The sequence below is a fragment of the Solea solea genome, chromosome 8, assembly GCF_958295425.1.
Source record: "Solea solea chromosome 8, fSolSol10.1, whole genome shotgun sequence".
Lineage (NCBI taxonomy): Eukaryota > Metazoa > Chordata > Actinopteri > Pleuronectiformes > Soleidae > Solea > Solea solea.
The window spans coordinates 29,756,557-29,828,645 of NC_081141.1; the positions used below are offsets into that span (position 1 = coordinate 29,756,557).

Here is a 72,089-nt window from a genome sequence, read left to right on the forward strand (position 1 = left end):
AGTTTGAAAACATCTCCTCCTGGTGGTGGCAGAAAATAAACAAAAAAAAGTTGCTTTACAATTTCTGGAATAACTTTTACAGAGATTATCGTATCAAACTCAAAATTAGTGAAAACACTCAAAACACATGGTAGATGATGCGCGCTGAATATGATGGCACATTGTTTAACGCTGTTGCCATGGCAACAATGCAAAGTCGTATTTTTGCGTCAAAAAAACAAACTTTCACAACTTCGCGAATCCTGGTCCGATCTGAACCAAACCTGCTAGGATTGATAATAGTCCGGCCCTGAAGACGTCTATATGAAAATATTCACTTTCCACAGCAGTGCCCCCTGGTGATGGCACACAATATGACATTTGGTATTTCACCACATTTCTCCTAGAGCTTTTGGGCGATCACCTTCAAACTTGGTGAGGTCACTGAGAACAAGTTGACGAGCTTAAGTTTCTGAAAGTTTCTTAAAATGTCGCATGGCGTACGAGATAGGGGGCGCCAAAGTTGGCAATAATTGTGTGACAACAAAACTCTTATAACCTCGCGATGGAAGGTCTGATCCCAACCAAACTTCCTATGATTGATGATGGTTAGTTGCTGAAGACGACTATGTTGCTGAAAATGGTACATTTTTACAGCACCACCTCCTGGTGGTGGCAGAAAGTACTAAAAACAGTTACAACTTTGCCAATCCTGTTCCGATCTGAACCAAACCTGCGAGGATTGATGATAGTCCGACCCTGAAGACGTCTATATGAAAATATTAAATTTTAAAAACAGCGCCCCGTGGTGACAGCAGACAGAATTTCACTTACAGTTTTTTACGCAGCTCTAACAGGGTCCACCACATTGTTGTGTCCACCTGAAACTTGATATGTGAGACCTCAGACCCGTCCTGAACATGTCTGTGAAAGATTACCTCCCCACAGGAAGTAGAACGCCCGAAACAGGAAGTAAAGTCTAACATTGACCGATCTTCACGAAACTTGATATGTGAGTCAAGGGACCGGACCTTCCCTGAACACGTTTATGGACGCTCCTTTGACCCAAAAGGAAGTCGGCCATTTTAAACAGGAGGTGCCCTCTAACTTTATGCAGGGTCGCCACTGAAAATAACTAGGACTGAAAATAACTAGTACTGAAAATAACTAGTACTGAAAATAACTAGTACTGAAAATAAGTAGGACTGAAAATAATTAGGACTGAAAATAACTAGTACTGAAAATAAGTAGGACTGAAAATAAGTAGGACTGAAAATAAGTAGGACTGAAAATAACTAGTACCACAAGCGGTGAATGAACGGGATATGATGTGCACGCGACGACGTGGGCGCTAGGACACTCGCGAGCCCTCAAACCCGTTCAGAACCGCTTGCAGTACTAGTGTGTTCATTATGTTTGTGTAAATGTTTTCATTTATTATTAAATACTAATACTTTGCTGCATGGGTTTGTATTTATCTTTAAACAGAAACATTAACACAAACATCACATTCATCACTTCATGCTGTTTTAAGCTTTAACTAAAAATAATTCATGTTTTCATAAGTGGTGATTCAGCACTTGTTCATTAGCTTTATAAACACTTGAATATTCTATGAATTCAAACCTTAATTAATCTGAGTAAAGGTTTACGATGTTCATTAATGTAACAAAAGTTAATCCTCGTCATTTATTTCACTTTTATTTTATTAGTTTACACAAACTGAGGTTAAATGATTTATTAATAATTCATCATTCAGACTTTCATGTAAATATGAATTGTAGATTAAAGACGTGTGTGTGTGTGTGTCACACGGACAGAAAAAAGACTTGTGTTGCAGATTTTAATCTCATCTTGTTTCATATATGTTTTGCAGCATTAGCATTAAAACACAGTGAAATAGGATCAGCAGAGTGTGTGTGTGTGTGTGTCAGCAGTTAATCTCCATAATAAATCAACAGATTTTCATTTGGCTTTAAAAGAACAGCCGTGCTGTGACAGTGATGTTGATCCTCAGTGTGAGTTTGTGAAGTTTGGTCACGCTACAGCAGATTATAGTGTGTGTGTGTGTGTGTGTTTACATGTGATTATATATGTAACACACACACACACACACACGTGAACCAAGACAAAGAACATCAGTGAAAATATGATGATTTTAACCAAAAGACGTGTAATATCATCTGTGTCACATGATCACGTCTTTATCTCACTGTGAGACTGACTTTATAAACCACACACATACACACGCACACACACACACACACTCCCACGTGATGAAATAATGATGTTTGGTGAAAACGCTGCAAGGGTGAAGGTGGAGTTCACCTGTGTGGCCTGAAGGTGTCGCTGTTCATGATAAAACACTGACACAATCATCTGCTCTGACTGACGCGCTCTGATTCGCTGCTCCTCTGGGCCCGCCCTCGTGGGGTGGGGCTGTGGCACTAGGGGGTGGAGTTACCTTGCTGGCAGCACTTTTAGTGCGTGTGTGTGTTTGATTGGACGTGTTTTTGTGGAAGCAGAATCTGATTAGTAACAGCTCACTATTTGGCAGTGAGTTTGTTTGTGGATGTATAGAACAGCTCAGTATTTGGCAGTTGGTTTAAATGTATTTAAATCACTTATTGAACTCATAAATGATATAGAATAAAGTGACTCATAACCCTAACCCTAACCCAACATAACGTTACATGTCATTTAGCAGACTTACAATAACTTAACATAACATAACGTTACATGTCATTTAGCAGACTTACAATAACTTAACATAACATAACGTTACATGTCATTTAGCAGACTTACAATAACTTAACATGACATAACGTTACATGTCATTTAGCAGACTTACAATAACTTAACATGACATAACGTTACATGTCGTTTAGCAGACTTACAATAACTTAACATAACATAACGTTACATGTCGTTTAGCAGACTTACAATAACTTAACATAACATAACGTTACATGTCATTTAGCAGACTTACAATAACTTAACATAACATAACGTTACATGTCATTTAGCAGACTTACAATAACTTAACATAACATAACGTTACATGTCGTTTAGCAGACTTACAATAACTTAACATAACATTACGTTACATGTCGTTTAGCAGACTTACAATAACTTAACATAACATTACGTTACATGTCGTTTAGCAGACTTACAATAACTTAACATAACATAACGTTACATGTCGTTTAGCAGACTTACAATAACTTAACATAACATAACGTTACATGTCGTTTAGCAGACTTACAATAACTTAACATAACATAACGTTACATGTCGTTTAGCAGACTTACAATAACTTAACATAACATAACGTTACATGTCATTTAGCAGACTTACAATAACTTAACATAACATAACGTTACATGTCGTTTAGCAGACTTACAATAACTTAACATAACATAACGTTACATGTCATTTAGCAGACTTACAATAACTTAACATAACATAACGTTACATGTCATTTAGCAGACTTACAATAACTTAACATAACATAACGTTACATGTCGTTTAGCAGACTTACAATAACTTAACATAACATTACGTTACATGTCGTTTAGCAGACTTACAATAACTTAACATAACATAACGTTACATGTCATTTAGCAGACTTACAATAACTTAACATAACATAACGTTACATGTCGTTTAGCAGACTTACAATAACTTAACATAACATTACGTTACATGTCGTTTAGCAGACTTACAATAACTTAACATAACATAACGTTACATGTCGTTTAGCAGACTTACAATAACTTAACATAACATTACGTTACATGTCATTTAGCAGACTTACAATAACTTAACATAACATTACGTTACATGTCATTTAGCAGACTTACAATAACTTAACATAACATTACGTTACATGTCATTTAGCAGACTTACAATAACTTACATAACAGTACGAGACCTGAAAAAAGAGCTGGGCGACTGCAATGAGTGCGTCTCACAGGCGGAACATCGTATATCTGGCACTCAGGACGAGGTACTTTTGTGCATTTTGCAAAAGGAAAACAAGGATATGGAGAAGAAACTTTTGGACCTGGAGACCATGTCTCGTCTGAACAACTTAAGACTCGTGAATATGCCAGAAGGAGCCGAGGGAGCCAGTGTATGCGCGTTCTTAGAGTGTTGGATACGAGAGGCGCTGGGAGGGGATGAGACACCGCTGTCGCCATTCATATTGGAAAGAGCGCACAGGATTGGACCGAAGAGGGACATTACATCGCTGATAATGCGTTTTCTCAATTACAAAGACAAGCAGACGGTCCTCCAGGCTGCGAGGGACAGAAAGGACATTCCATACAACAATCAACAAGTTTGTTTCTATTCAGAATGGCCACAGGGCTGCTCCAGCAGAGGAAGGGGTTTGACCTTATCTGTGAGGAGCTGAGAAAGATGAACATCAGACATGGAGTGGCTTCTCCTGCTAAGCTTCTGGTGACTTATACACATATAGTGTCTTACACACATGTATTCAAAGCATCTGCAGAAGTGAATGTGTTCCTTAAGAAGCCATGAAGAGCAGGGACATGGAGGGACATAAGAGTCCAACATGAGACACGTGGACACAAATGACTGGCACTTTATGTAGCACGTTTCTTAGCCTGGTGATGTTAATGCTACGTTACTTGATGTTTATGTAACAAAACCAAAAGTGGCCATTTAATTGATTGGTGAGCAGGAGTTAAAACAACAGCAGCAGTATGATGTATGTATGTATGTATATATTTAGTAGTATGACAGTATTTATAATGTGATGATGTCATACAGTAAACCTAAAGCGTGGAATGACATGCGCCTCACATTGATCCAGTTCAAATGGTTAATGTGGATTCACGTGACGCCAGTAGACCTCAATAGATCTATATATGTGATATTCCTGATGTGTCCCAACATGTATTGAATGTAGAGGAAAAGTGGTTGATTGCATGTGCAACTGTAGGGAAATGATATTGTTCTGGAGAGGAAGACGTTTTTACTGTTCCTGTTTGGCCTTTACAACACACACCACTCTTCATATATCATCATTCATCAAAGAACTTCAGATCAATAAATGATTATCTATGCAAACCTGCACTCACACACACACACACACACACACACACACACACACGTTTTTTATCTACATGTAACCGATGATTCGTCAAGTGTTTCTAACATAAAGAACTCATTATTAACCCTTTATTGAACCTGTGTGTGTGTGTGTGATGCCTCTGGTCACTGTCCTCACAGTAGGAGACGCTGCACACTGTCCACTCTCACAGACGCACACACACACACACACACACGCACTCTCACAGACACACACACACGCCAAATAATCATGTTCCCTGTCGAGGCTGATATAAATCTGTACGGACCCAATTAAAGATGGCCTTCAGCGTGTCCACACACACGCACGCACGCACGCACGCACACACACACACACACACACACACACACACTGTTGTTGCCGCTCATGTAAAATAAAAACAGTGGAAAAAAAAGTCTTGAAAACATTTTTATAATTAGATTTTTAGAAACACACACACACGCGCGTGCGTGTGATCATGTGACCTGAAGTTAAAGGTGCAGAGTGAATTTCTATACATTCAACAGTGAAGATCATCATGTGATCAGCGAGCATGAAAACATGAATTTATTTAAAGTAGAAAAGAAAAGAAACAAAATGACAGAAAAGAAAGTTTTTGAATTTTAAATCTTTTTAAAAACAAAATCTAATGATTTTATTACAATAATCATAATTATTATTATCATGAGTCATGTGACAAAGATGGCGTCTCGTGTTGTTTAACGTCTTCAAACAGGCTGACGAGTCGATTGCAGACACACACACACACACACACACACAGGAAACAAAGGAACAATAATAACAATGATCCCTAAGCCCCGCCCCCTCCTCCTCTCAAACTTGATGGTTGTTGAACTTATTTTTAGTGTCACATGACGACGTGTCCCCGCCCACACACAGACACGCCACTGACCCCGCCACCGGTCATTGTCTATACGACTGCACGTCAACGCCGCCGCCGCCGCGCTTTGGCAGGTTTCCACTCCAATCTGTAATCTGTGGGTGAAGTACACAATCTGAAGTGACTGGATTATTCCAGCACACACACACACACACACACACACACTGTGTGTGTCGGTAACGTTGTGACCTCGCGCTCGACAAAGAAAACGATAAATGAGTGATTTGGGATTAAATGAGTTGTGTGTGTGTTGTCGCGCAGTTGTTGTGTGTGTTGTCGTGCAGTTGTGTGTGTCACAGGCGGCCGCTTCTGTTCACTTTAATTATTTTAATTAAACTTTGATTTCTGTGAGTCGTGAGACGCGGTGGAGACGGCGGCAATGGCGGCCTGTGTGTGTGTGTGTGTGTGTGTGTGTGTGTGTGTGTGTGTGTGTGCGTGCTACGCCCTGCTGAACAGACTGAACTCAAACACCATGTCAAGGTCTTAAAGGCATCAATCCCTCAAACTGAGCCACAGACGCCGCCGCGGTGGTGATGGCGGCGATGATGGCGAGGAGGAGGGGGAGGAGACTGTCCCGCGGTTCAAACACGCTCTAATAATTTTGTCTTCCTGAAAGAAAGAGAGACAGAACAGGAAGAGGTGTCTTCACAGAAGTCCAGGGAGAGGCGTGGACGTGCTGAGGACCTGGGGGCGTGTCCACAGTTGGTCATGCGTGCGTTAAAGCGACAGTCGCGGTCTCGGCGCCGCCGCAGGACGACGAGTGAAGTTGGACAGGATTCACGAGGAGACGTCGCCGAGAGGAGCTTTGACTTGTGACTCACTGACGCGCCAAAGGCCAACAGCCCCGCCCACCGCCGCCATCTTGTTTTCGTCTTCTTTTAGAAATTCTTTTTTTCCACGACGACCGAGACGCCATGTTTGTTTGTTTTCAGCTCGTTTACAATGAAAGTCGTTTTTAGATTTAACGTAAAAGTGTAAAATAATTTAAGGCTGAAGCAGAGTGAAGAAAATAAAAAAGAAAGATTCAAATAAAAAACCAGCTCCTGTTGTTGTTTTTCTTCTTCTTCTTCTTCTTCTACTGACGCTGAACACGCTCGAAGTTCATGCATCGACCCTGAAAAACACACAGAATTGTTATTATTATTATGTGTATTATTGTTATTATTATTGTTATTATTATAATTATTATTGTTATTACTATTATTATATTTTATTATTGTCATTATTATAATTATTATTGTTGTTGTTATCATAATTATTATTTTATTATTGTTATTATATTTTATTATTGTTATTATTATAATTATTTGTAATATTGTTATAATTATTATTGTTGTTTTTCTGATTGTTATTATTATTATTGTTATTATTATAAGTATTATTGTTATTTTTATTATTATTATTTCCATCATTTCATATCATATTTGAATTAAATTAAAAATGCTTCATATTTAAATATTATTATAAATTATAATTGAAATATTCTTTCTGAGTAAAGTTTAACATCCTTTATTAAACGTATGATTTGGACAAATTTAAAGGAAGAAAATCATCAATGAAAACATATTGAGATCAATTTCAGAAATGAAACAAATCAATAAATCGATAAGTTAATAAATCTGATGAATCAGAAATCAATCAGATTAAAGTGAAACAATAGTCAAAAATAACAAATAAGTAAAATTATGAATTTAACAAAAAACAACAACAATAATAATCAAATAATAATAATAAATAATACTTATTAAATGGATAAATGAACAGATTGTGTGTGTGTGCAGCTGCATGTTGAACAACACACTGACACCAAGAGGGCGCTCTGACACAGAGAATGTCCACACACACACGTTTGTGTAGCATTCACAGTGAGGACCTTCCCTAACCCTAACCATCACAACTAAGTGCCTAACCTTGACCTTTAACCCTGACCTTTGATATACCTGATAAACACACACACACACACACACACACATATATATACTGTATATATGTATATGTTTAAAAATAGAGCGGACCTTATTTCTCCATTTCCTTTTAAATGATTGTTCTTTGCAGTTAAATGTCTGTAACGTTCTCTTCATGTTTTACGTGTGCTGATAAAACCAGAGTCACATTCCTTGTATGTGTTCACATACTTGGTCAATAAAGCTGATTCTGATCAAACAAAATGTCCTCACAAAGACACAAGAACACACACACACACACACACTTCACTTCAATTTTTCAGGAAATGACGTGAAAAACGGTCGAGTCAGCAAAAAAGAACTGCGTTTGAAGCGAAACAAACCTCTGTGATAACGTTTTATGTTTAATTTTATAAAATAAAATAAATGTTTCATGTTTAAATCATTGGTTGTACTTTCAGAAGAAGAAGAAGAAGAAGAAGAAGAAGCAGCAGCAGCAGAAGAATGGCGGTGGTTTTATCTTCCATCTGGACTAAAGTGCACAAACACGTGGAGGATTTGGAGTTATAATCCAGCTGAAAGATGCTTCTTTTGCAGAGATAATCTTGAGGATTTGAAAGATTTGATCATCACAGCAGACTTTTCTTCTTCTTCTGTCACTTTAACAGTAGCTTAGTTAATCAGAGGATTAGTTAAACTAACAAACACACTCTGATCAAACTCAACACACCACATCTCCTCTACATGCACCTGGACCCGGACCCGGACCCGGACCCGGACCCGGACCCGGACCTGGACCTGGACCCGGACCACTTTACGGAACACGTCCACAACAGAGACAAGAACATCAAATTCACCCGTGAGGTCAAAGTCAATACCTGGACCTTCTGAGGCTGGGCTGTGAACACCCACAGGGACCAGAACCTGCTGTTTGACTCCGCCCACACATTGGAGCACAAACTCAGTGTCATCAGAAGTCAACACCTGTGTTAGAGCTGAGATTATTTACACTCACATGCTCATGAATCATCTTTAAATGTTTAAATGTCACACTCAACTTATTTAAGACGCAGTAAACTAACGAGGAGGGAACGCGGTGGAGACGCGGACGCAAAACATGACACTCACTTTACTTATCACACACACACAGTAGATAGTGGAGTTATTAGTGTGAGTACAGTAAAGTCTCACGCACTCGATCTGTCCAACTGACTCAGACTCTGAAGGCAACGCTGCGCACACACACACACACACGCACGCACACACGCGCACACACACACACACACACACGCACGCACGCACACACACACACACACGCGCACGTCGGTGTCTCTGCAGCTTCATTAGCAGCAGTTACATCATCTCTGGTGAAAACGTCACATGTCATCAGAGGCTTCATTCTTTATCACAGAGACAGAGGAACCTTCACAGACCTGCTCACACGGTTACCACCTCCTCCACTCAATGTGAGGAAGCAACGGAGCACAACAGAGTGTGTGTTGGTGAGTAATGAAAACACTGGAGAACAGTCGAGAGAACAGAGAACAGCTGAGAGAACAGAGAACAGCTGAGAGAACAGAGAACAGCCGAGAGAACAGAGAACAGCTGAGAGAACAGAGAACAGCTGAGAGAACAGCTGAGAGAACAGCCGAGAGAACAGAGAACAGCTGAGAGAACAGAGAACAGCCGAGACAACGGAGAACAGCTACGAGAACAGTGAACAGCTAAGAGAACAGCTGAGAGAACAGAGAACAGCCGAGAGAACAGCTGAGAGAACAGCCGAGACAACAGAGAACAGCCGAGAGAACAGCTGAGAGAACAGAGAACAGCCGAGAGTACAGCTGAGAGAACAGAGGACAGCCGAGGGAGAGAGGATTGCTGTGTTCTACACCAGTGGTCCCCAACCTCCGGGCTGCGGACCGGTACTGGTCCGTGGGTCAATTCTGAACGTTTTATCTTAGAGAATTACAGGATTCTCTCCGCCACGTCTGTCTGTCTGTCTGTCAGTAGGTCTGTCTGTCAGTAGGTCTGTCTGTCAGTAGGTCTGTCTGTCTGTCAGGACACTCGCCTCGGTCACTAACCGCTGCGCTCAGTGTCGTCATTACGAGGACGCTGCTAATAAAGTTGCACATTCTCATTATATAATAAAAACATTTATTATTATAGTTAGAAAAGAGCAGTTTTAATGACGCTCATATCATTTTATTTTGTTGTATTTTTACATTAAAGGCCGGTCCGCTCATTTAGACTATAATATATTATAATTATTATTATTGTTATTATTGAACTGACTGAGTCACACTTTACATTCATTTACATAAGAATCACAACATCGTTACAGTGACCTGTGACACATGACAACAACAGCAACACGTTTTTATGAATCAGTGAAATGAACGAGTGAAGGTGTTTAACCAAACACAACCTCATCATTGTCATATTTACATGTTTATTCATAAACGTGATCATGTGACAGCGGCGGCTTCATGTGAACAACCTTCACTACACATTACATTCATGTAAACACAACATGAGCGGCTGAATTAAATATTCACTGTGAACATATTCACCACATTCACCACATCATACACACACACACACACACACACACACAGCGCTGACGTTAACAATAATCTCATGTAATTAAAGCTCTCGTTGAACACTTTGATTTTAATATGTGAAAAAAACTGTGCTCTGACCAGTCTGAGGCATTCTGGGAAATAAAAGACGACATCAGTTCACATCGTATCAGGGGGAGGGGGAGGGGGAGGGGGAGGGGGAGGGGGAGGAGGTGCAGGTACCAGCCCCGAGTCGACCACCCAAACACAACAACACACATCAGCTAATGGAGAGGAAGACGTGTGTGTGTGTGTCTGTGTGTGTGTGTATGTGTGTGTGTCTGTCTGTGTGTGTGTGTGTGTCTGTGTGTATGTCTGTGTGTATGTCTGCGTTTGTGTGTGTGTGTGTCTGTCTGTCTGCATGTGTGTCTGTCTGTCTGCGTGTGTGTCTGTCTGTGTGTGTGTCTGTCTGTCTCTGTGTATGTGTGTGTGTCTGCGTTTGTGTGTGTGTGTCTGTCTGCGTGTGTGTGTCTGTCTGTCTCTGTGTGTGTGTGTGTGTGTGTGTGTCTGTGTGTGAAGAAAGAGTTTTTCTTTTCTTGAAACACAACAATAAAATGTAAGAGAATAAATATTAAATTATAATATTAAAATATCTGTTTATTATTGTTTTACCTTTGAACACAAACATGTTTTAATCTACAAACATTAGCTTTAAAGAACAAATAAAAATCACTGTGTTTTTTGCTTTAATACAATAATTCATTATAATTCCTGTCATTTGTTTAGATTTAAATCAGCAGTTGTATGAATGTTTATGTGTTTAAGCTTTAATGTCATTTATTATCACATTAACTGATTGTATGGCTTTATTCTCTTTAAGGAGCCAATAATCAAACATCTGTCGAAACACATTATAGATGTTTTTATCTTCATTTAAATATTAGTAACAGCAGATGAAAGGATTATATTTATATGAATATTTCATCAAAACATCTGTAGAATAACACGTGTGTGTGTGTGTGTGTGTGTCACTCATCTGTCCTACTTTTCCTCTGTTCATGTACAACTAAACAACTAATCTGGTTAACAAGAGAGAGCAGGTCGTAGTTAAAGCTGTCACTTCTATGTGTGTGTGTGGTGGGAGGGGTCAGTGGGTGAATGGGGGGGTCAGCTGCTACTTGTTAAGACTAACAAGGTCGTCCACTGAGAGGACTAATGAGGACTAATGAGGACTAATGAGGCTCGGGGTTCATTCACAGCAGACCTCTCTTAAACCCTAAACTCTAAAAACTCAGTCTAACCAGCAACAATAACAACTTATCATTAACTAACCAGACGAGTCCAGCAACAATAACAACTTATCATTAACTAACCAGACGAGTCCAGCAACAATAACAACTTATCATTAACTAACCAGACGAGTCCAGCAACAATAACAACTTATCATTAACTAACCAGACGAGTCCAGCAACGATAACAACTTATCATTAACTAACCAGACGAGTCCAGCTAGATACAACAGCAACCAATGAAAAAGCATCCAAATAAGAACGGTCTATTGAAGGGTTACTCGTCCTGTGAGATACTCACAAAGTCCAAATACAATCAACCAACTTTAACCAACCTCAATCAATCAATCAACCAACCAACCAATCAACTTCAACAATTGTCACCATCATCTTCATCACTGGTCTTCTTTGATCTCTGCTTCTCCAGATGTTTGGTGTTCTTTTATTATATCTATATATATATATAGATATACATATATATATATATATATATATATATATACATACACATATCTATATATATATATATATATATCCTATACAAACTCATCCACATACATATATACACATGTGTATGTGTATGTATATATATACATGTATAGGAGTGAGGAAGACGGCGGCGCGCATGGACACAGCGGCTCGGTGCTTTGTATGGAAGTGTGTGTTAGTTTTGTTTACCTTGACGTCTACATTGAGCTGGGCGAACAACATCTACAACTGGCCTGAACTTCTTAGGATGGGTTATAGCAACGAGAGAAGCGTTACAACAGAGTTTCTCCGTTTCCACGACATCCCTGCAGACATAACGTGGAGTCCCGGCTCCCCACGGATCATCACCCCCACGGGCAGGCGACGGAGACGGCCAAGTGGAAAGGGAACTTGACTTGTAACCGGAAGGTCGCTGGTTCAAATCCCCACCCGGCCAAAAAAGGGCTGGGGTACCCCTGAGCAAGGTACCCAACTCCCAATGCTCCCCGGGCGCTACTCATTGCAGCAGCCCACTGCTCCTAATTCTAGGATGGGTCAAATGCAGAGAATATCAGTCAGTCTGAGACTGAGAGTAATTTCCCTAAGGGGATTAATAAAGTATCTAAAATTAAAAAAAAAAAAAAAAATTAAGGGAGAGGAAGCAAAAGCGAGGCTGCAGGGCCGGCGTGCTAGCGAAGCTACGGAGGCAGCCTGTTAAAGCACCGCTTCCTAGTGCTTTGCTCACCAACGCCAGATCCCTAGTCAACAAAACGGGCCAGACCTGGAGGTGTTCAGTGACAGTGTGCTGAGCTACATTAAACACTGCACAGACACTGTTACAGTTGAGAAACACATCCACTCCCGTGGTAATGTAGTGCTTGGAGAAGCTCATCGGGAAGCACATCATGACCTTCATCCCCCCCCTTGTTCAACACACACCAGTTTGCCTACAGAGGACTCCATGCTGCCCTGTCCCACCTAGAACATCAGGGGAGCTATGCACGGATGCTCTTTATAGACTTTAGCTCTGCTTTTAACACCATCCTCCCCCACAGACTGGTGACCAAGCTGTCGGACATTGGACTACCACACTCCACCTGCCTCTGGATTAAGGACTTTCTGACAGAGCGCATCCAGAGGGTCAGAGTGGGCCCCCACCTCTCCACAGCCATCAGCCTCAGCACTGGCTCACCACAGGGCTGTGTGCTGAGCCCCCTCCTTTACACACTCTACACCCCGACCCACCACAGCAACACCATCGTCAAGTTCGCTGACGACACCACAGTAGTGGGGCTCATCTCAGGGGAGGATGAGTCTGCCTACAGGGAGGAGGTGGAGCGACTGACAGCGTGGTGCCGCGACAACAACCTGCTCCTGAACACAACCAAGACCAAGGAGCTGGTTTTTGACTTCAGGAAAAAGAGACACAACATCTGTGGTCTGTGTGGAGAGGGTCTCATACTTCTGCTTCCTGGGAGTTACCATCAGCGATGGCCTGACCTGGGGACTTCACACTGTAGAGCTGGTGAGGAAGGCCCAGAAAAGACTCTACTTCCTGAGGGTTCCCAGGAAAAACAACACTGCAGAGAAACTTCTGGTGTCCTTCTACCACAGCCCTGTAGAGAGCATATATATATATACATGTGTATATATACACATGTATATATATATACATGTATGTACATATATATGTGTATATATGTATATATATATATACATACATGTATATATATGTGTATATATACACATATATATATACATACATGTATATATATATGTGTATATATACACATATATATATATATACATGTATGTACATATATATGTGTATATATGTATATATATATATACATACATGTATATATATATGTGTATATATACACATATATATATACATACATGTATATATATATGTGTATATATACACATATATATATATATACATGTATGTACACACACACACATTTATATATACAGTATATATATACATATTACTTTTTTGGTTCTTTGTTTAATTTTCCTTGTTTCCTGTTTTATTTTGTAGTTCTCCTTTGTTTAACGTCAGAGATATAAAAAGATTCTATTTTATATCTTTTATTTTGCTGGTATGTCAGCTAATTAAGCCCCCCCCCCCCCCCCCCCATGCTTCATTTATTCCAGTTTGATTCTAATTATGTGTTCATCACAGAATCTCACGCTCTGTGCTTTCACATGAATGTCATTTATTTCTCATTAAAGTCTTTTATTGTGAAATGAGTTTTCTCTCTCTGATGTAAACACAGGTTTCTGTGAGTGTCACAGTCGCAGCCATAACAATGTTACATTAAAATTAGATAACAAATTATTTCTTTCTGTGTTTCGATCCACAATTTTCATTTGGGTTCATCCCTACTATGAATGGATGAAATAATCCATACATATTATTATTATTATTTTTGTTATCATTATTATTATTATTATTAGTATTATTGTTATTATTATTATCATCATAAATAAATCAATAATTAGTTTCAGACCTAGTTTGTCTTATAATAAAGTTAGCGATTCATTTAGTAATTGATTAATAGTTGATTTTGAGATTTCTGTGGAGCTTTTTAACGTTCACTGATGCATCATTCATTCATTCATCCAGAGACAGACACAGAGACAGAGACTGAGTCAGAACAAGGCCACCTCCCCCTCCTCTACCTGCTGTCCCTGGTGGACGGTGCTAACTTGGCTCTGAAGTGCCTCGGCATCTCTCCCTCCCTCCCTCTCTCTCTCCCTCCCTCTCTCCCTCACATGTGTGTATTTGTGCCTGGGGCGAGTTGGGCGCTGCAGCTGTGTCCACCCCCGCTCTACCTTTGGTGTTGGACGCCCTCAGGCAGGAAGAGAGACAAACTGTTTCACTGTGGTTTCCTGTCTCTGCGTCTGCTGACAATCCAGCAGGCTGCGGGGGGGGGGGGGGCAGCACTGAGGGAGGGAGGGAGGGGGAGGGGTCAGCGGCGTGGACACCCACCTCCCTGAGCTGATCAGATGTCTGCACTAACCTGTTTCCTCACACCTGTACGAGTCTATGTAAACCATCACACACTCACTGCCCCCCCCCCCCTCACCCTCTGCCTCACACACTGAAGCTGCCAGAGGACACTTCACACTGTTCAAGTCAAGTTTAGACAGAAAACTAAAACCACAACAGGCTTCAGAAAAAAACTCTAATTTATAATAATCTACACATTATATAGAATCTATACATTATGTGGATTCTATACATTATATAGAATCTATTCATTATATGGATTCTATACATTATATAGAATCTATACTTTATATGGATTCTAAACATTATATAGAATCTATTCATTATATGGATTCTATACATTATATAGAATTTATTCATTATATGGATTCTATACATTATATAGAATTTATTCATTATATAGAATATGTACATTATATAGAATCTATTCATTATATGGATTCTATACATTATATAGAATCTATTCATTATATAGAATCTGTACATTATATAGAATCTATTCATTATATAGAATCTTTACATTATATGGAATCTATTCATTATATAGAATCTGTACATTATATAGAATCTATTCATTATATAGAATCTGTACATTATATAGAATCTATTCATTATATAGAATATGTACATTATATAGAATCTATTCATTATATGGATTCTATACATTATATAGAATCTATTCATTATATAGAATCTGTACATTATATAGAATCTATTCATTATATAGAATCTGTACATTATATAGAATCTATTCATTATATAGAATCTTTACATTATATGGAATCTATTCATTCTATAGAATCTATTCATTATATGGATTCTATACATTATATAGAATCTATTCATTATATGGATTCTATACATTATATAGAATCTATTCATTATATAGAATCTGTACATTCTATATAATCTATTCATTATATAGAATCTGTACATTATATGGAATCTATTCATTCTATATAATCTATACATTATATAGAATCTATTCATTATATAGAATCTGTACATTATATAGAATCTATTCATTATATAGAATCTTTACATTATATAGAATCTGTACATTATATAGAATCTATTCATTATATAGAATCTTTACATTATATAGATTCTATACATTATATAGATTGTACTCTCTCACACACACACACTGACCTGATCTGCAGACGTTGGTCTCATGAGTGAAACTCTGTGGTATTGTCGTCGTAGCAGAGCACACACAGCGTCCAGACGACCCTGAGCAAACACACACATTTATTAGTATTAGTATTATAACCAGCAGGTAACCAGGTAACCAGGTAACTAGCAGGTAAGTGCTCACCTTGATGGGCGTGTACCACTTGTGTTGGGGCTGCTGCTGAACTGGAGCTGGATTTCTAGGACGCTGGACCATGGGTTCATCTGTTTCCTCTGGAACTGTCACCACAGCGTTCTTAGCTTTCTCCAGCCGAGCCCCCTCCTCTGTGGAACCTTTCTCCCCCCAACGCACCTGAACACACACACAACACACACCTGAACACACACACAACACAGACCTGAACACACACACAACACACACCTGAACACACACACAACACAGACCTGAACACACACACAACACACACCTGAACACACACACAACACAGACCTGAACACACACACAACACACACCTGAACACACACCTGAACACACACACAACACAGACACCTGCTCTTCTTGTCTTGTTCTTCTTCTCCGCAAACAGGAGCAGGAGCTTCAGAGATGAAGAGTGCCCAAACCTTAACCCAGGTAAACAGAAAGACAAGCAGCAGCAGCAGCAGCAGCAGCAGCAGCAGCAGCAGCAGCATCATCATCAACAGCAGCAGCAGCATCATCATCAGCAGTAGCATCATCATCATCAGCAGCAGCATCATCATCATCATCATCAGCAGTAGCATCATCATCAGCAGCAGCATTCTGGGAAATCCCTGCAACTTCCTCCAGGAAGTTGAGAAACTGAGAAACAGAAGGAGGACGAGGAGGATGTGTCACGTTTACAGCGACGCTCCATCCTTCATCCCTGCAAACACTTGATTCTATCAGACCTGGACAGACGAGGACACAGAGACATGAGTGGACAGACGAGGACACAGAGACATGAGTGGACAGACGAGGACACAGAGACATGAGTGGACAGACGAGGACACAGAGACATGAGTGGACAGACGAGGACGAGCTGTCACAGAGACATGAGTGGACAGACGAGGACACAGAGACATGAGTGGACAGACGAGGATGAGCTGTGATAGACATGAGTGGACAGACGAGGACACAGGGACAGGAGTGGAGTGAATGGATGGTGGACATTTCTTGGTTTCATGTATACAATCTATAGATTCATGTTGAAAACACAGCAGGTAAATCTCTGGCGTGAGTGGGTGGGACTCTCCTGCAGGCTCCGCCCCCCCCCCCCCCCCCCCCCCCGCTCGTGTAAGAACGATGAAAAGTGACCTCTGACCTCCATCCGTTTGATTCCTCCGGCTCCTCGGCCTCCGTAGTACGACGCGTCCACTGTTGGCCATTTGCTCTTTGGCAGAGCCTCGGGTTCCTGAGGAAGACGAGGATAAACACACGTGTGTGTGTGTGTGTGTGTGTGACTGTTTATTCACACTGTCATAAACACACATGTGCTGTTGATTCACTCTGTCACATTCATCACTGAGTCATTTCCTGTGAACAGTAAACACGTTCAGATGTAAATAAAGAACACAAGTTTTTAACTGAAGAAAGTTTAGCTTAGCTTAGCATCAGGACTCAACAGAATCATGTTTTCACAACAAACGTGAAGTTTTATTATTCATGTGATCCATCTGTGATTACTCTGCACAGCTGACTTTCCTCCTGTAGCTAATGCTAAGCCAACAATTATCCAAGGACAAATACTGAGCTAGCTCCCCTGAAGCTAGTGCTAAGCTAACCTCTCTCCTTGAGTTAACACTAGCCTAATTCTTCTGAAGCTAGTGCTAAGCTAACCTCTCTTCTGGTGTTAATACAAAGCAAACTCTGCTGAAGCTAGTGCTAAGCTAATCTTCAGTAGTTAGCTAACTACAGAACCTGAGGGTCAATATTCTCCAGGGGCTAATGCTAAGCTAACTGTGTTTAGTAAAGTAAAGTTAACTTCCTTGCTCAGTTTTGGCCCCGCCCTCTACACACACACACATTAGCTTCTAGCTTGTTTTTTTCTAGCCGGAGCCTGAACTGAGACACGTATATTCAGTGTCCCTAATGCTAAGCTAGCGCACATCAATAATCCTTTCATGTGTTTTTGTAAATGTGTGAATGTTCACACTCACAGGAGGCGGCGGCCGAGAAGGAGGCAGCGGTGGAGGCGGGTCTTTGATGACCTGGATAAACAGAAGAGAAAAAAAGAGCATCAGCGCTCACACACACACACACACACACACACACACACACACACACACACACACATTTTCCCTCGTGCAAAATCAAGAAACGCTGAAAAACAAACTTGTTGACGGGGGAGAAAGCGAGGGAGTGCACAGGGAGAGCGACGACGCCCGTTTAGCGGCTAATTAATTGAACGAGATTCAACGACGACCGGCATCGTAAAGTCCTGAGGAGTTAATTAACTCCAACGAGAGGAGGAGGAGGAGGAGGAGGAGGAGGAGGGGGAGGCACTGAGCCAACATACACACACACACAGTCTCAGCCGTGTCATTAGTATTGTTTTTAGTGGATCTGTCTGTCTGTCTGTCTGTCTGTGTTTCTGCCAATATGACCAACAGAGGGCGACAGAGGCTTGTTGCGTGAATGAAGTGAAGTCTGCCATCTCTGATTGTTTATTTATGAACAAAAGAGACTCTGCGATCTCTACGTCACATGATCACGTCTTTATCTCACTGTCACACTGACATCTGTAAACCACTCACTCTCCGACACCAAAGTCCAGAGAGGACATTTTTAACTTTCCTGATTTTAACTGCTGCTCCTCTGCTGCCTCGTGTGGTCACGTTGTGTCACTGTTGATCTATTATATCCATCTATCTATTATATCTATCTATCTATCAATTATATTTATCTATCTATCTTTCTATCTATTATATCTATCTACAGTATCTATCAATTATATCTATCTATCTATTATATCTATCTATCTATCATATCTATCTATCTATTATATCTATCTATCTATCTATCATATCTATCTATTATATCTATCTATCTATCTATATCTATCTATCTATCTATCATATCTATCTATCATATCTATCTATCTATTATATCTATCTATCTATCTATCATATCTATCTATTATATCTATCTATCTATTATATCTATCTATCATATCTATCTATTATATCTATCTATTATATCTATCTATCATATCTATCTATCATATCTATCTATCTATTATATCTATCTATCTATTATATCTATCTATCTATCTATCATATCGATCTATTATATCTATCTATCTATTATATCTATCTATTATATCTATCTATCTATCTATTTATTATATCTATCTATTAAAATGAAGAGCGAGGAACAGCCTCTCAAACTCAGGAAGCTCCGCCTCTCAGAGTTTACTCTCCAAACAAATGATAAACAAAGAAAAAATGATGGTTCCACAGCTTGTTTGACCTCTGTGCTGGCACCAGGCCATGTGTGTGTGTGTGTGTGTGCGTGTGTGTGTGTGTGTGCATGTGTGCGTGCATGTGTGTGTGTGTGTGTGTGTGTGTGTGTGCGTGTGTGTGTGTGTGTGCGTGTGTGTGTGTGTGTGCATGTGTGTGTAGCTGGCAGACTGAGGGTTTAAATATTAACAAGCCACACATGGCCCTCCTCTTGTGCTGCGTCCCTGGATGGAAGCAACAGCAGCTCCCTCCACCAAGACAAACACGTCGTGGTCCAGACATGCTGCAGGGGGTTTACATTTTAATGCCTTTGTTGGTTTTCCAAAATATGCTTCCATCTCATTCTGGACCAGCTCCCTGCAGGTCCACAAAGCCAGGTGATGGGGGGGGGGGGTTTATCAGATGTGAGTAGAAAAGGGCCGGGGTGCACCATCTGCAGCCCCCCCCCCCCCCCCCCCTCCTCTGTGTGTGTGTGTGTGTGTGTGTGAATGGTTGAGACACAAGGTGAAGTCTTCACTGAACATCAGGAAATAAACTGAGATTTAAATCTGTGATTTAATGAAAACAAAAACATGTCACGTTTGAAATCCAAAGTTCAGATTGACCTCAGTGACACAAAGTGACCACACGAGGCAGCAGAGGAGCAGCTGTGTGTGTGTGTGTGTGTGAGTGGTTTACAGACGTCTGTCTCACAGTGAGATAAAGACGTGACCATGACGCAGCTTTCATGAACTCTTCAAAAACAACGTGTAATGTTCCTTTAATGAGACTGAAATCCTCTCAGAAAAACAAGGACGCTTACGTTTGTCACTAAAGACGAAAACAGTCTGTTTGACAAGATTATAGAAAATAATGTACGTATTTTAATCTGCAGCAGGATTTAAAAGAGATTAAAGTAAGTGTGTGTGTGTGTCAGGTGAGTCCAGCACTCACACTCCTCCTCCTCCTCCTCCTCCTCCTCCTCCTCATCGCTGTCATGTTTATTTGTCTCTTCTCATCCACAGGAAGTAGTCTCTCTCTGACTTCCTGTTTGAGGTTCTTCCTGTGAGTGTGGGTGTGTGTGTGTACATCCACAAACCCACTGAAAGTAAACTGCCGGTTTGTGGTTGAAGCAGGTTTTTACAGAGTTTCCCTGAACGCGTCGTGCACTGAAACCACTTCCTAAAACATGTTTACATTTAAATAAAAAAAACTTCCTTCATATGAAACAGGAAGTTTGTTTGCAACAGATCAACGACTGAATATTACCACACGAGATGATGATGATGATGATGATGATGGTTATCATTATAATGATAATAATGATCATTATTATCATTATAATATGATTATTATGAGGATTATAATTCTTACTGCACGTCATGTAACACGTCTTATGAAAATAAAGTGTTGAGGTTAGAATGAGGACAAACACTGAGGGCGTCACACGGTGGCTCAGTGGAGAGTCAACAGTTGGACAGTTCGGACCCAGGTTTGACCCCAGGCTGTTTTTTTTAAAATGATCTTTTTATTTAGAAAGGCAGATTTGCATCACATCCAATAAATACAACCTTAGTCATTCAAGGTCATAGGAAAGGATGGACGAGAAAGTCCTGATGATTTTGTCCACAGACCACTTGTGATCTCGTTGAGAACAATAACAGAACGAGCACAAGACATCACATAAGAAAGAGGGCACGAGTTCAGTCAAACCAAATCAGATCGGATTGCTTTCACACACACACGTGGACAAAATTGTTGGTACCCTTCGGTTAATGAAAGAAAAACTCACAATGGTCACAGAAATAACTTGAATCTGACAAAAGTAATAATAAATAAAAATCCTATTAAATTTAACCAATGAAAGTCAGACATTGCTTTTCAACCATGCTTCAACAGAATTATTTAAAAAAATAAACTCATGAAACAGGCCTGGACAAAAATGATGGTACCCTTAACTTAATCTTTTGTTGCACAACCTTTTGAGGCAATCACTGCAATCAAACGACTCCTGTAACTGTCATTGAAACACTCCAGTTGTCTCAGGTTTGAAGGGTGCATTTTCCAGACAACATGTTTCAGCTCCTTCCAAAGATGCTCAATAGGATTTAGGTCAGGGCTCATAGAAGGCCACTTTAGAATAGTCCAGTGTTTTCCTCTTAGCCATTCTTGGGTGTTTTGGGTCATTGTCCTGTTGTAAGACCTATGACCTGCGACTGAGACCAAGCTTTCTGACACTGGCCAGCACATTTCTCTCTAGAATCCACTGATAGTCTTGAGATTTCATTGTACCCTGCACAGATTCGAGACACCCTGTGCCAGATGCAGCAAAGCAGCCCCAGAACATAACAGAGCCTCCTCCATGTTTCACAGTAGGGACAGCGTTCTTTTCTTTATATGCTTCATTTTTCTGTCTGTAAACATAGAGCTGATGTGCCTTGCCAAAAAGTTCCATTTTTGTCTCATCTGTCCATAGGACATGCTTCTAGAAGCTTTGTGGCTTGTCAACATGCAGTTTGGCAAATTCCAGTCTGGCTTTTTTATGATTTGTTGTCAACAATGGTGTCCTCCTTGGTCGTCTCCCATTAAGTCCACTTTGGCTCAAACAACGACAGATGGTACGATCTGACACTGATGTTCCTTGAGCTTGAAGTTCACCTTTAATCTCTTTAGAAGTTTTTCTGGGCTCTTTGTTACCATTCGTATTATCCGTCTCTTTGATTTGTCATCAATGTTCCTCCTGCGACCATGTCCAGGGAGGTTGGCTACAGTCCCATGGATCTTACATTTCTGAATAATATGTGCAACTGTAGTCACAGGAACATCAAGCTGCTTGGAGATGGTCTTAGAGCCTATACCTTTAACATGCTTGTCTATAATTGTCTTTCTAATCTCCTGAAACAAGTCTTTCCCTCGCTTTCTCTGGTCCATGTCACCAACCAGCACAGTGACTACCTGTAGCCCTATATATAGGTCTGACTGATTACAAGTTTGTAGACACCTGTGATGCTAATTAGTGGACACACCTTGAATTAACATGTCCCTTTAGTCACATTATTTTCAGTCTTTTCTAGGGGTACCATCATTTTTGTCCAGGCCTGTTTCATGAGTTTATTTTTTTAAATAATTCTATTGAAGCATAGTTGAAAAGCAATGTCTGACTTTCATTGGTTAAATTTCATAGAATTTTTATTTATTATTACTTTTGTCAGATTCAAGTTATTTCAGTGACCATTGTGAGTTTTTCTTTCATTAACCGAAGGGTACCAACAATTTTGTCCACGTGTGTACTCAGTCTATTTGGACCACAATGAGGGAAACATGAATCCATAATCCATTCATCAATGGTGGGTGGTTCAGTACAGTCAGCATGTTTACATGAAATACATTTGTCATATGTTTGTGTAAGATGATCCCAGTGAGGTCTTATTGCCTGACAGTCCCAAAACATATGAACGTGGTTTGGCTTCATTCCACCCACAAAGTCTCCAACAAGCGTCCCCGTTGCCCTGATGTCTTTTCTGAATAGGTGAAATAAGAAATGTTGCCAGGTGTTTGATCCGGTGGAGAATCATTGTTGATGTGTGATCATTACCTTTCCTTCTTTTTCCCATGTTGTGTGTTCTCTGGTTTAGATCATTGTATGGCATTAGAGAACTTCATGTTCTCAAAGATCATGTTGTTGCCTGATGATAAAAATACCTCCATCAGCCCTGACTCACCTTTTGCTAACAGCTCATTTTTTTGTTTTTTTGTTAAAATAGTGTCTCACTTGTCCATGATCCTTCGGTAGGTCTTCAAAACTCTGAAATGTCCCTTTGTGGACAAATGAGTACTAGGTAGTTAAAGCAACCACCTCATCATTTTCGATGCTTCAGAAAGCTGCCTGTTACAGAGTCTTCTGGGATTTCCTGTTCTACTTGTCATTTGTTATCACATCGTAGGGCAGTTATTGGGATTTATCACCGTGCCTTCTACAGGCAGACTAAAGGCCTCAGCTGGATGTAAGCAGAGAAGGCTCATTCCACCTTTTTCTTTTCTTAATTGCAGCGTCTTAAATTGAATTCTGGCCTTTTTCCCTTGCCATAAATACCTCACTATCATTTTATCCCATTCTAAGAACTGCTTAGATGGTATTTCGACTGGCAAACACTGAAAAAGGAAGAATATTCATCCTGATTCTATCCGGGAGCTTCAACTGAAAAAGGGAATAACATTCCATCTATGGATCAGACCTGTAGTTGATATCATACAATCTGGAGAAGTTTGGAGGCAGTGACACCCCCAAATGTTTGATGGAGGGTCAGAGTGAAATGTTAACACTTGAGTGTCTTATACTTTAAATCGTCAGCAAATAGGGCCCGATTTTGCCCCCCTGAAGTCATTGTTACCCCCTTTATATCTGATCTCTGCCTGATCCACTGACTCATGGGTTTTCTAAACACGGCAAAGAGGACACACTTGTCTCGTTCCTCTTTCCAGAATGAATGAATGGGTTAGATCTCCACTGATTTGAAGTCTAGCTGTTGGTTTGTTGTAAAGTGCTGTAAATGTGTCACTTCTAGTTGTGTGGAAGCACTTTATATAAAAATGACCACCTCACTGATTCGAATGCTTTCTCTGCATGGAAACTCAGTATCAGTGGGTCAAAGCCAGTCTGGTCCTCATGTATTAATATGAGTTCCATTCTTTTAGACAATATGGATGTGAATAGTTTAGAATCATTATTCAGAAGAATTACAGCACGATAATTCCCACATTCCTCAGGTCTGACTGAAACCATTGCCTCCTTCCATGTTTTTGTTTTCCAACGTTTTTAATAATGTTGGAATGATTTGATTTTGCATGATTTGTACCATTCAGTGGGAAAAGCATCTGTCCCTGGAGACTTCCCCCCGTTCATTCTCCTGATTGCTAATTGAATTTCTTCTTTTGTTATTTTACATTTGGATCATCAGTGATCTTTGGGAGATTTATCAGAGCATCAATCTGGTTGTCGTTGGGAATATAATGTTTTATAGTATTTTCGGAAGCACTCTTTTTCATTTGTTGCCATTTGTTTTTCTCATAGTATTGTTGCTTTGTAAAAAGAAGCTTTTTATTTCATCTATTTCCTTTTTCAGTTTTATAATCTTACATTTGTCTAAATCTTTCAGTGTTTGTTGCTTCATTTTCTTCTCATATGAGCAGATGGCTATTATTTGACCCCTAATCATCCCAGAGGAGAGGTGGAGTCACTTCTTCATTATCGTTATTCTCCAAATACAACTGAATTTCACCTTTCAACTTATCTTTAATAATTGGGTTATTCAGAATGTTTGACTTCTTCTTCTTCTTCTTCTTCTTATTCAGATGGAGTGACATATAAACGGGACCATGATCTGAAATAGTACTGGTCTTGTTTCACACGTATCCACCCAGAAAAGATCTCCTTTAAGGCTGAAAAAGTAGACCTGGTGAACGGTCTCGGCTCGTCGGGTTAATCTCTCTCCACACGTCCACAATCCCAGTGTTTAATCTTCTGCTATTGGCGTTTGCGTCCGATTTCCCGTTTGATGGGTCAACTCTCAGATTTAATGGGATGTTAAAATCTGCGCCACATTAACATCCCTTGACTTTTTGTTGTCATTAGATCAACTATATGTTTTAGAAGGACCAGCCACGTTAAGGAGACTTCTCACTATTCTTCTATTAGACCTGTAACATATCGTTATCTTAGTTTACAGCACTGGATATCAGAGTGGCCTCTCCTCTCCGCTTCACATGTTTAAATCCTGATTTATTCAGAGTCAGTGAGGTGTGACGCCTGTAAAAAAAGCCACATTCATATTAAATCATCGTGCCACTCAAAAACCTGGTGTACTTCCACCTCCCCGCAAGAACCGACAGGGAACAAACAACTAACATGTTAATAAACATCCAAGTGAACACAATTTGTCCGTGTGACTCCTTATACAGGGTTCTGTTAACTGAGCCTGCTGAAGAGGTCGTGACCTGCGACAGTCGCATACAGGAAAAACCAAAAATCCAAAGGCCCAGAACCAACCAGTCTATTCGATAGTGGATCTCCACCAATTCCAGCCATAGTACAGTTGACTCCGCCGTCCTCGAGCTGTGGGTTAAATCCTTCAGGTCCCGGAGGGGGCCGGTGATGGTCTCCTGAAGGCTCGAAGCTTCCCCTCGTAGTTAGAATCCCGCCCGGTTGTGCCCTTCATCGCTCATCTGTCCACTCTCTTCCGTGAGCGTCTCTGGAGGTCTGGTGGTTGTCACGGTGTAGCCTCTTCTCAGCAGGTCCTCTGATGCCTCCTCTACAGTATCGGGTTCTGGTTCCGTCGTCGTGTCGCACGTGCAGCCTGGCAGGGAAGAGGGTCTGGAACTGAACTTTGTTTTCCTTCAACACTTTGTGGATCTCTGTATATTCTCTCCGTTTTTTAAGTATTAGAGGTGGATAGTGGTGATTCAGGTTTATGTGGTTTTCTTGCCAGGTGAAGCCCTCCTTCTGCCATGATTTGATGAGTAATGTCTCTTTGGTTTTAAAACTTAAAAACCTAATTATGATGGAGCGTGGCGGCTGCGGTCCCACCGGCCGGTGAGTCCTTTGAGTCTGCAGGTTGGACATGTCTTCAGTCAGTTCCAGACCCTCACGGAGTAAATTTTCCACAAATGAGACCATCGTTGTTGATTCTCTCTCGGAACCCTCCGGCACCCCATAAATCCTTATGTTCTCGCGTCTGGAGCGACTCTCCAGATCCAGTAGCTTTAGCATAGCCGCGATGACTTCCTCTGTATTTTGTATCGTCCAGTCTGGTCTTCACCTTTCCAATTTCTGCTTTTGTCTCCAATTGTTCTTGATTTTCTTGGCGAAAGCCTCTTAGTTCTCGCAGAATCAGAATCATTTCTCCGCACTGCACCGCGTTATTCGCTAGCTTAAGCGTGTTGGCTGCTAATGTTGCTGTCCTGTCTTCAGAGGACGTTTATTGCTCAAAGTGGAGTTAAGGGTTTTATCCCGTCTTATGGTTTTCTTCATGGAATGGATTACTCTTTGAGATTTGTTGTTTGAATGTAAAGTGCAATACAAATAAAATCTATTATTACTATTTATATTATTATTATCATTATCATTCATTATTATTATCATTACTATTATTATTTTTATTATTATTATTATTATTATTACTGTTATTATTATTATTATTATCATCATTATTATAACTGTTATTATTATAACTCTGGCTCAATCAGGAGCTCTCCTGTCTTTCCTTTATTATGATCATATTTATGTTTGTACTTTTAAGAAAATAAAAGTCGTCCTGGTCTTTAAAGCTGTCACAGTCTCTACCATCATCATCATCATCGTCATTGTCATCATCATCGTCATCGTCATCATCACTCACCAGTGTGCAGCACAGAGGCCAGAACCACCACATGAGAGCGAGAGCGAGGAGGAGGAGCAGAACCAGGAAGACGATGGCAACTACCAGACCATCAGACTGAAGAACACACACCACACTCATCAATACACTGATCGACACACTGATCGACACACTGATCAATAGAGAGTATGAGAGGTGAACTCACACAGGTGGATGCAGAGATGGTGAAGGCAGAGGAGATGAACGTCTTCCCGTTGTTGAGGCTGATGAGAACGTCCATGGATCTGAGACATGATCAATCAATCAATCAATCAATCAATCAATCATCTTTTTATTGAAAATAAAAAAATATCAATTACTTTATTTAGCACATTTTTACTTGAAAACATTTAGAGATTTTCCTGTGTGTCTGTGTGTGTGCGTGTGTGTGTCTGTGTGTGTGCGTGTGTGTGTCTGTGTGTGTGCGTGTGTGTGCGTGTGTGTGTCTGTGTGTGTGCGTGTGTGTGTCTGTGTGTGTGCGTGTGTGTGTGTGCGTGTGTGTGTCTGTGTGTGTGCGTGTGTGTGTGTCAGTGTGTGTCTGTGTGTGTGCGTGTGTGTGTCTGTGTGTGTGCGTGTGTGTGTGTGTCTGTGTGTGTGCGTGTGTCAGTGTGTGTATTTAGAGCCTGAGGCGTCACCGTTGGCTCTGATTCTCCTGTGGTTCACAACAGATGAGCAAACACATCCTCTGTCCACAACTGAACCAGAACCAGAACCAGAACCAGAACCAGAACCTGATGAAGTCGTTCCTGTTCCTTTGTTGTTTTTTTATTCTCACACACTGATTTGAATTCTCGTGAACTTTTAAAATAATTAACTTTCTATGACGAGAACAAAGATGTTTTAAATAAAGTTTCTTTGATTCAAACACATTCAGAGAGGAATAAAAATCAATCATTTAAAGGAACAACTTTCACTCAGTCACTGACAGAGACAGTGATGAGCTGTTGAGTGCTTCATGTGTTCACCAGCTCAGAACCAGACCTGGTCCCAGCGCTCGTTAGAGTCCGACTGTGACACTGAGTTCTGATGAAGGTCCACAGCTGCACGCGGTCACCACGGAGACCGTAATGGATTTTAAAAGTTTCACTTCAAGACGACACAAGTGACGACAATGAATAATTCACTGCTGAGCATATGTGAGTGAGTGAGTGTGTGTGTGTGTGTGTGTGCGTTCTTCAGATATTGAAGAACACGCTATGTTTGAAGTGAGTTTTTACTTTATTTTGAAAGGCAGAGGAACAGGAAACAGCTGTGATGTCATTTAAAAACATCGTTTGATTCATTTCATCACAAACTGAACATTTAAAGTCGTTTATTAACCACGATAAATAACTTATGAACACATGAAAGTGTTTGTGATTCATGTCTGCGACGTTTCCACCAGAGAAAGACAGGTGGACAGACAGTGAGACAGACAGGTCTCAGTCTGTACCTGCTCTGCATCACAGGTGTGGACGTCTCTGTCCTCAAACACCAGCGCAGACACTTAACCTCCACGGGTGCCGCCGTGCAGGGGAGGAGGCGGGGCCCGGGGAGGGGAGGAGGCGGGGTCCGGGGGGAGGGCGTGAGCAGATGCCAGTGTTTGAGGCCTGATGTCGCAGCTGTCAGCACAGATGATGTCCCACAGAGTCCTGGAGTCTGGTGGACACGCCCCAACACGGCGTCTGGAACATGTTCCTCAGAATGTCACATGTGTGAGGTCACGACAGGAAGTGCCGAGGAGGCGGTCCCAGGAGAAGAAGAGGAAGCGTACGCTGAAACAGTGATTCTTCTGCGGATGAGTGAACGAGTGAATGTTAACAGTGATGGAGCAGGACGAGACAGATGGACGGACGCGGAAGTCTTTCCTCACAGATGGTCGCATCCTCGGAGCGCCGTGAATTATTCAAGCGGGAACGCGGGAACACATGAACACGGGAACATGAGAACACATGAACACATGAACACATGAACACGGGAACACATGAACACATGAACACAGGAACATGAGAACACATGAACATATGAACACAGGAACACGGGAACATGAGAACACATGAACACATGAACACGGGAACATGAGAACACATGAACACATGAACACGGGAACACGGGAACATGAGAACACATGAACACGGGAACATGAGAACACATGAACATATGAACACATGAACACGGGAACATGAGAACACATGAACACATGAACACAGGAACACGGGAACATGAGAACACATGAACACATGAACACGGGAACATGAGAACACATGAACATATGAACACAGGAACACGGGAACATGAGAACACATGAACACGGGAACACATGAACACATGAACACGGGAACATGAGAACACATGAACACATGAACACGGGAACATGAGAACACATGAACATATGAACACAGGAACACGGGAACATGAGAACACATGAACACATGAACACAGGAACACGGGAACATGAGAACACATGAACACGGGAACATGAGAACACATGAACATATGAACACAGGAACACGGGAACATGAGAACACATGAACACAGGAACACGGGAACATGAGAACACATGAACACATGAACACGGGAACATGAGAACACATGAACATATGAACACAGGAACACGGGAACATGAGAACACATGAACACATGAACACGGGAAAATGAGAACGCGGGAACATGAGAACGCGGGAACATGAGAACACCCATGACACATGAGACAGTGGGCGGCGGCTTCCACTTTGACCTTTGACACACGAGGAAAAATCCCCAGTGAACAGGAAACAAAGAGACGTTTATTTAATATTATTTGATATAATAATAAAGATGAGAGTTCACAGGTAAATGTTTCCACTCAGATTTAAAGTGACAGATAATCTGATAATCTGACGTGAACTCATCATCATATGAAACATAATCTGCTCCAGAGTTGAAACACCTGTCCATGATAATCTGACATTTCTGACGGGATTAAATCTGTTGTTTTTTCTGTTTGAAGTCTGGGATTAAAAATAAATAAACAAAGTGACGTCGAAGTGATTCCAGGACATCATGTGACACAGATCCTCACGTCGTCCCCACGTCTGTCCTGCGTCGTCCTCGTTTACGAACATCAACCCACGCAGGCCGTGACCAGCAGGAGGCGTCGTCACCTCAATATCAACTGCACTTGTTTCAGCACAGAAGCACTTTCAAGCACTTTCAAGCACTTTCAAGCACTTTCAAGCACTTTCAAGTTCGTGCATGTGTGTGAATGTGTGTGTGCGTGCGTGTGTGCGTGTGTGAGTGTGTTTGTGCATGTGTGTGTGCGTGTGTGTGTGAGTGTGTTTGTGCATGTGTGTAAATGTGTGTGAGTGTGTGCGTGCGTGTGTGTGAGTGTGTGCATGAGTGTGTTTGTGCATGTGTGTAAATGTGTGTGTGCGTGCGTGTGTGAGTGTGTGCGTGCGTGTGCGAGTGGGTGCGTGAGTGTGTGCGTGAGTGTGTTTGTCATGTGTGTAAATGTGTGTGTGCGTGTGTTTGTGTGAAAGTGTGTGGGTGCGTCTGTGTGAATGTGTTTGTGCGTGCGTGTGAGTGTGTGCGTGGGTGTGTGTGTGTGCGTGTGAGTGTGTGCGTGGGTGTGTGTGGGTGTGAGTGAGTGTGCATGCGAGTCTGTGTGTGTGTGTGCGTGCGTGCGTGAGTGTGTGTGTGTGAGTGTGTGAGTGAGTGTGTTTGTGCGTGTGCGTGAGTGTGTTTGTGCATGTGCGTGAGTGTGTTTGTGCATGTGTGTAAATGTGTGTGTGCGTGCGTGAGTGTGTGTGTGTGCGTGTGTGAGTGTGAGTGTGTGAGTGCGTGTGTGTGTGCGTGCGTGTGTAAGTGTGTGAGTGTGCGTGCGTGTGTGTGCGTCTGTGTGAATGTGTTTGTGCGTGTGTGTGTGAGTGTGTGCGTGTGTGTGAGTGTGCGCGTGCGTGTGTGTGTGAGTGTGCGTCTGTGTGAATGTGTTTGTGCGTGTGTGTGTGTGAGTGTGTGTGTGTGTGTGTGTGTACTCACTGTCCCTCCTCATACAGTCTTGGAGCAGGACACAGCAGATAATCACTGCGAACCACACTGGGTTTATTATCTGTAAACAACAACAACCATTTATTAAAACACTGACACTGAGTACAGACTCACTCAGGTGACATGTGTACATGTTTACATGTTTACCTTTGATCACCACTGACATGCAGCACACCCACAGAAAGCACAGAAAAACATTCTTATGTTCACCAAACACAGACGAGTGCCAGCTGTAAACATTGTTAAGCAGCATGTGCTCGACAGCAGAGACTCCACAGATTCAGCAGAGACTCCACCGATTCAGCAGAGACTCCACAGATTCAGCAGACTCCACAGAGTCAGCAGAGTCTCCACGGATTCAGCAGAGTCTCCACAGAGTCAGCAGAGACTCCACAGAGTCAGCAGTCTCCACAGATTCAGCAGAGACTCCACAGATTCAGCAGAGTCTCCACAGATTCAGCAGAGTCTCCACAGAGTCAGCAGAGACTCCACAGTCAGCAGAGACTCCACAGATTCAGCAGAGACTCCACAGATTCAGCAGAGTCTCCACAGAGTCAGCAGAGACTCCACAGAGTCAGCAGTCTCCACAGATTCAGCAGAGACTCCACAGTCAGCAGAGACTCCACAGATTCAGCAGAGACTCCACAGATTCAGCAGAGACTCCACAGATTCAGCAGACTCCACAGATTCAGCAGAGACTCCACAGTCAGCAGAGTCTCCACAGAGTCAGCAGAGACTCCACAGTCAGCAGAGACTCCACAGTCAGCAGAGTCTCCACAGATTCAGCAGAGTCTCCACAGATTCAGCAGAGTCTCCACAGAGTCAGCAGAGACTCCACAGTCAGCAGAGACTCCACAGATTCAGCAGAGACTCCACAGATTCAGCAGACTCCACAGAGTCAGCAGAGTCTCCACGGATTCAGCAGAGTCTCCACAGAGTCAGCAGAGACTCCACAGTCAGCAGAGTCTCCACAGATTCAGCAGAGTCTCCACAGAGTCAGCAGAGACTCCACAGTCAGCAGAGTCTCCACAGATTCAGCAGAGTCTCCACAGATTCAGCAGAGACTCCACAGTCAGCAGAGTCTCCACAGATTCAGCAGAGTCTCCACAGAGTCAGCAGAGTCTCCACAGAGTCAGCAGAGACTCCACAGTCAGCAGAGACTCCACAGATTCAGCAGAGTCTCCACAGAGTCAGCAGACTCCACAGATTCAGCAGAGTCTCCACAGATTCAGCAGAGACTCCACAGTCAGCAGAGTCTCCACAGATTCAGCAGTCTCCACAGAGTCAGCAGAGTCTCCACAGAGTCAGCAGAGACTCCACAGTCAGCAGAGACTCCACAGATTCAGCAGAGACTCCACAGAGTCAGCAGAGACTCCACAGTCAGCAGAGACTCCACAGATTCAGCAGAGACTCCACAGAGTCAGCAGAGACTCCACAGTCAGCAGAGACTCCACAGAGTCAGCAGAGACTCCACAGATTCAGCAGAGACTCCACAGAGTCAGCAGAGTCTTGACAGATTCAGCAGCAGCAAAACGAGCTGTCAATCACCCAGATTGCTGGAGCTATGGTCCTGAACATTGTTTCTGACGCTCCAGAGAAAAATATTATAAATATTATTATAATATAATATTGATTTTTGGAATATTTTTTTTAATTGAAAACAAGTTTTTATGAGACCAATAGTAAGATGTAAATAAAATTAAATGGGTTCAATCATTTTGTACCCACAGTAATCTTAAATGGCACAGATAATGTCCACTCATGGAAGTTTAAGCTCCTAATGCACATTTTTAAAGGTGATATTTAGTTTAAAATGCAAGAGGAAAAAATCCTTGATTGATGGTGGGTCCCATCTGCATTTACTCTGGCACAGTGGCATCTACAGTGAAACTGATCTCACAAGTCTTATCTTTATTTTGAGACCAAGCTCATTCACAGAGATAGATTGTATTTAGTTTGTGCATGTCATTTTCAAACAGGGACCCCTGTGTGTGTGTGTGTGTGTGACTCACTGATGGTCTGTTGGTCGATGATGAAACTACACATCACTCCTTCACTGCTCCGTCCCTGAGTGAATCCGTTTCCTCTGAGGACGATGTCGAAGGTTTCTGAGCAAATGTAACACACATTTTTTAAAAAGCAACATTTTTAGATATGTGTGTATATATATATATATATATATATATATATATATATATATATACACACACACATATGTGTATAAATATACAGTATATATACATATATACACACATATACACATATATATATATATATATATATACATATATACACACACATATATGTGTATATATATATATATATTCATTTAGCAGACGCTTTTATCTAAAGCGACTTACAATAAGTGCATTTAAACATTTGGGTACAAATAAGATCTAGAAGTAAGTAAGAGCTTCAAGTAAGCCAAACTATGAAGTGCTAGTCATAAGTGTGACTAGCGACTATATACATATACACATATATATATATGTGTGTGTGTGTATATATGTATATATACATATATATATTTATATATATGTGTATATATAAATATACAGTATATACACATATATATATATATATATATAATTACAGTATACTGTATATATTGTATAATATATAACATTCCTGAAGAAGAAGGAGGAGGAGGAGGAGGAGCCAAAGATTCCACTGGAGTGAGAAAAGACTCACACACACACACACACACACACACACAGGTTCTGAACTCACCGTTCACACAGACACTGGACGGTTCCACAGTCAGAATCTCTGTACACGAGCGCTTTAATATCTGCAGGAGACACACACACACACACACACACAGATTATCTGTCTCAGCAGCAGCAGCAGCAGCAGCAGCAGCAGCAGAATACATAAATAAACAGAGAGATGGTTATCATGTCTGTCAGGTTTAGAAAACAGCAGATCACGTGACAGACTGAGCGCTGATGGCAGCACAAACAGCAGCTGTGTCAGCCACAGCGGACACATTATGCACGACTACGTTACAAACCTGCGGGATCTGCATTAACATATAAAGAGGCCTGAGCAGAGCAGCGCTGTCACAGAGCGCCATGTCAGCGAGCATCCACACACCACAAATATGCAAATGTCACAAAGACAGGAGGAAGAGGAGGAGGGGGAGGAGGAGCTTTGGCTGCTTCAACATCTAACTAGAAAATTCTGCCGTGAAATTTTGTGAAATCAACCTTTGAAACTTAGACAGCGACTGACTCACAAGCCCCTCCCCCTCCTTATGCCCCTCCCCCTTCCAAACACCTGTGCCTATCTGTCCAAAAGTGGTGAAAAACAGAGAAAACAACGTGTTTTAAAGTCGTCGTTTTGTCAGAGCGGTTGATGACAGAGAGTAAATGTTTGGTGTGTGAGCGTCAGGAGGCTTTAAGCCACGCCCACATTTACATCTGTGACCAACGGCTGAGAACTGACAGAGAAACGACACTTTTAACATCACCCTTGTCTTCATTTTAAAAAACATGGGAGAGAATGTTTGAGCAGAACTGTAACCATAGCAACGTGTTTGTACACAAAAGTTTGTGTTTATTGTCATGCGTCACTAACGGTGCAATACACACTCATAAAATCTGAACACGCCGGAAAAAAAATACAAAACGTAAACTGCGATTGTTTAAAAACCGTAATATGTATCAAAACTTTGACTTAGGTGAGAAAGCGTGACTTTAAAAACACGTAAAAAACATACGTGTGACTTAAAAACACGTAGAAAACAAACACGTGACTTTAAAAACACGTAGAAAACAAACGCATGACTTTAAAACACGTAGAAAACAAACGCGTGACTTTAAAAACACGTAGAAAACAAACGCGTGACTTTAAAAACACGTAGAAAACAAACGCGTGACTTTAAAAACACGTAGAAAACAAACGCGTGACTTTAAAAACACGTAGAAAACAAACGCGTGACTTTAAAAACACGTAGAAAACAAACGTGTGACTTTAAAAACACGTAGAAAACAAACCTGTGACTTTAAAAACACGTAGAAAACAAATGCGTGACTTTAAAACACGTAGAAAAGTAACGCGTGACTTTAAAAACACGTAGAAAACAAACGTGTGACTTTAAAAAACACGTAGAAAACAAACGCGTGACTTTAAAAACACGTAGAAAACAAACGTGTGACTTTAAAAACACGTAGAAAACATACGCGTGACTTTAAAAACACGTAGGAAAACAAACATGTGACTTTAAAAACACGTAGAAAACAAACGCGTGACTTGAAAACACGTAGAAAACAAATGCGTGACTTTAAAACACGTAGAAAACAAACGCGTGACTTTAAAACACGTAGAAAACAAATGCGTGACTTTAAAACACGTAGAAAAGTAACGCGTGACTTTAAAAACACGTAGAAAACAAATGCGTGACTTTAAAACACGTAGAAAAGTAACGCGTGACTTTAAAAACACGTAGAAAACAAACGTGTGACTTTAAAAACACGTAGAAAACAAACGCGTGACTTTAAAAACACGTAGAAAACAAACGTGTGACTTTAAAAACACGTAGAAAACAAACGTGTGACTTTAAAAACACGTAGAAAACAAACGTGTGACTTTAAAAACACGGAGAAAACATACGCGTGACTTTAAAAACACGTAGAAAACAAACGCGTGACTTTAAAAACACGTAGAAAACATACGCGTGACTTTAAAAACACGTAGAAAACAAACGCGTGACTTTAAAAACACGTAGAAAACAAACGTGTGACTTTAAAAACACGTAGAAAACAAACGTGTGACTTTAAAAACACGTAGAAAACAAATGCGTGACTTTAAAACACGTAGAAAACAAACGCGTGACTTTAAAACACGTAGAAAACAAACGCGTGACTTTAAAACACGTAGAAAACAAATGCGTGACTTTAAAACACGTAGAAAAGTAACGCGTGACTTTAAAAACACGTAGAAAACAAACGCGTGACTTTAAAACACGTAGAAAACAAACGCGTGACTTTAAAAACACGTAGAAAACAAACGCGTGACTTTAAAACACGTAGAAAACAAACGTGTGACTTTAAAAACACGTAGAAAACAAACGCGTGACTTTAAAAACACGTAGAAAACAAACGCGTGACTTTAAAAACACGTAGAAAACAAACGTGTGACTTTAAAAACACGTAGAAAACAAACCTGTGACTTTAAAAACACGTAGAAAACAAACACGTGACTTTAAAAACACGTAGAAAAAAAAAAGGGTGACTTTAAAAACACGTAGAAAACAAACGCGTGACTTTAAAACACGTAGAAAACAAACGCGTGACTTTAAAACACGTAGTAAACAAACCTGTGACTTTAAAAACACGTAGAAAACAAACGCGTGACTTTAAAACACGTAGAAAACAAACGTGTGACTTTAAAAACACGTAGAAAACAAACGTGTGACTTTAAAAACACGTAGAAAACAAACGCGTGACTTTAAAAACACGTAGAAAACAAACGCGTGACTTTAAAAACACGTAGAAAACAAACCTGTGACTTTAAAAACACGTAGAAAACAAACACGTGACTTTAAAAACACGTAGAAAACAAATGAGTGACTTTAAAAACACGTAGAAAACAAACGCGTGACTTTAAAACACGTAGAAAACAACGCGTGACTTTAAAACACGTAGAAAACAAACCTGTGACTTTAAAAACACGTAGGAAAACAAACGTGTGACTTTAAAACACGTAGAAAACAAACCTGTGACTTTAAAAGCACGTAGAAAACAAATGCGTGACTTTAAAACACGTAGAAAACAAACGCATGACTTTAAAACACGTAGAAAACAAACGCGTGACTTTAAAAACACGTAGAAAACAAACGCGTGACTTTAAAACACGTAGAAAACAAACGCGTGACTTTAAAACACGTAGAAAACAAATGCGTGACTTTAAAACACGTAGAAAAGTAATGCGTGACTTTAAAAACACGTAGAAAACAAATGCGTGACTTTAAAACACGTAGAAAAGTAACGCGTGACTTTAAAAACACGTGGAAACAAACGTGTGACTTTAAAAACACGTAGAAAACAAACGCGTGACTTTAAAAACACGTAGAAAACAAACGTGTGACTTTAAAAACACGTAGAAAACATACGCGTGACTTTAAAAACACGTAGAAAACAAACGTGTGACTTTAAAAACACGTAGAAAACAAACGCGTGACTTTAAAAACACGTAGAAAACAAACGTGTGACTTTAAAACACGTAGAAAAGTAACGCGTGACTTTAAAAACACGTAGAAAACAAACGCGTGACTTTAAAAACACGTAGAAAACAAACGTGTGACTTTAAAAACACGTAGAAAACAAACCTGTGACTTTAAAAACACGTAGAAAACAAACCTGTGACTTTAAAAACATGTTGGAAAACAAACGTGTGACTTTAAAAACACGTAAAAAACAAACGCGTGACTTTAAAAACACGTAGAAAACAAACGCGTGACTTTAAAAACACGTAGAAAACAAACGCGTGACTTTAAAACACGTAGAAAACAAACGTGTGACTTTAAAAACACGTAGAAAACAAACGCGTGACTTTAAAACACGTAGAAAACAAACGTGTGACTTTAAAAACACGTAGAAAACAAACGCGTGACTTTAAAACACGTAGAAAACAAACGCGTGACTTTAAAAACACGTAGAAAACAAACGCGTGACTTTAAAAACACGTAGAAAACAAACGCGTGACTTTAAAACACGTAGAAAACAAACGCGTGACTTTAAAAACACGTAGAAAACAAACGCGTGACTTTAAAACACGTAGAAAACAAACGTGTGACTTTAAAAACACGTAGAAAACAAACGCGTGACTTTAAAAACACGTAGAAAACAAACCTGTGACTTTAAAAACATGTTGGAAAACAAACGTGTGACTTTAAAAACACGTAAAAAACAAACGCGTGACTTTAAAAACACGTAGAAAACAAACGCGTGACTTTAAAAACACGTAGAAAACAAACGCGTGACTTTAAAACACGTAGAAAACAAACGCGTGACTTTAAAACACGTAGAAAACAAATGCGTGACTTTAAAACACGTAGAAAAGTAATGCGTGACTTTAAAAACACGTAGAAAACAAATGCGTGACTTTAAAACACGTAGAAAAGTAACGCGTGACTTTAAAAACACGTGGAAACAAACGTGTGACTTTAAAAACACGTAGAAAACAAACGCGTGACTTTAAAAACACGTAGAAAACAAACGTGTGACTTTAAAAACACGTAGAAAACATACGCGTGACTTTAAAAACACGTAGAAAACAAACGTGTGACTTTAAAAACACGTAGAAAACAAACGCGTGACTTTAAAAACACGTAGAAAACAAACGTGTGACTTTAAAACACGTAGAAAAGTAACGCGTGACTTTAAAAACACGTAGAAAACAAACGCGTGACTTTAAAAACACGTAGAAAACAAACGTGTGACTTTAAAAACACGTAGAAAACAAACCTGTGACTTTAAAAACACGTAGAAAACAAACCTGTGACTTTAAAAACATGTTGGAAAACAAACGTGTGACTTTAAAAACACGTAAAAAACAAACGCGTGACTTTAAAAACACGTAGAAAACAAACGCGTGACTTTAAAAACACGTAGAAAACAAACGCGTGACTTTAAAACACGTAGAAAACAAACGTGTGACTTTAAAAACACGTAGAAAACAAACGCGTGACTATAAAACACGTAGAAAACAAACGTGTGACTTTAAAAACACGTAGAAAACAAACGCGTGACTTTAAAACACGTAGAAAACAAACGCGTGACTTTAAAAACACGTAGAAAACAAACGCGTGACTTTAAAACACGTAGAAAACAAACGCGTGACTTTAAAAACACGTAGAAAACAAACGCGTGACTTTAAAAACACGTAGAAAACAAACGTGTGACTTTAAAAACACGTAGAAAACAAACGCGTGACTTTAAAACACGTAGAAAACAAACGCGTGACTTTAAAACACGTAGAAAACAAATGCGTGACTTTAAAACACGTAGAAAAGTAATGCGTGACTTTAAAAACACGTAGAAAACAAATGCGTGACTTTAAAACACGTAGAAAAGTAACGCGTGACTTTAAAAACACGTGGAAACAAACGTGTGACTTTAAAAACACGTAGAAAACAAACGCGTGACTTTAAAAACACGTAGAAAACAAACGTGTGACTTTAAAAACACGTAGAAAACATACGCGTGACTTTAAAAACACGTAGAAAACAAACGTGTGACTTTAAAAACACGTAGAAAACAAACGCGTGACTTTAAAAACACGTAGAAAACAAACGTGTGACTTTAAAACACGTAGAAAAGTAACGCGTGACTTTAAAAACACGTAGAAAACAAACGCGTGACTTTAAAAACACGTAGAAAACAAACGTGTGACTTTAAAAACACGTAGAAAACAAACCTGTGACTTTAAAAACACGTAGAAAACAAACCTGTGACTTTAAAAACATGTTGGAAAACAAACGTGTGACTTTAAAAACACGTAAAAAACAAACGCGTGACTTTAAAAACACGTAGAAAACAAACGCGTGACTTTAAAAACACGTAGAAAACAAACGCGTGACTTTAAAACACGTAGAAAACAAACGTGTGACTTTAAAAACACGTAGAAAACAAACGCGTGACTTTAAAACACGTAGAAAACAAACGTGTGACTTTAAAAACACGTAGAAAACAAACGCGTGACTTTAAAACACGTAGAAAACAAACGCGTGACTTTAAAAACACGTAGAAAACAAACGCGTGACTTTAAAAACACGTAGAAAACAAACGCGTGACTTTAAAACACGTAGAAAACAAACGCGTGACTTTAAAAACACGTAGAAAACAAACGCGTGACTTTAAAACACGTAGAAAACAAACGTGTGACTTTAAAAACACGTAGAAAACAAACGCGTGACTTTAAAAACACGTAGAAAACAAACCTGTGACTTTAAAAACATGTTGGAAAACAAACGTGTGACTTTAAAAACACGTAAAAAACAAACGCGTGACTTTAAAAACACGTAGAAAACAAACGCGTGACTTTAAAAACACGTAGAAAACAAACGCGTGACTTTAAAACACGTAGAAAACAAACGCGTGACTTTAAAACACGTAGAAAACAAATGCGTGACTTTAAAACACGTAGAAAAGTAATGCGTGACTTTAAAAACACGTAGAAAACAAATGCGTGACTTTAAAACACGTAGAAAAGTAACGCGTGACTTTAAAAACACGTGGAAACAAACGTGTGACTTTAAAAACACGTAGAAAACAAACGCGTGACTTTAAAAACACGTAGAAAACAAACGTGTGACTTTAAAAACACGTAGAAAACATACGCGTGACTTTAAAAACACGTAGAAAACAAACGTGTGACTTTAAAAACACGTAGAAAACAAACGCGTGACTTTAAAAACACGTAGAAAACAAACGTGTGACTTTAAAACACGTAGAAAAGTAACGCGTGACTTTAAAAACACGTAGAAAACAAACGCGTGACTTTAAAAACACGTAGAAAACAAACGTGTGACTTTAAAAACACGTAGAAAACAAACCTGTGACTTTAAAAACACGTAGAAAACAAACCTGTGACTTTAAAAACATGTTGGAAAACAAACGTGTGACTTTAAAAACACGTAAAAAACAAACGCGTGACTTTAAAAACACGTAGAAAACAAACGCGTGACTTTAAAAACACGTAGAAAACAAACGCGTGACTTTAAAACACGTAGAAAACAAACGTGTGACTTTAAAAACACGTAGAAAACAAACGCGTGACTATAAAACACGTAGAAAACAAACGTGTGACTTTAAAAACACGTAGAAAACAAACGCGTGACTTTAAAACACGTAGAAAACAAACGCGTGACTTTAAAAACACGTAGAAAACAAACGCGTGACTTTAAAACACGTAGAAAACAAACGTGTGACTTTAAAAACACGTAGAAAACAAACGCGTGACTTTAAAACACGTAGAAAACAAACGCGTGACTTTAAAAACACGTAGAAAACAAACGCGTGACTTTAAAACACGTAGAAAACAAACGCGTGACTTTAAAAACACGTAAAAAACAAACGCGTGACTTTAAAAACACGTAGAAAACAAACGCGTGACTTTAAAAACACGTAGAAAACAAACGCGTGACTTTAAAACACGTAGAAAACAAACGCGTGACTTTAAAACACGTAGAAAACAAACGTGTGACTTTAAAAACACGTAGAAAACAAACGCGTGACTTTAAAAACACGTAGAAAACAAACGCGTGACTTTAAAAACACGTAGAAAACAAATGCGTGACTTTAAAAACACGTAGAAAACAAACGCGTGACTTTAAAAACACGTAGAAAACAAACGCGTGACTTTAAAAACACGTAGAAAACAAACGTGTGACTTTAAAAACACGTAGAAAACAAACCTGTGACTTTAAAAACACGTAGAAAACAAACCTGTGACTTTAAAAACATGTTGGAAAACAAACGTGTGACTTTAAAAACACGTAAAAAACAAACGCGTGACTTTAAAAACACGTAGAAAACAAACGTGTGACTTTAAAAACACGTAGAAAACAAACGTGTGACTTTAAAAACACGTAGAAAACAAACGCGTGACTTTAAAAACACGTAGAAAACAAACGTGTGACTTTAAAAACACGTAAAAAACAAACGCGTGACTTTAAAAACACGTAGAAAACAAACGTGTGACTTTAAAAACACGTAGAAAACATACGTGTGACTTTAAAAACACGTAGAAAACTAACGCGTGACTTTAAAAACACGTAGAAAACAAACGCATGACTTTAAAAAGGTGATAATCTGACTGTAAAGGATTGTGGGAAACTCAGCGGTCAGCGACACCTTCACAGGCTCGTGGAAATGTCAGGATTATCCTGATCCTGAGTTTATATAAATAAAAACTTCTTCTTCTTCTTTTTCTTCACATAGAAAAATGTTTAAAATAAACCAAAAAGAACCTTTTTGATGCAACATTTCCCACTTCCTTCTCTGTGTGTGTGTGTGTGTGTGTGTGTGTGTGTCTGTGTTTTGTAATGTTGTCGTTACATCATCACTTGACAGAAAACAGTTACACCCTTTGGCTCTGTGTGTGTGTGTGTGTGTGTGAGTGAGTCAGAGTCAGAGACAGGGACAGAGACAGAGACAGAGCCAGAGACAGGGACGGGGACAGAGCAGTGAACTCACAGAATTGACGATGCCTTTGAGGGCGTGGAAACCGTCTTTGACAGGAAACACTTGGTCCTTGGTGTCTGCGATTTCTGCCAGCTGTGAAAATGAGAAGAAGAGGAGAAGTGAGGACGGGGACAAGAGGACGTAGGGAGGATGAAAGGACTGCTCCTCTGGTCCTCTGGTCCTCTGGTCCTGGTCCTCTGGACCTCTGGTCCTCAGCAGACGGAGCAGACCCCAAAAAACCCTAACCCCAAAAAAACAACTACAACACTGAAAAACTTTTCATTTGTTTGAGACATCACAACCAGTTTCCATGGTTACCATGGTTACCATGGAGACGGGACGGCATGATGAATGAGATGACAGATATTTGAATGTCATCGCTTGCCAACAATGTCTCATCACGCCTCATTTTATCCACTTTAACAAAACTCTTTCTGTAATTTCTCACCTGCTGCTCGTCAAAGTCTTTGATTCCCACGCAGTAAACTCGAGCGCCGTATCGCCGCGCTTCGTCCGCCTGACCACGTTTGAGAGGAGACGTGAGTGACAGTCAGAAGAAGAAGAAGAAGATAGGGTTGTCTTGTGAGTGACAGTCAGAAGAAGAAGAAGAAGATAGGGTTGTCTTGTGAGTGACAGTCAGAAGAAGAAGAAGATGGTGTTGTCTTGTGAGTGACAGTCAGAAGAAGAAGAAGAAGATGGTGTTGTCTTGTGAGTGACAGTCAGAAGAAGAAGAAGAAGATAGGGTTGTCTTGTGAGTGACAGTCAGAAGAAGAAGAAGAAGATGGTGTTGTCTTGTGAGTGACAGTCAGAAGAAGAAGAAGAAGATGGTGTTGTCTTGTGAGTGACAGTCAGAAGAAGAAGAAGATGGTGTTGTCTTGTGAGTGACAGTCAGAAGAAGAAGAAGAAGATGTCGGTGTTGTCTTGTGAGTGACATCAGAAGAAGAAGATGGTGTTGTCTTGTGAGTGACAGTCAGAAGAAGATGATGTTGTCTTGTGAGTGACAGTCAGAAGAAGAAGAAGATGACGGTGTTGTCTTGTGAGTGACACTCAGAAGAAGAAGGTGGTGTTGTCTTGTGAGTGACAGTCAGAAGAAGATGATGACGGTGTTGTCTTGTGAGTGACAGTCAGAAGAAGATGACGGTGTTGTCTTGTGAGTGACAGTCAGAAGAAGAAGATGATGACGGTGTTGTCTTGTGAGTGACAGTCACAAGAAGATGGTGTTGTCTTGTGAGTGACAGTCAGAAGAAGAAGACGGTGTTGTCTTGTGAGTGACAGTCAGAAGATGAAGATTGTGTTGTCTTGTGAGTGACAGTCAGAAGAAGAAGATGACGGTGTTGTCTTGTGAGTGCCAGTCAGAAGAAGAAGACGGTGTTGTCTTGTGAGTGACAGTCAGAAGAAGATGACGGTGTTGTCTTGTGAGTGACAGTCAGAAGAAGAAGAAGACGGTGTTGTCTTGTGAGTGACAGTCACAAGAAGATGGTGTTGTCTTGTGAGTGACAGTCAGAAGAAGAAGACGGTGTTGTCTTGTGAGTGACAGTCAGAAGATGAAGATTGTGTTGTCTTGTGAGTGACAGTCAGAAGAAGAAGATGACGGTGTTGTCTTGTGAGTGCCAGTCAGAAGAAGAAGACGGTGTTGTCTTGTGAGTGACAGTCAGAAGAAGATGACGGTGTTGTCTTGTGAGTGACAGTCAGAAGAAGAAGAAGACGGTGTTGTCTTGTGAGTGACAGTCAGAAGAAGACGGTATTGTCTTGTGAGTGACAGTCAGAAGATGAAGATTGTGTTGTCTTGTGAGTGACAGTCAGAAGATGAAGATTGTGTTGTCTTGTGAGTGACAGTCAGAAGAAGAAGAAGATGACGGTGTTGTCTTGTGAGTGACAGTCAGAAGAAGAAGAAGATGACGGTGTTGTCTTGTGAGTGACAGTCAGAAGAAGAAGAAGATGACGGTGTTGTCTTGTGAGTGACAGTCAGAAGAAGAAGAAGATGACGGTGTTGTCTTGTGAGTGACAGTCAGAAGAAGAAGAAGATGACGGTGTTGTCTTGTGAGTGACAGTCAGAAGAAGAAGAAGAAGATAGGGTTGTCTTGTGAGTGACAGTCAGAAGAAGAAGAAGATGGTGTTGTCTTGTGAGTGACAGTCAGAAGAAGAAGAAGAAGATGTCGGTGTTGTCTTGTGAGTGACATCAGAAGAAGAAGATGGTGTTGTCTTGTGAGTGACAGTCAGAAGAAGATGATGTTGTCTTGTGAGTGACAGTCAGAAGAAGAAGAAGATGACGGTGTTGTCTTGTGAGTGACACTCAGAAGAAGGTGGTGTTGTCTTGTGAGTGACAGTCAGAAGAAGATGATGACGGTGTTGTCTTGTGAGTGACAGTCAGAAGAAGATGACGGTGTTGTCTTGTGAGTGACAGTCAGAAGAAGATGATGACGGTGTTGTCTCGTGAGTGACAGTCACAAGAAGATGGTGTTGTCTTGTGAGTGACAGTCAGAAGAAGAAGACGGTGTTGTCTTGTGAGTGACAGTCAGAAGATGAAGATTGTGTTGTCTTGTGAGTGACAGTCAGAAGAAGAAGATGACGGTGTTGTCTTGTGAGTGCCAGTCAGAAGAAGAAGACGGTGTTGTCTTGTGAGTGACAGTCAGAAGAAGATGACGGTGTTGTCTTGTGAGTGACAGTCAGAAGAAGAAGAAGACGGTGTTGTCTTGTGAGTGACAGTCAGAAGAAGACGGTATTGTCTTGTGAGTGACAGTCAGAAGATGAAGATTGTGTTGTCTTGTGAGTGACAGTCAGAAGATGAAGATGACGGTGTTGTCTTGTGAGTGACAGTCAGAAGAAGAAGATGACGGTGTTGTCTTGTGAGTGACAGTCAGAAGAAGAAGAAGATGACGGTGTTGTCTTGTGAGTGACAGTCAGAAGAAGAAGAAGATGACGGTGTTGTCTTGTGAGTGACAGTCAGAAGAAGAAGAAGATGACGGTGTTGTCTTGTGAGTGACAGTCAGAAGAAGAAGAAGATGACGGTGTTGTCTTGTGAGTGACAGTCAGAAGAAGAAGAAGATGACGGTGTTGTCTTGTGAGTGACAGTCAGAAGAAGAAGAAGAAGAAGATGACGGTGTTGTCTTGTGAGTGACAGTCAGAAGAAGAAGAAGAAGATGACGGTGTTGTCTTGTGAGTGACAGTCAGAAGAAGAAGAAGAAGATGACGGTGTTGTCTTCACCTCCTTCAGCGTCAGCTCGTGCACGTACACCGACAGCTTCCCGTCGGTCAGAGCCAGGATGATGCTGTTGGACGTCTGCGTCTGTTTCTTCATCTGATCTGTGGCCTGACAGTTTCACACGTTCACATCAACTCATCCTCTACGACTGATGTTTGTGTTACCGTGACGACGACGACGACGATGGTATCACCTGTTTGATCCCCTCGTGCATGAACGTTTCACCTGCTGGTTTCACCTGACGCAGATTCTCCAAACCTTCTTCAATCTCATGTCTGTGACACAAAACAACAGCGTTCATGTGTTCAAAACATGAAACATGATGTGATGACAGAGTGAACCTCAGAGGATTCATGCTCGCTTACCTGTTTCCTGTCAGAGGCAGCAGCACTTTAGCTGAGGCTGAGAACACGATGAAGGACACTCTCATCCTGGGACTGAACAACGACAACAACCGTCAGTCATCAATAACACACACACACGCACACGCACACACACACACACACACACACACAAGGATGAACCAGACATGATGTTACACACAGAAGCAGTGTGTTTCAGGTGTGTCTCTAATGAACAGATCAGAAGCTTCCAAAGACATGACATCTTCATTTGGGCTTTCCCAAATTGTTTAAAGGCATAATAATCTTAGTGTATGTAAACTTCTGACTTTGAAGAAAGGAATAAAAAATTGTCTAAAATTATTCTCATTATTCTGACATTTAGCAAATAGAAATAATGTTGGTAATCCTAACGGATCTAAAACAGGAAAAGTGACTGTTTGATTTCATGTCAGACAGCGAGAAAAAAAAGCATGTGTCTTTTTATATAGTGTATGTCAATGGTATATAACTGTGTATACAGCTGCAGAGGAAATGTGGGCGACGACTGACTTCATCGCTTATTCATCATCATCATCATCATCATTTACTGTAAGAGTTATTATTCAGAGGAAGTGATGACGTGTGTGTGTGTGTGTGTGTGTGTGTTATTGTTCAGCAGATTGTCTTCTGTTCTGTTACTCTACATTATCATTGTTCTGTGGTGAAAGCTGGACACTCCCCCTCCTCACGTCTCCTCTCGTCCTCCCACTCCCACCAGGTGCCTTTGCTGTTTTCTTCAGCCCACCACTCCGTTCTGCTGGACACGGCGTGTCTGTCCTGACACGGAGTCAGGACAGACGGCGTCAGGACAGACACGTGTCGGGACAGACGGCGTCAGGACAGACATGGTGTCGGGACAGACGGCGTCGGGACAGACACAGCGTCGGGACAGACACGGCGTCGGGACAGACATGGTGTCGGGACAGACACGGCGTCGGGACACACGGCGTCAGGACAGACACGGCGTCGGGACAGACTCAAACGTGACACGAGATTCAAACGCCTTCCGATGTTTTTTTTCTTGCGGAAAAAAGAACGACATCAACTCTGCGATGAGTCAGCGGACGATTAAAGGTTCATTTCACATAAAAACACAAGTGTTTGAATCCTATTTTAAAGATTTTAAAGTAAATCCTGTGTTTAAACAGCAGGTGGCGCTCCACTAGGCTCCACTGAAATTTTCATGCACATCATTATTATTATTATTAGTTTATAAAATGTAGGTTTGAGTTGAATGATTTATTGTGATCATTTCTCTATTTTTGATACATTTTTATCTCAGAAAATGAAAAATAAATCATGTGTTGAAATAATTACCATAGAAGGAATTATTCATATGTTCTTATTCCAGCATGAGAATATTTTATCTCACGTGATCACAACTTATTTTCATACTATGTTCATGTGTTCATTATTTGTTGTTTGAAGAATGTGTTTGTCAGACGTATGAATGATGACGTTGTCAAAACGTCTCAGAATAATTGAGTTTTAACAATTTAAGAAGCTGAAAAATCACAGAAACTGGTTTTAATTATTACAAAAACAGTTCATTTAGAAATAAACTAATAATGTATTGATGATTGCAGCTGTTTTCGAGAACATGAATATGAATCATAATTACAAATAAAGATCATAACCATCTTTTTTTTTTTAAATCTTTTTTGTCTTTTATTCATATTTTAAACACTTTATTTCTCCTGGAATATAAACTGGGATTATTTTGACTTCTGTGTATTTTAATCTTTTATGAACTTTAATGTTTTGATTTCATTCACTTTTATTTAAAAAGGTGGAACATAAATAAAGTTGTTACTTCATGGTTTTTCTTATTTTATAATACATTAAAATACATTAAGTGTGATGAAGATGAAGATGACGTCACACTCACCTGACGAAGCGGTCAGTGAGGTTCCTCACAAACGAGTAAATCTCCATCCAGTCGGTTGAAACACTTCCAGACCTGAAACCAGCGCAGCACACGGTTCACTTCATCATCATCATCATCATCATCATCATCTTCGTCATCATCTTCATCATCATCACCTTCACAGGGGCGTTCACAAGCGTCCGTTTGGCTCAAACACAACTCAAAATAAGAGTTTCAGTTTGTTCATGCTTAAAACAGTTTTCAAAATAAAAGTCTCAGCTCCTGTTTGTTTGCACTAGAAAAAAACAATCCAACCACTTGCAAAATAAAAGTCTTAGCTTGTAGTTGTTCATGCTAAACCAAAACCTCTCTGTTTTCAAAATAAAAGCCTTGATTTACCTGTAGCTGAAGTGAAACTAACAAATCCTGGTGACAGTGAATGCATCACTTCACAGGACATTTTTCCTTGGCAAAGTTACCTGAGTGTTTGGAAAACTTTAAAAAAGAAAGAAAGAACTTAAATGAACTCATGAACCTCGTCGAAAACCACAGTGCTGGCGATTCCCACGATAATGAATGTCACACCATAATCTGATGACATCATCACGGTCTAATCGCAGTCACAGAACCTCAGCTCACATTGTTTTGATTTTTACACAAGAAGTTGTAAAACTGTGAGAAACTGTGAGAAATCTGTGGACGACCTCGTTTTATAAAACAAACTTTACTGAAAGTGAACAAACGAACAAACACAAACACAAATAATCTTGTCATCATCCTGTAATTTAGTCGTTAGGAAGAACGAGGGCGGAGGAGTTTGAAAATGGGTCAGAGGAGCAGCAGAAATGGAACGTGTCCAAGAACGAGGGGGAGGACATGATTATAAACAGACTCTGTCAGGACTTTGAACACACCACGAGAACAGGACTGTGAACGCACCACGAGAACAGGACTGTGAACGCATACAAATACATATATATGTATTTATATATATACATACATATATACACATATATGTATTTATATATGTGTATATATACATATATATATACATATATATGTATACACATATATACACACACGCACACACACACACACAGGGAGGATTGGTTGAGTGTTGACCCACAAACAAGCTTGTTGTCTTAACATTGGTTTACATTGTGCTGCTTGTCTGCACTGTTGTCATTGACATGGTGATATCTGCATATTTAATAGTGATTTTATTTTTGTGTTTGTTTCAGATCAATGGACAGATTTGTCATCAGTACTTTGACTTTTTCCCCATCGACAGCTTATCAATGTCTGTATTGATATTCAAAGTGATCATTTGGAAAGTCATTGAGTTGACTTCATTCCTTTTTGTATAAATTCTTATGAAATATAATTTCCTCTTTTTTTCAATAGCTTCCATGTAATGTGTGACTCAAAGTGACTCAACTAAATGAATAGGGCACATTTCAGTGCTTCATTCTATGATTTAATAATCAATTCTGGAATGTGCATGTAGCTGAACGTTAGTCTTTCAGAGGAGAGGATTGATGAGGAAAGTCTTCTTCTTTGAGATGAGGCCACCATCAAAGAGCTGATCACAAGCTGTAAGTCGTTCAAGTCGGATCAATTCTTCCGTTTTCTGAGAGTCCAAAGAGGTCAAGTTCCTCCAAACAAGTATCGCTGAGTACACTTGTTTAGGTGTTTACCGACGCTGATCTTAACTGTTCCATGCACTGACCGGAATTAGACAACATTTATATTGTGGATGATAATAATAATACATTTACTCCAAGATTCCAGTATTGTTTAAGTGTTTATTGCATAATATATGCTTTGCATGACCAAATCTAGCATGTATTTGTAGTTTAACAATTTTTATAGATATTGGCATTGCAATTTATTTTCTTATAGATTGTAGTGTAATGTGTTAGAATTCATCTGGTAGATTTGGACAGAATATATAACAAATATATGTCGTTGAAACAACCCATAATTCTAGTTCATTTGACCCAGAGTATTTAACTACCGATGGGTTCAAATAACTAACGACCGATGGGTTCAAATAACTACTGATGGGTTCAAATAACGACCGATGGGTTCAAATAACTACTGATGGGTTCAAATAACTACTGATGGGTTAAAATAACTACTGATGGGTTAAAATAACTACTGATGGGTTCAAATAACTACTGATGGGTTCAAATAACTACTGACGGGTTCAAATAACGACTGATGGGTTCAAATAACTACTGATGGGTTCAAATAACTACTGATGGGTTAAAATAACTACTGATGGGTTAAAATAACTACTGATGGGTTCAAATAACTACTGACGGGTTCAAATAACTACTGACGGGTTAAAATAACTACTGATGGGTTCAAATAACTACTGATGGGTTCAAATAACTACTGATGGGTTCAAATAACTACTGACGGGTTCAAATAACTACCGATGGGTTCACATAACTACTGACGGGTTAAAATAACTACTGATGGGTTAAAATAACTACTGATGGGTTCAAATAACTACTGATGGGTTCAAATAACTACTGACGGGTTAAAATAACTACTGATGGGTTCAAATAACTACCGATGGGTTCAAATAACTACTGATGGGTTCAAATAACGACTGATGGGTTCAAATAACTACCGATGGGTTCAAATAACTACTGATGGGTTCAAATAACTACTGATGGGTTCAAATAACTACTGATGGGCAACAATGACCCAGGCTTTGGGTTCAAAAACAATTATTTTGAACCCATCATTTTTAGTGTGTATGTTGTGTTCCGCTCTGTAATAACAACACTGGCCTCATTATTGTGTCTACAAACACTTCCTACCTCCTATGTCCTGAGTCCTTCTACCTAAGGGTCTCTCCTCTCCACTTCTCTTTCCTCCTTTGTTTCCTCCTCTCATCTATCTTTCCTCTCTTCTTTTGTTACATCCTCTCTCTATCCTTTCCTCTCCTCCTCTGTCATGTGTCCTCATCTTCTTCTCTCCTAACTTGTTTCCTCTCCTCTCTTCTAGTTTCCTCTCCTCTCCTCGTTTCCTCTCCGCATCTCTCCTCTCCTCTTGTTTCCTCTCCTCTCCTCTTGTTTCCTCTCCTCTCCTCCAAGTCTTTAGCTGTTCTTGTTTAGTTTGAAGTAGAGTGGTGCGGCGGTCACGTGATGTTTTCCACTTACTTGTCCAGGACAAAGTAGAGGTCATAAGCTCCGTGACAGGACGCCTCCTCCTGCTGCTCCTCTGCCCGGGAACACGCAGCAAACACGGAGAGCAGCAGCAGCAGCGCCGCCGCGGAGCTCCACGCTCTGTGGCCGGGAAACACGTCACTGAGAGCGGACTCACGGAGAGAGAAGAGCCGCCACATACTCCACGGACTCCACTGCCGATAAACGATCGATAACCAATCAATAAACCTGAGCGCGCGCGCGCGCACACACACACTCTATCGCTGTTACTGTGTGTGAGCAGCACGAGCCTCAACTTAAATCACTGACCCGCGAAATAAAGGAAAACACCGTGATGACGTCACCAGCCGTTAAGAAGTTTCTTCATGTTCCTGAACTTTAGTCACTTCCGCTCATTAATGAGTGAATGAGTGAGTGAGTGAGTGAGTGAGGACCGTGAAGGCAACACGACTCTGAAGAAACTTCCACAGGAAACAAAGTTAAGTTGCGTTCACGTGTTTCCTGTAAAACTCGGACTTCACACACTTTTCTCTGCTTTTTGTTATGAAATTAAAATATAAAAAATCCGCAGTTACAATAACAGAATCAGAGTATATATACACGTGTGTGTGTGTGTGTGTGTGTGTGTTGTATTTTCTCTTAGATTCTCTGTCAGAATGTGTTTTATAAATAATCATTTACAATAATAACGTTTGAAAGTTTTTCACTTAAATCTGGATTAGTTTCTTCCATAAGTGAAAATAACTTTTTTTTTAATGCTAAACATTTACACTGACAAACGTCATCTCCATGTTTAATATAGAAAAGAAAGAAAGAAATAACAGAGATGATAAGAGAAGACACAGTGAAACTGAACTAAATAAACTGCAGTCCACTCCTGAAATCACGTCCCTGAACGCATCATCACGTTTCCCACTGCACGTGAAAGCAGCACGGCTGGATCTGATGGTCCGTGAACACACCCAAAAACATCTGAGTCACATTTGCTACAAAGTCCACTTCATCATCTTCATCATCAGCAGCAGCAGCATCGCCATCTTCATCACCATCATCAGCATCATCACCGTCATCATCACCACCACCCACCCACACACACACACACACAGGAGTGAATACACAGATGATGATGATGATGATGATAATGACACACCCGTCCTCAGGTGATGAGTTCATTGACACTCAGGAAATTCCACAGATGTTTAAAGAAGGTGCAGGTTTTTTTTTATCAGTGACTTATGTGTCACCCTCTCACTGTGTCACCCTCTCACTGTGTCACCCTCTCACTGTTTCGCCCTCTCACTGTTTCACCCTCTCACTGTTTCGCCCTCTCACTGTTTCACCCTCTCACTGTTTCGCCCTCTCACTGTGTCACCCTCTCACTGTTTCACCCTCTCACTGTTTCACCCTCTCACTGTGTCACCCTCTCACTGTTTCACCCTCTCACTGTGTCACCCTCTCACTGTTTCACCCTCTCACTGTGTCACCCTCTCACTGTGTCACCCTCTCACTGTTTCGCCCTCTCACTGTTTCGCCCTCTCACTGTTTCGCCCTCTCACTGTTTCGCCCTCTCACTGTTTCACCCTCTCACTGTGTCACCCTCTCACTGTTTCGCCCTCTCACTGTGTCACCCTCTCACTGTTTCACCCTCTCACTGTGTCGCCCTCTCACTGTTTCGCCCTCTCACTGTGTCACCCTCTCACTGTGTCGCCCTCTCACTGTTTCGCCCTCTCACTGTGTCACCCTCTCACTGTTTCACCCTCTCACTGTTTCACCCTCTCACTGTGTCACCCTCTCACTGTTTCGCCCTCTCACTGTTTCGCCCTCTCACTGTGTCACCCTCTCACTGTGTCACCCTCTCACTGTTTCACCCTCTCACTGTGTCACCCTCTCACTGTTTCGCCCTCTCACTGTGTCACCCTCTCACTGTTTCACCCTCTCACTGTTTCACCCTCTCACTGTGTCACCCTCTCACTGTTTCGCCCTCTCACTGTGTCACCCTCTCACTGTTTCACCCTCTCACTGTGTCACCCTCTCACTGTTTCGCCCTCTCACTGTGTCACCCTCTCACTGTTTCACCCTCTCACTGTTTCACCCTCTCACTGTGTCACCCTCTCACTGTGTCACCCTCTCACTGTTTCACCCTCTCACTGTGTCGCCCTCTCACTGTGTCGCCCTCTCACTGTGTCAACCTCTCACTGTGTCACCCTCTCACTGTTTCGCCCTCTCACTGTGTCACCCTCTCACTGTTTCGCCCTCTCACTGTTTCACCCTCTCACTGTGTCGCCCTCTCACTGTGTCGCCCTCTCACTGTGTCAACCTCTCACTGTGTCACCCTCTCACTGTTTCGCCCTCTCACTGTGTCACCCTCTCACTGTTTCGCCCTCTCACTGTGTCGCCCTCTCACTGTGTCACCCTCTCACTGTTTCACCCTCTCACTGTGTCACCCTCTCACTGTGTCACCCTCTCACTGTTTCGCCCTCTCACTGTGTCGCCCTCTCACTGTTTCACCCTCTCACTGTGTCACCCTCTCACTGTTTCACCCTCTCACTGTTTCACCCTCTCACTGTGTCACCCTCTCACTGTGTCACCCCCTCACTGTTTCGCCCTCTCACTGTGTCGCCCTCTCACTGTTTCGCCCTCTCACTGTGTCGCCCTCTCACTGTTTCACCCTCTCACTGTGTCTCCCTCTCACTGTGTCACCCCCTCACTGTTTCGCCCTCTCACTGTGTCGCCCTCTCACTGTTTCGCCCTCTCACTGTGTCTCCCTCTCACTGTTTCACCCTCTCACTGTTTCACCCTCTCACTGTGTCGCCCTCTCACTGTTTCACCCTCTCACTGTTTCACCCTCTCACTGTGTCACCCTCTCACTGTTTCACCCTCTCACTGTTTCACCCTCTCACTGTGTCACCCTCTCACTGTGTCACCCCCTCACTGTGTCACCCTCTCACTGTGTCACCCCCTCACTGTTTCACCCCATCACTGTGTCGCCCTCTCACTGTTTCACCCTCTCACTGTTTCACCCTCTCACTGTGTCGCCCTCTCACTGTTTCACCCTCTCACTGTGTCACCCTCTCACTGTGTCACCCTCTCACTGTGTCACCCCCTCACTGTTTCACCCCCTCACTGTGTCGCCCTCTCACTGTGTCGCCCTCTCACTGTGTCGCCCTCTCACTGTGTCACCCTCTCACTGTTTCACCCTCTCACTGTGTCGCCCTCTCACTGTGTCACCCTCTCACTGTGTCACCCCCTCACTGTTTCACCCCCTCACTGTGTCGCCCTCTCACTGTTTCGCCCTCTCACTGTGTCTCCCTCTCACTGTTTCACCCTCTCACTGTGTCACCCTCTCACTGTTTCACCCTCTCACTGTTTCACCCTCTCACTGTGTCACCCTCTCACTGTTTCACCCTCTCACTGTGTCACCCTCTCACTGTGTCACCCCCTCACTGTGTCACCCTCTCACTGTGTCACCCCCTCACTGTTTCGCCCTCTCACTGTGTCGCCCTCTCACTGTGTCGCCCCCTCACTGTGTCGCCCCCTCACTGTGTCGCCCCCTCACTGTTTCGCCCCCTCACTGTGTCGCCCCCTCACTGTGTCGCCCCCTCACTGTGTCGCCCTCTCACTGTGTCACCCTCTCACTGTTTCACCCTCTCACTGTGTCACCCTCTCACTGTTTCACCCTCTCACTGTGTCACCCTCTCACTGTTTCACCCTCTCACTGTGTCACCCTCTCACTGTGTCACCCCCTCACTGTTTCACCCCCTCACTGTGTCGCCCTCTCACTGTGTCGCCCCTCTCACTGTGTCGCCCTCTCACTGTGTCACCCTCTCACTGTGTCACCCTCTCACTGTGTCACCCTCTCACTGTGTCACCCTCTCACTGTTTCACCCTCTCACTGTGTCACCCTCTCACTGTGTCACCCCCTCACTGTTTCGCCCTCTCACTGTGTCGCCCCTCTCACTGTTTCACCCTCTCACTGTGTCGCCCTCTCACTGTGTCGCCCCTCTCACTGTGTCGCCCTCTCACTGTGTCGCCCTCTCACTGTGTCGCCCTCTCACTGTGTCGCCCTCCTCTGAATGTTTCTGAATGTTTCTGAATGTTTCTGAATGTTTCTGAATGTTTCTTGAGAGTATTTTTCCGTGCTGATGTTGGTCACGCGTGGCGGTTTCATCAGCGATGTCACGCGCGGGTAATTGTGTGTCTAAGTGGTTTGTAACGACACCGTGAATCCTCCTGAGACGTGAAGCATCAGACGCGTAAAAACAGAATTCAACACAGTTTCTCTGAGTGTGTGCGAGAGTCTCAGGGATTTAAAGCTGCACAGGAAATGAAAAGTGACAACAGAGGAGGCCGTGACCAAAGGTTTATTTACACAAAACAAACACAGAAACTTTTATTTCAGACAAACCTTGTTTAACCTTTGACCTCCGACGTCTTTATCTCACTCTCCCACAGAGAAAAGCAGTCATTTTAGGAGCTGCTGCCTCGTGTGGTCACTTTGTGTCACTGAGGTCAATCTGAACAAAGGACTTCAAACACTGAAGTGACAAAATAAGACATTTGTGCCGTGATCACCCTGGTATCTGTCTGTCTGTCTGTCTGTCTGTCTGTCTGTCTGTCTGTCTGCCTGTCTGTCTGTCTGCCTGTCTGTCTGCCTGTCTGTCTGCCTGCATGAGTGAGTGTGGTTTTCCTGTTGCAACAGTTATCATGTTTTTGACTTTATGTTACTTTGGACTTGTTTTTCTGTCTGTGTTTGAGGATCAGCTGTCTGTGTCTGTGTGTTCTCCCCTGTGTTCTCCTGTGTGTTCTCTCGTGTGTTCTCCCCTGTGTTCTCCCGTGTGTTTTCCCATGTTCTCTTGTGTGTGTGTTCTCCTGTGTGTTCTCCCGCGTGTTCTCCCGTGTGTTCTCTCGTGTGTTCTCCCGTTTGTTCTCTCGTGTGTTCTCCCGTGTGTTCTCCCGTGTTCTCCTGTGTGTGTGTGTTCTCCCGTGTGTTCTCCCGTGTGTTCTCTTGTGTGTGTTCTCCCGTGTGTTCTCCCGCGTGTTCTCCCGTATGTTCTCTCATGTGTTCTCCCGTTTGTTCTCCCGTATGTTCTCTCATGTGTTCTCCCGTTTGTTCTCTCGTGTGTTCTCTCGTGTGTTCTCCCGTGTGTTCTCCCGCGTGTTCTCCCGTATGTTCTCTCATGTGTTCTCCCGTTTGTTCTCCCGTATGTTCTCTCATGTGTTCTCCCGTTTGTTCTCTCGTGTGTTCTCTCGTGTGTTCTCCCGTGTGTTCTCCCGTGTTCTCCTGTGTGTGTGTTGTCCCGTGTGTTCTCCCGTGTGTTCTCTTGTGTGTGTTCTCCCGTGTGTTCTCCCGCGTGTTCTCTCGTATGTTCTCTCATGTGTTCTCCCGTTTGTTCTCCCGTATGTTCTCTCATGTGTTCTCCCGTTTGTTCTCCCGTATGTTCTCTCATGTGTTCTCCCGTTTGTTCTCCCGTATGTTCTCTCATGTGTTCTCCCGTTTGTTCTCTCGTGTGTTCTCCCGTGTGTTCTCTCGTGTGTTCTCCCGTGTGTTCTCTCGTGTGTTCTCTCATGTGTTCTCCCGTTTGTTCTCTCGTGTGTTCTCTCGTGTGTTCTCCCGCGTGTTCTCCCGTGTGTTCTCCCGTGTGTTCTCTCGTGTGTTCTCCCGTTTGTTCTCGTGTGTTCTCCCGTGTGTTCTCCCGTGTTCTCCTGTGTGTGTGTGTTCTCCCGTGTGTTCTCCCGTGTGTTCTCTTGTGTGTGTTCTCCCGTGTGTTCTCCCGTGTGTTCTCCCGCGTGTTCTCCCGTATGTTCTCTCATGTGTTCTCCCGTTTGTTCTCTCGTGTGTTCTCTCGTGTGTTCTCCCGTGTGTTCTCTCGTGTGTTCTCCCGTGTGTTCTCTCGTGTGTTCTCCCGTGTGTTCTCCTGCAGACATCGTAGCCTTTAACTGCTGTAGATTTTATTACACAAGTCTTTTAATAAGAGGATAAAATCAGATGTTTCCTGTGTGTCAGACTGGTCCATCAGCAGCAGGGGGCGCTCTGCCTGTGTGTCATACAGTGAGATTAAAGCTCCTGCTGTTTGACTCTAATCATGTGGACATGCTGTTGTCCAACATTAATGTGTTCACACCAGCTTCATCCTCTAAAGAGATCAGTGACGTCTCATCAGCAGAACAAGACAATTGTGAAATGACTTCATCATCCGTTTCCTCGTCTTCATGCTCCGCGGACGCCTCTCGTCTCCCACACTGAATTAATCCCGACTTCCCTCTAATCCAATTAAAATGAGGGAGCAGAGGTGCTGTCACTGCCAAACATGTTTCCACTGCAGCCTCCAGACAGATTAAGGTGAAGAAGATCTTTAATTTGTTAATCACCGAGCGGCGAGCGGAGCGTGAAACACAAAGGAGGAATCAAGAACGATTACCAGGAGACGAGCGGAGGAACCGCCGTGGATTCATTTCATTATAAAGATGACGAGGGAGGCCCTGCAGTCAGGTGACCTTTGACCTGTCACACAGACACTTTACTTTCTTTATATGAATATATAATAAAAACAATATAAATGAAACAATAAAGACACGATCATGTGACGCGGATAAAGACGGTCATGTGACGCAGATAAAGACGGTCATGTGACGTAGATAAAGACGGTCATGTGACGCAGATAATGACGGTCATGTGACGCAGATAAAGACGGTCATGTGACGTAGATAAAGACGGTCATGTGACGTAGATAAAGACGGTCATGTGACGCAGATAAAGACGGTCATGTGACGTAGATAAAGACGGTCATGTGACGTAGATAAAGACGGTCATGTGACGCAGATAAAGACGGTCATGTGACGTAGATAAAGACGGTCATGTGACGCAGATAAAGACGGTCATGTGACGCAGATAAAGACGGTCATGTGACGTAGATAAAGACGGTCATGTGACGCAGATAAAGACGGTCATGTGACGTAGATAAAGACGGTCATGTGACGCAGATAAAGACGGTCATGTGACGTAGATAAAGACGGTCATGTGACGCAGATAAAGACGGTCATGTGACGTAGATAAAGACGGTCATGTGACGTTGATAAAGACGGTCATGTGACGTTGATAAAGACGGTCATGTGACGTTGATAAAGACGGTCATGTGACGTAGATAAGGACGCGATCATGTGACGTAGATAAAGATGCGATCATGTGACGTAGATAAAGACGCGATCATGTGACGTATCATGTGATCATGTGACGTAGATAAAGACGCGATCATGTGACGTAGATAAAGACGCGATCATGTGACGCAGATAAAGACGGTCATGTGACGTAGATAAAGATGCGATCATGTGACGTAGATAAAGACACGATCATGTGACGCAGATAAAGACGGTCATGTGACGTAGATAAAGATGCGATCATGTGACGTAGATAAAGACACGATCATGTGACGTATCATGTGATCATGTGACGTAGATAAAGACACGATCATGTGACGTATCATGTGATCATGTGACGTAGATAAAGACACGATCATGTGACGTATCATGTGATCATGTGACGTAGATATAAATAAATAATAAACTCACTTGACTTTGACTCCAGTGATAAAAAAATACATTTACATTAAAGTTCCTGTCAATGCTCCTTCTGCTAACTAGCGTGATACCTAGCGTTCTAGCGTCCAGTGTGTGTGTGTGTGTGTGTGTGTGTGTTTCACTGCAGTCTTTGCTCAGTTGTTGATTTTAAATTAAAAACAGACACTGATTTTCTTCTGAACTGGATTCTCGTTGTCATAGCAACACGTCGTCTCCCGCTCTGAGTTCAGGACGTGTCCTGGACGTCTGTTAGCCGCGCGCTAATCTGCAGTGACGTGTCGCTCGCTGCTGCGCTCACAGTCGAGCAGGAAAAGACGTCGGAGAAACTCTGAGGTCGACGAGGGTGAAGCAAAATGGCAGCTGTCAAAAGACGTGACGCACACACACACGCACACACGCACGCACGCACACACACACACACACACACACACACACACACGCATCCACACGCACACACACACTGTGTGATAAATGTGAAGCGGCACCAGCTCGTCATGTTGAGTGAAGACGTTCATGTTGTTCACAACGATGATGTCATCATTTTACACTGTGACATCACAGAGAAACTTTTCACTCACACAAACTTATGGAACTTTTACTGCTGCTGTTACTGCTGCTGTTACTGCTGCTGCTGTTACTGCTGCTGCTGCTGCTGTTACTGCTGCTGTTACTGCTGCTGCTGCTGTTACTGCTGCTGTTACTGCAGCTGCTGCTGTTACTGCGGCTGTTACTGCTGCTGCTGCTGTTACTGCTGCTGTTACTGCAGCTGCTGCTGTTATTGCTGCTGTTACTGCTGCTGCTGCTGTTACTGCTGCTGCTGCTGTTCCTGCTGCGGCTGCTGCTGTTACTGCTGCTGCTGCTGTTACTGCTGCGGCTGCTGCTGTTACTGCTGCTGTTACTGCTGCTGCTGCTGTTACTGCTGCTGTTACTGCTGCTGCTGCTGTTACTGCTGCTGTTACTGCTGCTGCTGCTGTTACTGCTGCTGCTGCTGTTCCTGCTGCGGCTGCTGCTGTTACTGCTGCTGCTGCTGTTACTGCTGCGGCTGCTGCTGTTACTGCTGCTGTTACTGCTGCTGCTGCTGTTACTGCTGCTGTTACTGCTGCTGCTGCTGTTACTGCTGCTGTTACTGCTGCTGCTGCTGTTACTGCTGCTGCTGCTGTTACTGCTGCGGCTGCTGCTGTTACTGCTGCTGTTACTGCTGCTGCTGCTGCTGTTACTGCTGCTGTTACTGCTGCTGCTGCTGTTACTGCTGCTGTTACTGCTGCTGCTGCTGTTACTGCTGCTGCTGCTGTTACTGCTGCGGCTGCTGCTGTTACTGCTGCTGTTACTGCTGCTGCTGCTGTTACTGCTGCTGCTGCTGTTACTGCTGCGGCTGCTGTTCCTGCTGCGGCTGCTGCTGTTACTGCTCCTGTTACTGCTGCTGCTGCTGTTACTGCTCCTGTTACTGCTGCGGCTGCTGTTACTGCTGCTGTTCCTGCTGCAGCTGCTGTTACTGCTGCTGTTACTGCGGCTGCTGTTACTGCTGCTGTTACTGCTGCTGTTACTGCGGCTGCTGTTACTGCTGCTGCTGCTGTTACTGCTCCTGTTACTGCTGCGGCTGCTGTTACTGCTGCTGTTCCTGCTGCAGCTGCTGTTACTGCTGCTGTTACTGCGGCTGCTGTTACTGCTGCTGTTACTGCGGCTGCTGTTACTGCTGCTGTTACTGCTGCTGCTGTTACTGCTGCTGCTGTTACTGCTGCTGTTACTGCTGCTGCTGCTGTTACTGCTGCTGCTGCTGCTGGTGAAGATGATGGAGGTGACGAGGATGAACCCATTATCTGCTGCTGATTTACAGAACAGCACAGCCTGAGGGGGCGGGATGTCCTGATAATCAGATTAAAATAAAAAGAGATTGACTTTTATTGTATATGATTTTATTTTTCAAGACATTAAAGAAAACAAACAGTGCTTTAGTTTCACTCTTACTGATTCAAATATTCATCAAATCAATGATTCAGATGTTTAATCCCGGATTAAACATGATCATTGAATGATCTCTGTTTATGTGTGTGTGTATATTTCATTATTTTATTTACCTGATCTTTTTATGTCTGGTATCTCATTTATTTCATGTAATAGTTGAATTAAACTTTCTGTTTTTATATTCAGAGTTATTTCTCATTTCCTTCTGATGTTTAAACAGTTTCAGACCTGGTTTTTATCAAAAGTATAAATAAATAAATAAATCAATGTTCCTGACTTTTGTTCTTTTTCTGGGTTAAAGCTGTCACATGTGCTTTGATCAGATTAGAGATTTACACTTCAGATTAAGTCATGTGTGAAAGAAAGTAAAGGCTTTTTAAAAGTTTCTGTGTGTGTGTGTGTGTGTGTCACTAATCCCATCTCAGAGGTCAGTGACACTAACGAGCGTGGTGGACGTGTGGACGTGTGGACGTGTGGACGTTTGGTCCCGGGACGCAGCTTTAAGTGGACGCGTTTACACGACCAGTAAACTTCAGCCAATCTCACAAATATTTAAGTCGACTTTGAGCTGCAGCAGCGCAGCCTGACACCAGTGCGTGTGTGTGTGTGTGTGTGTGTCTGTGTGTGTGCGTGCGTGTGTGTGTGTGTGTGCGTGCGTGTGTGTGTGTGTGCGTGTGTGTGTGTGTGCGTGTGCGTGTGCGTGTGTGTGTGTCCTGAGGCGTTTTCTGCTCCAGAGCCTGAAAATCATTTACAGCAGAAAATAGAGCTAATGTACTTTAAATGTAGTAGATGGGATTAGATGGGATTAGATGGGATTAGACTTCATTGATCACTGACATGTTAAAGGACAGAAAATAAACTTTATATGAAATAAGATATAAACAAAAACTCCTTTAATATGTGCCTGCTTTTTCTTTTACTTAAATTTGTTTTAATATAATTTTAATTATTTATTTACATCAAACTTAAATAGAGATGTTGAAATAACGTATATGTATATAAACGACGATGTATATAAACAAGGATGTATATAAACGACGATGTATATAAAAGACGATGTATATAAACGACGATGTATATAAAAGACGATGTATATAAACGACGATGTATATAAACGACGATGTATATAAACGGCGATGTATATAAAAGACGATGTATATAAACGACGATGTATATAAAAGACGATGTATATAAACGACGATGTATATAAACGGCGATGTATATAAAAGACGATGTATATAAACGACGATGTATATAAAAGACGATGTATATAAACAAGGATGTATATAAACGACGATGTATATAAAAGACGATGTATATAAACGACGATGTATATAAAAGACGATGTATATAAACAAGGATATATATATAAACAAGGATGTATATAAACGACGATGTATCTAAACAAGGATATATATATAAACAAGGATGTATATATAAACAAGGATGTATATAAACGACGATGTATATAAACGACGATGTATATAAACAAGGATATATATATAAACAAGGATGTATATAAACGACGATGTATCTAAACAAGGATATATATATAAACAAGGATGTATATATAAACAAGGATGTATATAAACGACGATGTATATAAACGACGATGTATATAAACAAGGATATATGTATAAACAAGGATGTATATAAACGACGATGTATATAAACAAGGATATATATATAAACAAGGATGTATATAAACGACGATGTATATAAACAAGGATGTATATAAACGACGATGTATATAAAAGACGATGTATATAAACGACGATGTTTATAAAAGACGATGTATATAAACAAGGATGTATATATAAACAAGGATGTATATAAACGACGATGTATAAAAACAACGATGTATATAAACAACGATGTTTATAAACAATGATGTTTATATACAACGATGTATATAAATAATGATGTATATAAACAACGATGTATATAAACGACGATGTATATAAACAACGATGTATATAAACAACGATGTATAAAAACAATGATGTATATAAACAACGATGTATATAAACAACGATGTATATAAATGATGATGTTTATAAACGACGATGTATATAAACAACAATGTATATAAACAAGGATGTATATAAACAAGGATGTATAAACGACGATGTTTATAAACAACAATGTATATAAACGACGATGTATATAAACGACGATGTATATAAACGACAATGTATATAAACGACGATGTATATAAACGACGATGTTTATAAACAACGATGTATATAAACGACGATGTATATAAACGACGATATATATATAAACAACGATGTATATAAACAACGATGTACAAAAACAACGATGTATATAAACAACGATGTATATAAACAACGATGTATAAAAACAATGATGTATATAAACAACGATGTATATAAATAATGATGTATATAAACAACGATGTATAAAAACAACGATGTATAAAAACAATGATGTATATAAATAATGATGTATATAAACAACAATATATATAAATAATGATGTATATAAACAATGATGTATATGAACATCGATGTATATAAATAATGATGTATATAAACAACGATGTATAAAAACAATGATGTATATAAACAACGATGTATAAAAACAATTATGTATATAAACAACGATGTATATAAATAATGATGTATATAAACAACGATGTATATAAACAACGATGTATAAAAACAATGATGTATATAAACAACGATGTATAAAAACAATTATGTATATAAACTATGATGTATATAAATAATGATGTATATATATATAATGATGTATATAAACGACGATGTATATAAACAACAATGTATATAAACGACTATGTATATAAACGACGATGTATATAAACGACAATGTATATAAACAACGATGTATAAAAACAATTATGTATATAAACTATGATGTATATAAATAATGATGTATATATATATAATGATGTATATAAACTATGATGTATATATATATAATGATGTAAATAAACTATGATGTATATACATAACGATGTATATATATAATGATGTATATAAACTATGATGTATATAAATAATGATGTATATATATATAATGATGTATATAAACTATGATGTATATATATAATGATGTAAATAAACTATGATGTATATACATAACGATGTATATATATAATGATGTATATAAACTATGATGTATATAAATAATGATGTGTATATATATATAATGATGTATATATAATGATGTATATAAACTATGATGTATATATATATATAATGATGTATATAAACTATGATGTATATATATAATGATGTATATAAACTATGATGTATATAAATAATTCCTGAACCTGAACCCGAACCTGAGCCTGAGCCTGAACCTGAACCTGTCACATTTCCATTCAGTGAGATTCTTTTCTTGCTGATTTCAAACTCTAATCTCTGAGTTTAAATTCTGATCTAAATGAATCAATGAATTATCTGTGGTTTCCTTGTTGTTTTGAGCTCAGAGTATGAGATGAATGAATGAATGAATGAAGTGTTGGAGCAGCACAGTCAAACCCTTGCTTTGTGAACATGTGGCACATTCTTCTTCTCTGTCCTCAGGAGACAAACTGGTGCTGCGTCCCAGACTCACAGAGACAAAGGACGGGGTGGAGGGGGTGTGGTCATCAGATAAATCTGCTGTGAAATCCCTCCCCCACCTCCATCATGCACAGGACAGCGCCGCCTGCTTCAGTCCTGACAGGAGCGAGGTCGCTGATCCCTGACTAAGTCCAGGGGACGAGACACGAGACGTCCAGGGGACGGGAGGGGACGAGACGTCCAGGGGACGGGAGGGGACGAGACGCCGCGGGCGACAAAGCTGGAGCTTCGTTAAAATCAGGGCTCACTCATTAAAGAAGGACAGAGAAGTTCACAACGATTACAGTCACACACTTATCATGACCACCAGGGTCAGAGGTCACAGGGTCTGTGGTGACTGCTGCCACGTTACACACACACACACACACTCACACACACGCGCACAAACGCGCGCACACACACACACGCGCACACACACACACATCATCAACATGATGAGAAACAGAGGACGTTTGAAGAAAGTTGTGCAGCTGAAACAAATGTTTCACAGACACTTCCTGTTCCTGTGAGGACAGGAAGTCAAAGCTGTGATGAGACATCTGTGTCTCTGTGGACGCACGTGTGTCCTCAGCGCTTATGATGGCGGCCGCACCTCCATCACTGCAGCGTCTCTTTCATGTCACTGTCACAGTGTGTGTGTCTGTGTGCGTCTGTGTGTGTGTGAAGTTTGTCTCTCAGGACAGATGCTGTGTGTGTGTGTGTGTGTGTGTGTGTGTGTGGGAGAGTGAGTGGTTTATAAAAGTCTTTTGTTAAAGTGTAAAAGTGATCCTCTGTATCTCGGCAGCAGGGGGCGCTCACAGCACACTCAGCTGTGTCAGTGCCTCACACAATCAACCTGAAATATCCCTTTAAAGTCAGAAGTAGATGATTATACACTGGCCCCTCCCCCTCTGCTGTGTGTTGGCAGTCATCAGTGAGCGTCATCGTCGCTGAACACTGAACACATGGTGCTGAAGAGCACCCGTTCATCCATTCATCCACACATTTGTATAATCGCTGGACCAGCTATAGAACAGGCTCCTTGTTCACCCGTTCATCCATTCATCCACACATTTGTATAATCGCTGGACCAGCTATAGAACAGGCTCCTTGTTCACCCGTTCATCCATTCATCCACACATTTGTATAATCGCTGGACCAGCTATAGAACAGGCTCCTTGTTCACCCGTTCATCCATTCATCCACACATTTGTATAATCGCTGGACCAGCTATAGAACAGGCTCCTTGTTCACCCGTCCATCCATTCATCCACACATTTGTATAATCGCTGGACCAGCTATAGAACAGGCTCCTTGTTCACCCGTCCATCCATTCGTCCACACATTTGTATAATCGCTGGACCAGCTATAGAACAGGCTCCTTGTTCACCCGTTCATCCATTCGTCCACACATTTGTATAATCGCTGGACCAGCTATAGAACAGGCTCCTTGTTCACCCGTTCATCCATTCATCCACACATTTGTATAATCGCTGGACCAGCTATAGAACAGGCTCCTTGTTCACCCGTCCATCCATTCGTCCACACATTTGTATAATCGCTGGACCAGCTATAGGACAGGCTCCTTATTCACCCGTTCATCCATTCGTCCACACATTTGTATAATCGCTGGACCAGCTATAGGACAGGCTCCTTATTCACCCGTTCATCCATTCGTCCACACATTTGTATAATCGCTGGACCAGCTATAGAACAGGCTCCTTATTCACCCGTTCATCCATTCGTCCACACATTTGTATAATCGCTGGACCAGCTATAGAACAGGCTCATTATTCACCCGTCCTTCCATTCATCCACACATTTGTATAATCGCTGGACCAGCTATAGGACAGGCTCCTTGTTCACCCGTTCATCCATTCATCCACACATTTGTATAATCGCTGGACCAGCTATAGAACAGGCTCCTTGTTCACCCGTCCATCCATTCGTCCACACATTTGTATAATCGCTGGACCAGCTATAGAACAGGCTCCTTGTTCACCCGTCCTTCCATTCATCCACACATTTGTATAATCGCTGGACCAGCTATAGGACAGGCTCCTTGTTCACCCGTTCATCCATTCATCCACACATTTGTATAATCGCTGGACCAGCTATAGAACAGGCTCCTTGTTCACCCGTTCATCCATTCATCCACACATTTGTATAATCGCTGGACCAGCTATAGGACAGGCTCCTTGTTCACCCGTTCATCCATTCATCCACACATTTGTATAATCGCTGGACCAGCTATAGAACAGGCTCCTTGTTCACCCGTTCATCCATTCGTCCACACATTTGTATAATCGCTGGACCAGCTATAGAACAGGCTCATTATTCACCCGTCCTTCCATTCATCCACACATTTGTATAATCGCTGGACCAGCTATAGGACAGGCTCCTTGTTCACCCGTCCATCCATTCATCCACACATTTGTATAATCGCTGGACCAGCTATAGAACAGGCTCATTGTTCACCCGTTCATCCATTCGTCCACACATTTGTATAATCGCTGGACCAGCTATAGAACAGGCTCATTATTCACCCGTTCATCTATTCATTCGTGGGTGTGGGTGTGTGTGGATTGTAAAAAATGCTTTGAATTAGTTTGTAATTTAGAGATTAATTTAAATTAAATTCAGTGAAACACAAAAATCATCAACACAAACAAACATGACCTTTGACCTTCTTACATCATCTTTATTATGAATTACATTTACTTAATTTATTCATGTTTTTATAAATGATCACATTATGATCATTTCATATTTCCATTAATGTTCACACACACACACACACACACGCATGCATATTTCATTTTCAATATAAATGATTAAGTTTATTTTCAAAAAGGTTTAAATATATTTGAATATTATTGAGATAAAATGTTTTGATATATTTTGTTTAAATTAATTTTTCTTAAATATCTTTAAAAATGTTTTATCATCATTAATATTATGAGAACGTTAACACATCATCCCCTCAGGCTCATTATACAATAGCGCCCCCTGACTGAGTCTGAATGCACTGCAGCAGCAGCAGCAGCAGGAGGCCGCGGTGAGACGAGGCTGCGGCCGCTCAGAGAGCACCCTGGAGCGGCGAGGAGGAGTCGGAGGTCCCGGTGAAATGATCCTGGGTCTAGGCACTCACACACTCACACGCAGAAATTAGCATATATTTAAATACATTTGCGCGTCACCGTGCGTAAAAGTGACAGAAATGTGACTTTGACTTTAGTAATAATTATAATTATAATTATAATAATGATACATAACAAAAGTGAAGATAATTCAGTTGTTTTTCTTAAACGCGTCTTTATTACAACAGAACCAGCAACTGTGTGTGTGTGTGTGTGTGTGTGTGTGTGTGTGTCGGTCAGTGAAGAGTTAAGGGGAGGAGACACACACTGACACGCCTCATTGGGCAGATTATGTGCCGCAAACAAAAAGTGTGTGTCGGTGTGTGACAGTCAGAATCACAGCAGAGGAGCCATCTGCGCCTCCCTCTCTCCCTCTGTGTGTGCGTGTGCGTGTGTGTGTGTGTGTGTGTGTCGTTATTTATCAGGCTCTCTCTCCTCGCGCGCTCTCACTGCCGCTGTGTCGTGAGCAGCAGCTTCAGTGTGTGAAGACACTGAGGAAGAGGAGAGATGTTCTGACAGCAGCTCAGGAGCAGAGCTGGACTCTACCTCCACCTTCATCACCTCCATCACCTCCACACACACACACGCGGCCTCACTGTGTGTGGGTGTGTGTGTGTGTGTGTGTGTGTGTTTCCTGGCTGCAGGGTTTTTATCTTCATCAGAAGAAGAAGATTCCGTTTGTGACTCATCACTGGATTATTGTTGCTGCTGCCTCTTCACACTCTTTCTGCTTCAGCTTCAGGTAGGTCTACACAGGTGTGTGTGTGTGTGTGTGTGTGTGCGCGCGCGCGCGTATTCAGCCTCAAACTCGTCCTGCAGAAAAGAAAAAACCGAACCCGCAGATGTTTCAGGAACTAAACCCGCAGATTTTAGGACATTCAAGCTTCGGCAGATGGATGAAGATCCCGCAGCTCCGCAGTTCCCGCAGTTCCCGCGGATCCCGCAGTTTCCGCAGCTCCCGCAGCTCCGCAGTTCCCGCAAATCCCGCAGTTCCCGCGGCTCCCGCGGATCCCGCAGCTCCGCAGTTCCCGCAAATCCCGCAGTTCCCGCGGCTCCCGCGGATCCCGCAGTTTCCGCAGCTCCCGCAGCTCCGCTCTCAGTCCACGGCTCTGATGTTCTTCTTCTTTAAAAGTCGTGGATGTAAAGATGTTTCGCTCTTCACGGATTTTTGACCACGCGCACTCTCACGCGCCGCTGAGGAAAGGCTCACTCTTCACTCTTCACTCTTCACTCTTCACTCTTTCACTCTTTCACTCTTTCACACAGGGCGGGAAACAAACTCCACATCTGTTTGAGAAAAAATAATTACAAATATCTTCTTTGTTTTTTTAATGAAACAAAAAATATCAGAGGAAGAGAAAGAGGATAAATGATGAAGATCGGTGCTCATCATCTTCATCATTATTATCATTATTCATTGATGATCTTCATCATCATTATAATTATTATCATCATTGTAATCACGTGTTAAAATCAGCTGCGTAAAAAGCGCTTTTTCATTTGAACACAAACTGAATGATTCTAAACGTTTCTTTATTCTTTATTATATTTAACATTCAGTTCAGTTCCAGTTATTTTTCTCTTCATGACGAAAATAATTAAAAATAAACAATAAATATAAAAATATAAAAGAATTTTAGGCCTAAAATAAACAGAAAAGAGTAAAAACCTTGAGTTTCATTGTAACGATTTTAAATGTTTTACATTTTAAATATAAATCATTTAAAATGATTTACATTTAAAATGATTTACATTTAAAATATAAATCATTTAAAATGATTTACATTTAAGATGATTTATATTTAAAATGATTTATGAAAAGATAAAAAAGATTTTTCTTCAGTTTCACTTTATTTTCTTGAAGAAATTCATCTTTTTTGCCCGTGTGAGAAAATGTGTGTTTCAGATTTGACTCGTGAAGATAATTCTTTCATTTTGTCTTTAAGTGATTTTTACTCCTTTCTCTGGTGATTTACGGCTGCACGTGTGTGTGTGTGTGTGTGTGTGTGTGTGTGTGTGAACACAGAGAAAGGGAATAATGAAGTGTTGGTGCTGCTTTAATCACAGTCTCACAGGGAAAGTGGTGGATTATGGTAATGAGGTGACATACGCTGCTGCACGCGCGCACACACACACACACACTGATCTAAAGTCAAATTCACCTCTGTCCTGTTTCTCCTCATTAAACAAAAACCCCAACATTACATTTAATCATTTAATAAATGTAATAAATAATAAGTAAAATATCAGATTAATCATCATCAGAATATAATCTAAATATATAATCTGTATAAAATCATCCCGCGGGAAAACGCGGGACACACACACGCATCTTTGACAGAGGCCTGATCTTCTTCAGCATCATCATCATAATCATCTTCATCGTCATAATGTTAATGATAATAAAAACAAAATGGGTTAATTCAGTTAATAACATTAATGATGATATTATTATTATTAGTTTTATTATAATAATTATTATAATAATTATCAAACTAAGAATAATAATTATGATAATTGTGTATCATAGTCAACTGAAATGAATTCACATCATGAATTTATTACAAACTGAGAGGAAAAAAGAGCGCGCGCTCACTGACGACGCTCTGACAGCTGCTGTTCACACACACACACACACACACACACACACTGCGCGCGTGCGGACATACATTTATAATAAAGAATAAATAACAATAATGATGTATATAAATGTATTATTTTATTTTAACGTTATCAAATTACATTTACATATGTTTAACTGTCTCTGAGTCTCTGTCTCTGTCTGTGTCTGTGTCTCTGAGTCTCTCTCTGTGTCTCTTTGTCTCAGTCTCTGAGTCTCTGTCTCTATCTCTGTCTCTGTCTCTGTGTCTGTCTCTGAGTCTCTGTCTCTGTGTCTCTGTCTCTGAGTCTCTCTCTGTGTCTCTTTGTCTCAGTCTCTGAGTCTCTGTGTCTGTCTCTGTCTCTGTGTCTGTCTCTGAGTCTCTGTCTCTGTGTCTGTGTCTCTGTCTCTGAGTCTCTCTCTGTGTCTCTTTGTCTCTCAGTCTCTGTCCCTGAGTCTCTGTCTCTGAGTCTCTTTGTCTCAGTGTTTCGGTGTCTCAGTGTCTCTAATTCTCTGTGTCTCTGTCTGTGTCTCTGTGTCTTTGAGTCTCTATCTCTGAGTCTCTGTGTCTGTGTCTGTGTCTGTGTCTGTCTCTGAGTCTCTGTGTCTCTGAGTCTCTGTGTCTCTGTGTCTCTCTGTCTGTCTCTCTGTCTGTCTCTGTGTCTTTGAGTCTCTGTCTCTGAGTCTCTGTGTCTCTGTGTCTCTGAGTCTCTGTGTCTCTGTGTCTCTGTCTGTGTCACTGTCTCTGTGTCTCTGAGTCTCTGAGTCTGTGTCTCTGTCTGTGTCTCTGTGTCTGTGTCTCTGAGTCTTTGACTGTGTCTCTGTCTGTGTCACTGTCTCTGTGTCTCTGAGTCTCTGAGTCTGTGTCTGTGTCTGTGTCTGTGTCTGTGTCTCTCTGTGTCTCTGAGTCTTTGACTGTGTCTCTGTCTCTTTGACTGTGTCTCTGTCTCTGTCTGTGAGTCTCTGTGTCTCTGTGTCTTTGACTCTGACTCTGACTGTGTCTCTGTCTCGGAGTCTCTGACTGTGTCTCTTTGCTTTGCAGCTTCATCATCATCATCATCATCGTCATCAGTGAAGATGGAGGAGTCGAGCTCTCAGAAGTTATTATGGGATGGCGACGCTAAGGCGGTGCAGCAGTGTCTCACAGACATCTTCACCAGTGTCTTCACCACCTGTGACATCCCTGAAAACGCCATCTTTGGTCCATGTGTCCTCAGTCACACGTCTCTGTACGACAGCATCGCCTTCATCGCCCTGAAGGCCACGGACAAACGCACGGCGCCATACGTCTTCAGAGTGAGTATATACTTCCACATAGGTCCACATACGTCCACATACGTCCACATACGTCCACATACGTCCACATACGTACATAAGACCGGTATTGTACTCAATTCCATTGTAAGTCACTTTGGATAAAAGCGTCTGTAATGTAATGTAATAAAGACGAGATCATGTGACGCAGACCATGTGTAGAGATCGAGCGCTCTCGCTGTTTTTCTTTTGCATTATTTTAGTTTTAAAGAAAATGTCCTCTTGTGTCTCAGGTGGACACGTCGGCGACAAACAGCACGTCCGAGGGTCTGATGTGGCTGCGGCTCGTCCAGTCGGCTCGCGACAGAGAGGAGCAGAACCTGGAGGCGTACGTGAAGAACGGACAACTCTTCTACCGCTCGCTGCGGCGCATCGAGAAGGACGAGGAGCTGCTGGTGTGGTACGGCAAAGACCTGGTGGACCTGCTGCTGCTCAGCCCCAGCAGAGCTCCAGCCAAGACCAAAGGTGAGTGCGGCCTCCAAGGACCTCCGTGCTAACGTCTCACATCATGTTCACTGGGTTGTCTCTAATTTCCCATATTTCCTTCCAGGTTCCTCTCACCACTCATGTCCCGACTGCAGCCAAAAGTTCCAGTTCGAGTTCCCGTTCCTGGCCCATCTGCGGTTCCGTTGCACCAAGAGACTGCAGAACGTCACAGGTGGCGACGAAGAGTCGTGCAAAGAGAGCGGCGGCGAGCGAGCGAACACCACCCCAACCAGGAACTCTCTAAAGGTGGGCCGATCCGAGGGCTTCAGCGCCAACCAGGACACCAACAAACCCTCCACAGACTTTCACAACCTGGCCCGGGACCTGGAGAACAACCGGACCAGCCCGCCCAGCGACAAGGAGGCAGAGATCTG

At 41.5% G+C, this 72,089-nt stretch overlaps 2 protein-coding genes across 5 annotated transcripts in view; one reads left to right on the plus strand and one right to left on the minus strand.

Annotated features, from left to right (window-relative positions):
• Positions 1-5,498: 5,498 nt before the first annotated feature.
• On the minus strand, positions 5,499-51,566 carry antxr2a (ANTXR cell adhesion molecule 2a). Of its 4 annotated transcripts, XM_058636373.1 has the most exons (18): positions 51,356-51,551; positions 51,041-51,240; positions 47,886-47,957; positions 45,980-46,051; positions 45,808-45,889; positions 45,618-45,722; positions 42,861-42,929; positions 42,425-42,505; positions 33,954-34,014; positions 33,236-33,331; positions 31,215-31,284; positions 27,385-27,463; positions 27,201-27,296; positions 18,526-18,576; positions 17,691-17,780; positions 16,535-16,702; positions 16,369-16,449; positions 5,499-7,092 (listed from the first exon to the last, which is right to left on the minus strand). In XM_058636373.1, the coding sequence occupies exons 2-18, from the start codon at positions 51,223-51,225 to the stop codon at positions 7,054-7,056; spliced, it is 1,497 nt and encodes a 498-aa protein (XP_058492356.1). In that variant the 5' UTR covers positions 51,226-51,240; positions 51,356-51,551; the 3' UTR covers positions 5,499-7,053. The 4 variants fall into 4 exon arrangements, 1 of the variants encoding a protein (XP_058492356.1); XR_009241136.1 differs by lacking the exons at positions 5,499-7,092; positions 16,369-16,449 and adding an exon at positions 16,876-17,188 and having other exon boundaries at positions 16,559-16,817; positions 51,041-51,566; XR_009241135.1 differs by lacking the exons at positions 5,499-7,092; positions 16,369-16,449 and adding an exon at positions 16,876-17,188 and having other exon boundaries at positions 16,559-16,840; positions 51,041-51,566.
• Positions 51,567-67,641: 16,075 nt separating this feature from the next.
• The window catches only part of prdm8b (PR domain containing 8b), a 6,188-nt gene continuing 1,740 nt past the window's right edge, over positions 67,642-72,089 (plus strand). Inside the window, exons 1-4 of the mRNA XM_058636100.1 lie at positions 67,642-68,058; positions 70,958-71,211; positions 71,463-71,694; positions 71,780-72,089. The exon at positions 71,780-72,089 is cut by the window's right edge and continues 1,740 nt beyond it. Coding sequence (XP_058492083.1) covers positions 70,993-71,211; positions 71,463-71,694; positions 71,780-72,089 — 761 coding nt within the window. The 5' untranslated portion in view covers positions 67,642-68,058; positions 70,958-70,992. The remainder of the gene's footprint in view (positions 68,059-70,957; positions 71,212-71,462; positions 71,695-71,779) is intronic.

What these genes read in the sequence shown, in the direction of transcription:
- antxr2a (XM_058636373.1), bottom strand. Translation starts at nt 51,225, where the DNA reads ATGTGGCGGCTCTTCTCTCTCCGTGAGTCCGCTCTCAGTGACGTGTTT. An exon ending in ACGAGCTGACGCTGAAGGAG is followed by an intron (nt 42,930 to 45,617) that starts GTGAAGACAACA and finishes AAACGTGGTCAG; the next exon opens with GCGGACGAAGCGCGGCGATA. An exon ending in TCAAAGGCATCGTCAATTCT is followed by an intron (nt 34,015 to 42,424) that starts GTGAGTTCACTG and finishes TGTCTCCTGCAG; the next exon opens with ATATTAAAGCGCTCGTGTAC.